We start from the raw sequence: 53,797 nt of genomic DNA on the forward strand, positions 1-53,797 counted from the left end.
GCTAAAGGAGATCCTTGAACCTCAAGTTTCCTTGAACCTCAAGTTTCCTGGACCCTCGAGGGAGCTAAGGGAGATCCTGGATCCTCGAGGGAGATCCTGGATCATCGAGGGAGATCTTTGACCCTTGAGGGAGATCCTAGATCCTCGAAGGAGATTCAAGATCCTCGAGGGAGTTCCTAGATCCTCGAAGGAGATCCTAGATCCTCAAAGGAGATCCTAGATCCTCGAAGGAGATCCTAGATCCTCAAGGGAGATACTAGATCCTCAAAGGAGATCCTAAATTTTCAAAAAATATCCTAGATCCTCAAGACGATCCTAGATTCTTAAAAGAGATCCCAGATCTTCAAAGGAGATCCTTGAACCTCAAGTTTCCTTGAACCTCAAGTTTCCTGGACCCTCAAGAAGATCCTAGATCCTCACAGGAGATCCTGGATCCTCCATGGAGATCCCAGATGCTCAAGGGAGATCCCAGATCCTCAAGGGAGATCCCATAGATCCACAAGAATATCCTAGATTCTCAAGTTCCTAGATCTCCAAGGACATAGAGCCTAGAACCTAAAAGTGATCATAGATTCTCAAGCAGAAGCAGGACCGACATCCTCAGTAGATCCTACACGAGATACCATGAAATAAATCCCAAAAATAAAAAAGCTTTCAGCTATAAATCTTTATTTACCGAAAGTGAACATCGGTCTAAGATCCTCAAAGGAGATCCGAGATCCTCAAAGAAGATCCTAGATCCTCAAAGGAGATCCTAGATCCTCAAGGGAGAAAAGTTTTCATCCACAATCATTGGTTTTTGTTGTGTCTTCAAACGTTTGTTTTTAATGTTCCATTTTCTCTTCTCCTTCCTTATTTTCATCTTTCTTCATCCTTTCTTGCATTGCTTTTACAAACGCCTCCATATCTAAAAGAAATTAAATAAAATGGAGTTGTATGTCCTACATGATGACTATTCTCATGTGTGCAATTAGGGAAACTTTTCTAGAACAGTGGCAGTGTCTTTCTGGTTATGGATTTCCAACTGCCAAGGGATTGTACAAAAACTGGGTCTTGTAAAGAAGCCAGCTTGCCCACAACAACAAAATTGTCATGACTACCTCCTTGAGCTGCAGCATTAGCAACATCATCTCCAAGTCCAAACTGATTCATCAAGGATCCAAGTTCTCCAGATTGTAGAGCAGCACTGAATGAGCTCAAAGCCTGGAAAGGAAAGATTGAACAATATTTATTAGTTATCTATGAAGATATTAAGCAGAACTGAATGAGCTCTAGCTTCGTCCTTAACTAAGACCTCTCATGAGCTGAAATATGCCACGTAGAATTCACACCAGGTCTTCCTATCACTGTAAAGCTAGATTTAGACTGGCTCGAGACAGGTTAGTTAGAAGTCTTTGGGCATGAGCAGCTACGTTGTTCCTGATGCTCACCCACTGACAGGAAACAATGAGCTGGTAGTCCTAATGAGGTAGAAACCAAGACTTACTTGTTGGAATTGGGGAGAGGAGATGGTATTGCGTAGTTCAGCTTCAGTCTTGGGCAGGCTTTCACCTTCAGGTAAATGTGGCACCAACTGAGCCTGAATCTCAGGATTTGCCAATATTGGAACCATGGATTCTGGATTCAAAGCCTGGGTTAGGTCCAATCCTGAAAGAAGAACGAATTCAAATGTGTACAAGTGTATGTGCAACGATATCACCTTCCATTTTTTTCTCATAGATTGGACTTCCACTAAGACACTTCTAAGCTTATCATGTACAAGCATCCAACCGAAAGCATTTCTTTGTGGCACAATATTGTGACCAGCTCAAAACACGAAAGAAAGAATTCCACTTACGTTCTTTCTCTTCTGTGGGTGGCACTGAAAAAGAGCGAAAAAGAAAACAATTACCTCTAATTTGAATCTTTTAAGACCCATTTTGTTTCCAGACCCAAAAGCTTATATCTCAGCAAAATTGGACTTTGGACACATGTTCTTTGGGAAGCCAGGATGTAGGGTCAGACCATGTTGGTGCTAATCAAAATAAAATAGTGTGCAATGAGGGAAATTTTGCCAAAGCAGCGAGCCCGGTAAGTACAAAGAAAAGATCTAAGCTCACCATTAATGGTGGAAAGAATATTCTGCAGATCACTCAGCTGTATCTGCTGTCTAGCACTGTCAGTTGTAGCTGTTGAAGATTGAGTCGTAGCTGCTGTTGCTGTCGCTGGTCTGGATGTTGTTGGTGTTGTATCACCTGTAGTTGTCGTTCTAGAACTGGATGTTCTACCAGCACTGAAACAGAAAATTTGTAATGGATTATTGCTGGCACATTTGTCCAGAACACAACTGGCTACAAAACACCCCTCATTTTATCAGTGAACTCTCCGGTTTATATCTCTATAGTTCAATATTGTTGAAGAGTCTATTAACAAGTTAGGGTTGGAAAGTTATCCTAGACTCTTGCGAATGAAGACTATCAATTCTGAAGCAGGTCAAGAAATGACTAAGACCTAGATTTACCCAACTGCCTGCCCAAACCAAAGAAGCAAACATTCCAGACTTACGGTTCAGAAGCAGTAGATTGGGCACTACTGGGTCGTCCTAACAGAGATGAGAGTCCACCTGCTCCACCTCCTCCCATACCCAATCCTCCGCCCAGAAGCTGCATCAGCTGCTGTTGACTCATGCCACTCAATACATTCTGTAGCTCAGTGTCACCTGGAATGAAATACAACAACATACAAATTTTTATCAAATTCGAACTCATCCCAGGTTTAATATTTTCAACGCAGTTTCATCAATATCAGCTGAAAAATTATCCACCTATCCATTCTGAAGATTAAAACACCAGGTGTTTTCTAACCATCAAACTCAACCCAAATGATTCCAATTGTTTGAAATTTTTTTGGGAGATCTTGATTTTGGGTACCGGTACCTACCTAGTCCAGACAGGTCTGAAGGTATTCCACTGCTGCCAGTTCCTCTGTTGGATCCTGGAGTTGGAGGATGATTCAAGAAATCGTTAACTTTACGACAATTTTCTTCATCTTTGTCAGATTTGGGCTCCTAGAGAACAAGAAAGCCTAATTAGTATCTTACTGGCAACAGCTTCAATTTCTGATAGCTCCTGATCAGCAAGTTCTTTAAGAGAATGAATTGCTCTACAAGAGTGTCCTGCAGTCAACAACAATGCGTGTAGGAAATAAGGCAGGCAAATTCATTCTTCTTTTGACACCTGCAACTAGTTTTATGATTGCAATATTTTTCAAACCATAGATGGTTGAACACCCACCTGAAGCCAGAAGAAGTACTTCCTTGCTGAGTTCTTGAACTTGAGAAGATAGGCTCGTCCTGTTGTACATTGAGGTAAATGTTTGAACTCGATGTCTTCAGGGAAAATGATCAAATCCTGCAAAGAAAAACAAAAAATATCAAATGGTTTTGCCAAACTTGTGAGTGTCTTGCATGGCATTGTTTGGCAGCACATTATTAATATTTCATAAGGCTATCTTTAGGCCTAGCAAAGAATGGGTCATGGGAATAAACTGGCATTAACTATAAAGTCCAGAGTCATATCAATAACAGAAGGGCAATCGTTTATTATAGGGAAGGCATTTCCAATGAAATAGCAAATTTGAACATCAAAATCTTACATCTTCGACTGTACCGGTCGTTCTATCTTTCCAACAAAAGTGCATCAACGAATCGTCCGACTGGTGGACATACACTAAACCCTTCCTCTTGTCCGGGGTCACCATTTTATCCTTCAGGGTCATCTTTCCGGCCCTAAATTCCACCAAATTCTTACTTTGACTTCGACCGCTTGCATTTCCGAACAGTGCTCCCGACGCCATTTTTGTAGCTTTGATTATCAAGCAAGGGAAATCGTGACAAGAAATTCTCTGGATAATCGACACAACAGGGATTGCCGGAAATGACGCAAAGGGTCAATTCATTTTTGCCAAAGGGTGGATTAAGTCATTGACAACTTAATTCTGAGATAATTTTATAATTTTAATCCACCAAAGAGCATTTTCTTGAATAATCAATATGAAATCAGCAAAAACAAAATATGTTGTTAAAATCTATGCAAAAGAACTGAGAAATGTCCATATTTATGTACCTAACACCACCGCTATAATGAGTCCGTCCAAATCAGGTCAAGGTTGAAACATTAATGGAAGAGGTCGGTGATCTGGGCAAAGTCCGTTGAAATGTCAGAAAATCCGTCAAATTTAATCAAATCGCTTTATCAGACGATTTTGCGATACCTCAGACCGTCAAGTATGATAACTTATTTACAAAATACGCTAAACTTCTGCAAGGAAAATCCCAGCGTTCCGTTTGTAACGGCGGCCGGATTGATCTATACAACATATTATTTATGCAGCGTCGTGAAGGTAAGTCAACGGGTGGGGTGGGGCATTTAGAATGATCCCTAAAAAGAAATGCATATATCATATGTACCCTAGAGTAAAAAAATTGGTGTTATCTTGAAGGGCAAAGTGAAGAGCCATTGAACTTAAAGGGGTTCGAAATATTATCTTCTTTTAAATTTGGGTTTATCAGCTGGTAAAGTAAATATTAATTATTTTCCATGCTAAGCTAATTACTTTGGGTGTAAAACTCCATTCCAATTCTAATTACAGAAGCCATTGATAGCCTGTAAAGATCAGAAATTGTTGGGCTTCATTAAGAAACATTGTCCAATATCTACAGAAAAATACTGGCCAACTTTTTGGTGCATTGAATCTCGTCTGCAAACTATTTTGAGAGTTTTGCTTCAATCCAAGCCCAATGTGCAATACAGAAGGTAAGAAGCAATATGATATAACTTGAAAAGAGACACAGATGGCTGAAAATGAGATCTATCAGCTGATACAGCAAATATTTAAAGACATGAAGCCATTCTCTAGAGTCTAGAACACCAACTTCCAATGCGCAATTGTGATTTTCAATTCAGCTTCACTTCATGAGAGTCCACAATTTGCACAGCATTCTATCCTGGATTAAGATAATTTGAGTGAGAGTTCTGACCCTGCACATGCAAAGGATAGAGCCAAAGATGTCAATCACAACTCAGAAGATATTGTGCTTCCCACTGCCATATGATCTTTCATTCATCCTTTTGTTGGCTTGTTCATTCGTTCATTCATTAATTCATTAATTCATTCATTCATTAATTCATTCATTCATTCATTCAGTGAGTTAATCTATACGGCTGATGGGGGACAAATTAAGTTAGATTGGGCGGAGAACGATAGTAATCAAATATTCAATAAAGAAGTTCGTCCCACCATTCTATTATTACCGGGACTGACAGGTGGGTACTTTCTCTGACCTATGAACTAATGGAAACAAAAGTCACGCATCTAGACTCACCACCCTCTTTTAGCAAATGGACGTGTCCAAACAACCATAGTTGGCATTAAATTGAAAGGAAAAGCTCATGCGTTGGACAGTCTATTTAAGATTAAGGGGTGTCAAATACTCGTAGACCTATATGCATTCCAGTTCATCATCTTAAGAGTTATTGCCCTTGTTTTACAAATACTATATGTCAAAAATGTCATTACTGAACTTGCATCAAATGTGCTGAAATACTCTTTAAAAATGAACTTAAGTTTTGAAGGAAAATTGTAAGATTTAAATTGCTTGGAGGTTTTAATTTTAATCTGATAATAAGCACAGCCATTAAACAGAAAAAGTTGGATGTAAAACTCCATTTCATTTAAAAAACAATTTGGTGATCTTTTCCAGGTAGCAGTAACGAATCATATATCCTTCATATGGTAACCAACGCAATGAATTTGGGGTACAGGTTAGTAAGGGCTTAAGCTACAGTTCAGCGAGGTCTCTTAATTTGCCCATACCTACAGTCCTATAATGCAAATTCAACCCCAAGTTCCAAATCTAGCTGTCCTGATGAGGATTGTATATCTGAAACATGTGTCAGCAGCCTGTTGTCAGTTAAATTATTGATGAAAGTTTCAATACTTGACTCCAATGAAATCTTGTTTAATTTTTAGATGTGTTGTGTTCAACAATAGAGGAGTTGGTGGTTCCAGATTACTTGTAAGTATATTCTTCATCTCCTGATCAATGAGTTACCTTGCTGATAAATTCCTTTGTGGAGATATTGGAAGTTCTTAGGTTGTCATGGTGTTTGTGGGTTCTTATCTTGAGCAGCGTGTGTAAGTCTTGTGACCATGAATAAGTCATCTTTCCTCATTATTCCAGTTGACCCAGCTGTAAATGGGTACATTTAATCTAGGAAAGATCAACACCAAGAGGTTTGGTCAAGGATCAGCTGGTAGATAGGATCTTCATTATTCCAGTCAACCCAGCTGTAAATGGGTACAGATAATCTGGGAAAGATCAACACCAAGAGGTTTGGTCAAGGATCAGCTGGTAGAAAGGACCCTCTTTATAACAGTCAACCCAGCTGTAAATGGGTACAGATAATCAATGTCAAGAGGTTTAGTCAAGGATCAGCTGGTAGAAAGGTTCCTCATAAGTCCAAGATGTTATTAAGTTTTTTGGAATTTATTTTTAGACTCCAAGAACATATTGTGCTGCTAATACTGAAGATCTGACATTTGTGGTAAATCATATCAAAGTTAAATATCCACAGGCACCCCTAATGGGTACAGGTGTGTCTTTAGGAGGGTAGGTTGGTCTTTTCATCCTTTCACCCTCTCAGCATAGGTCCAGATGATACCTTTGGATTTGTCACCCCTTTTCCCTATTGTCAGTGATGCAGGTCCCTGTGGCTGACATGGAAAGATTCTAGTCGTTCAGATGGGACAATAAACCAAGGCCCTGTCAGTGTGCTTCAGGCAATGCATGTTAAAGATCCCTTGACAGTTGGAAATTGCAAAACCAAAGTTGGTGGTTTTGTTTTGATAAATTTCCCTCATTGTACACTACAAAGCATTGTCGGACTTTCATAGCCCAATTAGAAGCAGAACCTGGGGATGTAAAACTCTATTTCATTTCAAAAGACCATCTTCAGGTCTCCAAAATTAATTAATTTGCCTGAATTTTTCTTTTCCAGCATGATATTATTCAACTATTTAGCTAAAACGGGTAAAGATTGTAAACTAGTTGCAGGAATCTGTATGTCTGTGGCATGGAATGTCTTTGAATCTGTCCTGGAACTAGAGAGACCTATCAATTTATATTTATTTAACCGGACTTTAGCCCAGTCTTTAACGGAATTGGTCAAGAAGGATATAGATTTATTCGAACATCATTTTGATATGGAACATGTTTTAAAGGTGAGCATCATTTTGATTTGTGAGCATCATTTTAATTTGTGAGCATCATTTTGAATTGTGAGCATCATTTTGATAAAGGAACATGATTTAAAGGTGAGCATCATTTTGATATGGAACATATTCATTCGCTTGTGTTAAATTTTTCAGAGTTCAACAATTCGTGAGTTTGATGATAGATTTACAGCTAAGATGTTCGGGTATTCATCATGGGAAGAGTATTATCAAGAAGCCTGTATCCATGAGAAAGTTCATGCTATAGAAGTTCCTGTTCTATGTTTAAATGCTTCGGATGACCCCTTTTCGCCCTCACATGGTACGTATGGAATGAAATTGTCTGCTTCATTGAAATGAAATGAAATTGTAAGCTTGATTGAAATGAAATTGTAAGCTTGATTGAAATGAAATTGTAAGCTTAATTGAAATGAAATTGTAAGCTTGATTGAAATGAAATTGTAAGCTTGATTGAAATGAAATTGTAAGCTTGATTGAAATGAAATTGTAAGCTTAATTGAAATGAAATTGTATGCTTAATTGAAATGAAATTGTAAGCTTGATTGAAATGAAATTGTAAGCTTGATTGAAATGAAATTGTAAGCTTGATTGAAATGAAATTGTAAGCTTAATTGAAATGAAATTGTAAGCTTGATTGAAATGAAATTGTAAGCTTAATTGAAATGAAATTGTAAGCTTGATTGAAATGAAATTGTAAGCTTAATTGAAGCTTTAAAAATAATGAGACTAACATACCTATGGAATCTTCATTAATCACTTCCACTCTCCTGACAAGAAAGCGTTCAACTAATCTACTTTCATTTTTCAATTTCAGCAATCCCTGTAAAAGATGCAAATAACCATGACAACGTAGCATTAGTGGTGACCTCACACGGCGGCCACATTGGATTTTTGGAGGGAATCATGCCCCGTCACTCGACTTACATGTATCGCTGGTTTACTCAATTCATGGACTCAGTGTTTAAACACGGAAAGAAAGAATTGCCGTGAGGTTGAAATCCTTTCGGAGAATTTGGAAACTTTGGGTGTGATGTGTGTGGAATAATGTGTGTGGAAAATTGGTTGTATGAGTGAACCAGGGAACAAATTAATTTAAATGTGTTCACATGCAAATTTTGTTGTTTGCAATTTTTTTTTTTATTTTTTCACTTTTTAATATTGTTTATTTGGTGTATTTATAACACACCAATATACTGATGACTCTACTGGTGGACAAGACTGTCCTGGAGGTCATTCCTTGACCAGTAAGCTTTAAGCTCTATGAGCTCAGTTTAAAACAATCGAATTTGAGCTTCTCTTGGATAAGTCATGCTTAACCTACTATCACCTTATGTCACTCTTCAACTGAGTTTTTACTCCCTTTTGGAGAATCCACATGGTTTTTTTTTTATATATATTAAATTCCAACACAGTTGTGCCCACCACCGGAAGCATTGAAATATTTATAAGTCATATTTATTCTGTATTCAGACGTGACTGGTTAAAAACAAGCCCTGCATCAAATAGTGATAAAATTTAACTTTTGTGATAACTTTTAACTTATATATCACGATATTATAACTGTGATAAGCTCAAAATAAGAATAACATAAGGAATTGATGCTGTGTACAATGAGGGAAATTTTACCAGGACAGCGGCATTAGTCGTCTCTTTTTCGCTTTCCAACTGTCGAGGGATCTTTAACGTGCACAGCCTGTAGCACACAGGGCCTCGGTTTATTGTCCCATCTGATCAACTAGATGCTTTTTCCATGTCAGCCCCTCTTCCCTGCATCACTGACAGGGGGAAACCGGGTTGAAAAATCCAAAGGTTTTATCTCGACCTATGCCGGGATTGAACCATGGACCTTCAAGCTAGCGAACAAGCGTCTAACTCAGAGGCACCACGGCTCCATAAGGAATTCAGGAAACTTTTTGACCGAGGACCTTCAACATCTGCGGGACACTCAATGCTAGGGGAGGTTTCACTTATTTTGAGCTTGTCAAAAATTAATTAGTAATTCACTTTTGTGTCTTATTATAGTAGAAGAATTAAATTATTGAAATGTAACCTTACCATTTTGTTTTCGTCCAAAAATCCTGGTGAAAGACAGAAGCAACCATTTTTTAGCAAAAGTAAAAACTTGGGTTCCAGAGGATTGCGTCTACCAGCTGGTCCTTGGTCAACCTTGTGGCTTTGTTCTTTTGGATTATCTGTTCCCATTAACTGCTGGGTTGACTAGCATAATGAAGGTCCTTTCTACCATCTGGTCCTCAGACAAACCTCTTGCATTGATCTTTCCAGGATTACCCCAGATGCAAAAAGTAGGTCCTGAAGAACCATTTCATTTTAAGAGGGTCCACATTTGTTTTAGAGCTAAGTCTACCCGGTTTGCAGTTGCACATTCATAAATGTCTCCCTGGATCAGAGGACTGATCAGTCTGGAGGCATATGTAATCATAGTGCATTGAACTAGAGAAGGACTGAGGAGTCCAACCATTGGATGCTACCAGGGGTACCAGAGAACTGTTCTGTCTAGAGGCATCTTTAATCATAGTACCAGATGAGGACTTAGGGGCAGACCATTGGACTAGCGGGGATCATCACATGATTACTTTCCGGCTCAAGTTTAGGCAGGCTCATCTACCGAGGGACCTTAAAACTATACATCCTGTACCACAAAGTACCAAAGTATAGTACCCTTCCTTCAATTGGTTTGACACTTCTCCCATCCATGTACAAATTGAAGGGGTATGCCCCTTTAAATAAGGAGTTTTGAAGCATCAGTGTGATTTTATTAAAGGAGCAAGGCTGACATGGCTTTTTATACAATATATATATATATATAACAACAAAGGTTTTGACAGCAGACTGTTTCCATGGAAACTTGGAAGATCACATAATACAACAGAACATATAAAATTCAGGACTCCATTTTTGCAATTTTATTCATTCAACTTCCAAAATTTGGCATTTATTTTTGCTAAAGTGGTACCAAAATTTGAATTGGAACTTGTGAACGACTGTTTGAAAACCAATTCTTAGAAAAAGTGGTGCCAATGGTCCAAATTTTGGCATTAAAGGACAAAATTGCAAGAGAAAATTGGAAATTAATGGAACCTTGCTAAAATCAAGCAAGAAAAAGGAGGGATATCAACTTCGAATGCAAAATAATATAAAAATTTAACAATATTAGCACTGTTCAATAAAATATATTCTTTTAACTCTTTACGTTCAACTATATACAAATGAAATGGTGTGCGTGATTTGCATCCTGGCCTATTTTCCCAAAAATTAGATTCATGTATCCAAATTGCTGTATTTGATTGCTCTAACGCAGTGAAGCAATACCAGTGTACAACGGGGAAAATTCGTAAAAGCTGCAGCACAGGTCTAAACTTTTAGTTTGTCTTTTTTGATCTATAACGTACACAGCCTTTAGCATACAGGGTCTCGGATCATTGGCAAATTTTACATTTTCAGTTATTTTTTTTCCATGAATCAACTCTAGAGGAAAATAGGCACAAGGAGCAAATCCTAGTATTTCAAAAATAAATAACTTATCTTTATAATGTACAAAATTATAACTTATAAATTTATAACTTTTCTTGGAAAAGTTAGAACTGAGGAAAAAGTTAGGACTGCATTATAAGGAACTGAAATTTTCTTGGAAATATAAGTTTTCATGCGATAGCAATAGAATGAAAACAGCCGAATAATATCAATTCTGTATAAGACGCTTGCAAGATTTTTCAATTTTTTGAAGTAACGAGCAATGGCAATACGAGATATGTTCAGAAAATTATCAGCCAATGAAAAGGCCAGAAATCAACGCCTGTTTCAACATAAAAAGATTTCACGAAATAAACGACCTGTTTTAAGAATCCATTTTCTAAGTTTGCTTTCCCCTTGCGGTTACTGACTCTGGCCTGGATGCATCTCATCCCTGAAATATCATTTCCGAAGCTATACCAGTTGGTATCCATTAAACCAAATGGCAAAGTCTAAAAATAGCTTTACCCTGTATCCTGTATTTTTTGATCAATCACTTACAACACCTTCCACAAACAAAATCAAAAAACAAAATCTAACACTTTAATTTCTATCCTTGAAAGCAATACGGCCATGTTTGTACGCCATTTCACAACTGTGTCGCCGTGGAGACGGGTTTTCACCCCTGTCTACTAAACTGTCGTTGGAATTTGTTTTGTAGACTTTGTTACAACTGTATGAAACCGATGCTGAATGTACAAGTAAAGTAGTGGATTCTGTTAAATTGTTCGTTGATAGGGAGCGCTGCGGATGGTCTGTTTCCACCTCCGGCAACACAAATTTACTGGTTTCGCTAGTGATGCTTTCACCAGAGGAATGACTCGAAGATTGGCTCAAGGTCTCATTCAGTTTGGATTTTTCTCGAATTTTCAAAGGTTCGTGTCTAACTGTGATTGACTTCTGAGAATAATCCTCATCGCTGAAGCGCGTACATTTTTTGGATTTCACAGAGGGCGTTGGCTCTTTCAGTTCTTCAATGGAATTGCTGACACTGCGACGTAGACTTGGCGAGCGTTCGTAAGCTTTGGCATGATGTAACCGAGCTGGTTCGACATCTGCTTGGACTTCAAACGGTGGCGAAGATAAGGACATGCCATCTTTATCTCTTAAAAAAAAAAGCAGACGGTCAAATAAACAAGGGGGATTACACAGAGAATGCTTGATGAAATATCAAGAAAAGCGAACTTATCAAGAGCTGATGTGATCATGGGTTCTCATTTGATCATCTTCACTCAGATTGGCACAGATAATCTGGTGAAAATCAATGCCAAGAGGTTTGTCCAAGGACCAGCTGTTAGAAAGCATCCTTCAGAACCTCAGGGGTAATCCTTGTAAAAAGTGGTTGTTTCTGTATTTCTTTTGTGAACTTCTAAAACCAAGAGCTTTAGAGCTCTTTTTTCTCATCTGCACCACTGACCAAAGAAATTCCCCTGGAAGCCTTACCTGTAAGCAGAAATGGAGCCAGCCAGAGCTCGAGTGGATGCATCATCACCAAAAGACACCGTAGCAGACTTCTCGCTGAGGCTGATGTTAGCAGATTCACTGGAGAAGCTTGCTCGTTTATGGGAGGACACTGTGGATGAAATATCCGCTTGGACTTCCAGTCTGAAGAAAAAAATAAACTCATTTTGTTGAGTGTTTTGGACATGAAACTCATCAGGACGGCTGGTTTAAAAGACTCACATTTGGCCGACATTTTCCAGAGCTTAAACTCAGTACCGAATTTCGAGAATGAGGTCCAAAGCCTTCAACTTTACGACAACTGCCCAATTAGTTTAGCCAAAGTCCAAAGACCAAAGCATCACTTACTTGTTCTGGTAACCAATAACAGCAGCATAAGCTGAACCACACAAACTACCATTTAAACTGGCGCTAGCTATAGCTCTGTTGCTGGTTGAATCACGGTCACTCTCGTCTCGCAGGATGCCAACTCTGTCCAGATGACTTCCACTGGCGCTGAGACTACCAGTCATTCCCACGGAGGCTTCGCCAATACTTGGTGCTATACTAGGATTGGCTACATGTGGTACGGTCTCCACACTGTGGTTATCTCCTGAAGGAAACGAATTCAGATGGAGTTTTACACCCTTGTAACAGAAAGAACAAAAAAAAATTTAATTTGGAGTAACATCAAGAGGTGTGCAACAATTTCTGTTGCGACAAGGACACAAGTCCATCTTGTTTGAAGAAGTAGAATCCTCCTTTAAGGGAAAATCGGGTACCTCAATCCAAACCAATGCTGGAATTGAACCTTAGTCCACCATATTCAACAAATATAGGGGTCAAAGTTCATATCCTAACAGAACAAGGCAGTTCGTCTTGTGCCTAAATTTCAAAATTGAGTATCATCAAAAGACCTACCTCCATAAGCACCATAGTTACTTGTTGCATTGGCATCTGTTTCATCAAACTCAAACCTAACACCACCCTTCTGGGAAGTTGTTACGCCACATCCACCACTACGACACAATGATATGGGAACTACACCATATACATACGCCAATAATATTGGTACACCAATTCCTGAAAAATAGTCCCAATAAAATAAGAAATGATCTGCACATTTTTCTTACTACAGGTGAAATGCCAGTGATAATTTTTGATCACAAAAATGGCCGCTAGACATCTAAAAAGATTAATGAAAGTTCTTCATACATACCAACAGCTAAACCAGCTATAATTGGTGAGACGATAATCGAGGCAGTTACTCCCCCTGTTACAGCCAGACGGCGCTTATGTTTTGAATCACAGACGTAACGAGAATGGATCTGAAAAAAACAAAAAATGAAGAATGTGATGTACTAGTTAAAATCAATTGAAAAAATTATTAAAATCTATTAGAATTCGTTTGATATTACCAAGCAAATGACATCATGTACAGATTCCACCAACCTAACAAACTGTGCTACAACCAGTCCTCAACAATAAGAAAAGAAATATGGCGAGAAATATTTTTCCAAATTTCATTAGTACGACCATGATAGCTTTAAGGTAATCAATGTTTGAAAGACTGATTGCATACAAAATTCTATACCGGTACTAACCTTTCGACCCACCCAGACCGGTATACCAATTATCATGGCCGGTACTGCTATACCAGCTACCAATGATATACCAACTGGTGCTCCTACTAATGTACCCAGTTGCCACAGTATCTTCTTCTTTCTACTCCACGGTTTTTTACCCCAAAATGTACACCCGGATGGACTGAAAAATTCAAATTTCATGGGTAACATGAAATAAAAATTTGTGGAAAAAAATGGAAATTTTGTGGAAAAAAATGGGAATTCTTGGCTGAAAGAAAATTGGAATATTCTTTACCTTAAGTAGTGTAAGTCTGAAATTTCTTTCATGCATAACCAACAGAACTCGGCCCCACAGACAGCACAAGTCATATGGTTGCAGGAACCATCATTCATTTTAACTATGAAGGCACCACATCTTGGACATGGTTTGATATCATCTGTAATACAAACAGTGGAATTTAAAAGGGATAGCCACCCATGTCACTTTTCAAAATGGATCTTAGAAGCATCAAGTTTGTGACAATCAAACACTATTTTTTAAGTTCCGGAGGATTAGGTGTATCAGCTGGTCCTAGAACCTTGTAATTTTCCTCAAATCAGACAAATGATGTTTCAACCACTGTACTTAACTAAGCTACAACCTTCCTCCAAAAAGATATCACTATAGCAACCAGCAGGGCAGAGTCTATTTGCCACTCACAGTATTTGAGCAAATGAAAATTGGCAAAACAAATTGAACATGCTAAATGCTTTAAGCAAAACCAATAAAAAAAAGGCAAGATCCCTCACCCCAAAAAAATAACCCTGCACTTACTGTTGGCTCCATTCTCATGACTATAAATAGAATTTGATCGGACGTTGGGTGAGCGCTCAGCCCGTGCTGCATCACAAGTTTTATTAGGATGCCAATACTGTTTACAATGATAGCAGAAGAATGTATCGCAGCCGTTTCGTTCACATTTGATCTTTGGACATCCAGCACACCCTGTAGCTATCACAGCGAACCTGAAATATCAAAGTAACGAAGATCATAAATAGCCACGTGAACTCTCTAAACTGCATTAAATTCACAGAAGGATATCTTAAAAACAAACATCGAAAGGCCAAAATTAAGATAAATTTAGTGTATCTGATTGGTCAATCACTAAAACTGATTGGACATTACATTTTAAATCTGGATTTAACTAATTAAGGTTTCGAAATTAAGATCACTGATTGGTTGAAAAAAACTGAATTCAAGGAACTGACCAATCAAATGAATTTGCTGAGTAATTACTTACCCACAATCTGGAGCAGGACACCATCTGGTATCAGGATCCATGGCCAAAATCCTCCGCAGCATAAAATCTTCGTACTTCTGCATCAAAGCCTCGTCTTGGAGTATAAGTCGGATATCATTGGGATGAAATTTCTCTGCACACTCTGGACAGGCGATGTTGACACGGCTTTCTGTGATCTCGATTTGTAAGTACTGTTTGAGACAATCTCGACACGAACGATGGTGACACGTCAAAACATTTTGAAAGTTTTCCATTGGTTGATCAGTTAAGCAGACGGGACATTCCATAATGTTGTCTTTCCTTTTTTGGGCGTAACACACACTTTGGAATCCGGACAGCTGCGAGAGCGATAGTCCTGCCGAACTTCCATTGGACACGTTTAAACTTGTTTCCGATTTGGCCGAGTCCGAATCTAGGCTACTGTGACTCTTGGATCGTTTCTTTGGACGACTGAACATTCTTCGAATGGAAAAAGTAGATCCTTTTTTACTGTCCGAGGACCTTGATTGACCAGAAGATGTAGATACGACTTCACTATCTTTTTTCTTCATCTTGAAGCTGGAAGTAGAAAATTAAAAACAAAATCGTTAAAAAAAAGTCCATGAGGATTACAATTTGGAATCTCGAGGATCCTGTCTACCTGCTGATCCTGATCCAAACCTCTTAGAATTGATGCCACATGCAGCTGGATCAACTGGAATAATGAGGATCCTGTCTACCAGCTGGTCCTTGACCAAACCTCTTGGCATTGATCTTTACCAGATTATCTGTACCCATTTACAGCTGGGTCAACTGGAATACTTTTCACAAGCAATTCAAAATTACCCTGAATATTATCATACAGTCAAATGGTGTTTGCAACAGTGATATCATAATTTGGAATTACAGGAACCACAATGAAATACAAAGGCAGCAAAATCTGCTCTTAATCCCTTTCAAATATCCATTCAACAAATATTACAGACAAATTCCTGGTTTTCCAAAGTCCATCAACATTTCATCCGGCCTTGCTATAGATTTACTAAATTCAACATAAGATTCGGTCTGCAATAACATCCAAACAAATAGTTATATAATCAACGTTAAGCCATTACGTAAATTTAATAGGGGTTAGAAAAACCATTTTTCAGTTCAGATGACATTAATAGTCTGGCAAATAGAGATCAATTAAAACAGCATTGTCCCGCAAGGTGATACTATATATTTATTAACACAAACTGGATGTCCAAATTTCCTTTTTGATAAGAGTTCCTTATGGCAAAATATTATTTACATTTAACTAATTTCTTTTTTAAAACATGAATTTAAATTAAAAACCTTTAAAATCTAAGTAATTTAATACCTAGCCTATTTGATAAAAATTGTCCTGAAGACTAAAATCATGATCAGACAATTTCAAAGCTATCAGACGTGAATGGTAAATCAATACAAATATTTAAAAAAAACAAAATACATTTTCATAACAATACTAATTAATTCAAAAAAGAATTTGAAATTATATCCCTCCCAAGACATTCGATGATACAATCAGACATGACTGGCAAAAAGAGCAAAGCAATGACACCAGTAACGTTCCCTAAATGAATAGAAAAAACCAGTATCCTGTAACAGTAACCCTTTTACAAAATACAACTCCAGCTTGTATCTTATTTCAGCGTGTCTGTGTACTAGGGTCATATTGGTTCACAAAACTGTTAATTGATCAATAACAGCTTTTGTGATAATGACGTTATAAATCACCTAGTTTGAGTGGAATTGCAATATCCACTGACGTCTGACTGAAAATTAGAATCCCTGATAATCATTCCAAATCAAAAAATCACATTATAACCCTTTAAAGCCCAGGCCACGTATTCTCGAATCTTAGCACTAGGATATCCTAGGTTCTTATCTTCTAAACTTGGTTCCAGGACATCCTAGCGCTAAGATCGTTTCCAGAATACGTGGCCACTACTTTTCAACATGACAGACAAAAAAAAATTAACATCATTGCCAAAAGAAACCATGAGCAAATTAAAAATATATATTACCTTGAATAAGCTAATTCTAAAAACTAATGCTTACTTCAAACATACAACGGAAATCTTTTAAGTTACAGACATAAAAACAAGTACTACTGATCAAACTTCAGTACTAGGGACACTGGCTAAAATATATCAGTTGACTGAAGATCACAGACGTATAATAAACTTATTCAATATGGTCTAATATGATGAAATGAAACCAACAAATTCAAAATCTTGGTTTCCTGTGTGTAATTGGGTGAATCATACTAACGGTAATAATCTTAAAACAGGAAATTCCTATCTTGCTATAAATAAATAAATAAAGCAGAATTTTAACCTTCTGTTTCACTTTTCAAGATGAATACCTGAGATCTGCTTTGTCTACAACTGAGTCTATGATCTAGCAGACGATTTACCGATACTGATGTCATAAGATATACAAGACAGATTGCAGAAAATTCCGAACAACCGCTTACCAAAATATCTTTTTGGCCTACACTTAAGTTTATGATAAATTGATAGACCAAGTATCAAGCCTCCTTGCAACACTATAAATTGACTTAAAAGAAGGACTCAATGTCATAAAAGACGAAGTGTAAAAAAAATCGTTTGGCCACACTTGGCCTAAGCCCCAACATTCCCGTGCATAAAAGAACTAACTTCGTACAAAGGCAAAAGTCAGAAGGACCTACCATTTGAATTAGCGTTCGATTTACAATATTGCGTGATTAAATTCTAAATTAAAACAACGACATTTAAAATCATTGCCATTCGATCCACGAAATAAAAATAAATTCGAAAAAAAAATCTGTTTAGATGTAAGCCTACAAACAAATTACTTACAATTTAAATGTGGACACTCGTCCAATATATCATAAACAAGTTCTCTTCTGCTTATGAAATCATTTCGAAAGCTTTAAAGGCTTAGATTTAAACCATTTTAACCGGATCTCTAACTTTGACAGTTCATCAAAATAAAAAACATGGCCGACAATGGGCAAGGCGGAAGTTGCGAAAAAAATTCTATAAATTTGAATTTAGGCAAATTTTCTTCGGGAATTTTTTAGCAAGCGAATTAGTCGATTTAGAGGCCTATCGTATCAATAAAATATATAATTTTCACTAAATTCTGAAAAATAAACATTTCAGCGATGTCACGTGATTTAGTAAAAATTCAAAATGGCTGCGCCCATATACTGATTGATGATGTGTAAGTTTATAAAGAAAATCGATGATTTGTCACAAAATTGGTGGTCCTATTTTCAGGAATCTATATTGGCAATTACTAACTCATGTTTGTAAATACATCGCTTCAGCTGACACTCGTATATTTTCAGTATTTCTTAGACCAAGGCCAAAAGTAAGCTTCCAAATAGAGAACTGCAAGGTTCAAATCAAAATGACAACTTTTCTTTTTTTTATTGCAGAAAAAGGATGAAGAATGCCTTAGATCTGTCAGAAATGAAAATTAAAACATGCTTTTTTAGAAGATTGTTTCGGCGCCGAAAGTACCAGACTCTGCTACTCTTGGTCTTTATAGCGCTATGCTTCTTTTTCCTGCAGTTCTTTTCCATGCGCAAATTGTCGATATGGAATCGCCTGCGAGCAGACGAAGAATTCCTAAACATTAAGCAACTGAGTGACATCGACGATGAAGAAGTTTTCAAGGAAAAATTAAAAATGGCGGAAGAGACAATGCAAAAGCAACAAGAATCTAAAGCATTATTAAATGGTGTACATAGAAAAGATGAAAAATTTTACCGTCCAGATGCAAATGGTTCTTTTACTTGTCTTCAGGATAAGGTGATCAATTAATTTATCTGTATAAGGCAGCCTCCCAGATGCACTGACATCAGAGTTATTCCCCTGTCCTAGCAGACGACAATCCAACCCGCTACCGACTGAGTTATTCCACTGTCCTAGCAGACAACAATCCAACTCGCTACCAACTGAGCTATTCCACTGTCCTAGCAGACGACAATCCAACTCACTACTGACTGAGCTATTCCACTGTCCTAGCAGACGACAATCCAACTCGCTACCAACTGAGCTTTTCCACTGTCTTAGCAGACGACAATCCAACTCGCTACCAACTGAGCTTTTCCAACGATAACAAGCTTTTTTGTCTTAAATTGTCAAAGCCTGTATCGTAGCGGTACTGTTGTTCAGAAGGGTGTAAAACTCCCTTTATTTCAGATAAAGATAGACTTCTCTCAGGTGAACGATGATTTTTGTGATTGTCCTGATTCTACTGATGAACCAGGTACCAATGCTTGTCCCCATTCCAAGTACGTAGTCTTTTTAATTCATTGGAGCTATAGAGTCCAAAACATATAACTACCATGTTTCACTGTTACAGATAAATCTCACAGAGGTAATCAGTATTCATGATGTCACATGACTTTCAAACCAGCCAGTCAATACTCTTTTACATATGGTTGGTTTTGTAAATATATACACAAGCAACAATCAAAGGAGTATCTCTCATGGAAAAATTTTACTCACTGCACACTGCATGGTGTAAAACTTCATAGCGTCTCTTTTCAGATTTTATTGTAAATATCAGATTCCAAATGAAGAAGCAGTATTAATAACAGGAAGTAAAGTGAATGATGGGATATGTGATTGTTGTGATGGTAGCGATGAATACGCTGGTCACATGGTCCCCGCCATTTACATTATCTTAGGTACGGCCATCTTGATTTACCAGGGAAACAATAAGTTTTCGAGAATTTGGAGCAGACACGTAAAAAAAGCCTGGTTGCTATGCAACACTATAGATTCTTTAACAGTTGAAAATTATACTAATATGCTGCTGTCATTGCAAAATTTCCCTCATTGCACACTTCTGAGAAATTCGGGCAAGCCACCATAACTTCTTTCCATTAAATTCCAGATAAAATATTTTTGAAGAAGTATTCAGTCTTCCAAACGCCGTGTCAGAATCGCTGTCAGAAAGGGTTAGAGGTCAAAGCTCAAAGTGAAAGGGTCAGGAGAATTGGTACTAAGTTGAAATTGAGTTATTTGGAGGCGGGGAAAAAAGCTACTGTCAGATCGGTAAGCAATTTGATTTGATTTTTCCCAAATTTTGGAAATGTGTGGGTGAAACAGTAGGTAAGATATTTGCTCCCGTGCATAGGCGGAGACACTACCTTCAGATTTTTCAACCCAGTTTCCCCCTGTCAGTGATGCAGGTCGCAGGGCTGACAAGTAAAAAGTGTCTATTTCTTCGGATGGGACAATAAACCGAGGCCCTGTGTGCTACAGGCTGTGCTGGTTAAAGGTCCCTCAAGAGTTGAAAATCTCATTATCCCAATCAGTTGCAGAAAAGCAGGACTCAATTCCTTTTTTATACCTGTAATGTAACCGTCTAAGCCTGCCTTGTAACCATTTAACCTGGCAATGTAACCATCTGTGCCTGCCCTGTAACCATTTAACCTTGCTATGTAACCATCTGTGCCTGCCCTGTAACCATTTAACCTTGCTATGTAACCATCTGTGCCTGCTATGTCACCATTTAACCTTGCTATGTAACCATCTGTGCCTGCTATGTCACCATTTAACCTGGCTATATAACCATCTGTGCCTGCTATTTAACCTTCTATGTAACCACTTCTGTCTTTTATAATTCCAGGCCTACGGTCCAGAAAATGTGTTCTTTAAGCTCAGTTCCCAGTGTTTTACTCTAGAAAAGACGATATACGAATACAAGATCTGTCCTTTTGTATCCGTGACTCAAGTGGATTTTCCTCAGGCAACCTTCAATCTGGGCAAAACACCTCAATGGTTGAAACAGGTCAAGGGAGATTACTCTCTTTTAATGAAGAATGGTGACAACCGTCTGTGTCCTGAAGGCGTTTCAAGAAGCACTAAGGTAGCTATAAAATTTGATGAAATATGGTGTGCTTGACCAGTGCCTCATCTATGACCTCATGCTTCTAGCAAATGTTTTGGATATACAGTCCTCATCAGGACAGCTAGTTTTCAAGTATTGAACTTTGGCATACGAGTAAGAAATGTCCCTGAAATTGTGCATTAAAAAGAGAAAGAATTAAAATCCATTTTGATGTTTTTTTTGAGCGTCTAAATAATCAAGACTATATAATTTGATGTTTGTTTTTCCAGATCCGTTTTTTCTGCGGTCTACAAGATCTACCATTGTCTATAAATGAAGATGAAAAATGTACTTATATTGTTAAATTTATGACTCCTGCAGCTTGTTGAGGACAAGAGGAGTGGGGGTGGGGGGTCTATGAGAGGAGCCAACAAGAGAAGGAAGCATGTGGGTGAAGCCAAGGAAGAGGTGTGTCCAAAAATGGGAGTGGCCAAGAAGGATATCTTTTGAGGATTTCAAAGGGAAGTCTTCTCAGCTCATAGAGCTCAATTCCAGCTATGCATATCCCCTTTCAGAAATAAAACCATACACCTGGCTCTTATACAATTAAATTGGCATCAGATTTACAGAACAATGGTAGTTAATTTTGAATGGAAAAGGAGAACTATAGTGCTTCAGTGGACAATGGGGATATCTTTTTAAAGAAATATCATTATAATCATATACAACATATATATCTCATTTTATACCATATTCAAGGTGCATGCTCAAAAAGCTCGATTTATGAGCTTAATTTGACAGATTTTGAGCACACCATTTGTACCTCACTAATGTTCAATAAAAGCAAGAATAAAGATTGTAAAATATTTCATTTGAATATAGTAGAATAATTTAACTTTTCATTGTACATAATCAACCCTTACTCAATCTTCACAATGTCTTATACCTTGACTGTAATAGGCATCTTTCTTATATTACAGAAATTGTAAATGCTGCAATTTGATTGGATCGTACATTAGCGTATACAGCCTATCAGAGCCCTTGACAGAAAGTCTGAAAAGAATCGGCCATAATAGTAATGGTCTTTAAGTCGAGGGCTCTGATTGGCTGTCATACGATCCAATCAAATCGCTGTTTTCTGTGATGGCTATTGCAGTCAAGGTATATGACATTGTGAAGGTGACAAGTTTACATAATTTTCTTGTGAGGCAATCAATCTTTTGATATTAATATGAAAGCCAACTCCCAACAACTGTTTTGATTGGTTAGCATGATCATTATTGATTTTAATATGGAGAAAGAGCAAGTCGGATCTAGAATGAGTGAGTTAGCCCACAGAAAAAAACTGAACAAAATGAATAAAGTTGTAATTTTTACTAATTATATGTTTACATTTTGATTTTTAAGAATTGTTTTTTAATAAAATATAGAAAAATTCAAAACGTTTTTCAATTTCTTCTTAGAATTCTGGGTAAATTTGGAGCTGTACAGGCCAAAGAACAAAAACCTGTAGATTTATGTACACTGGGAGAAAGGATCATCAGGCAAAAGACAAAAATAAATTTGTAGTATTTTTTTAATTATTATGAGTGTGTATAGGCTACATATTATGTAATATTAATTTACAACTATGGTATACTCAAGAGTTATTGCCCTTGACTTATATAAACATAGAAATGTGAAGTTGACTTGAACTTCGTGGAAACCCTGTAGCATTTAACATAATACAAATAATCCATTTCCTGTAATGTGTCCAAGACCCTTATACAGTTGAAATCACAAAAGTGTTGGCTCAGGTATTGTTTTGGTAGAATTTACCTCATTGCACACAAAGTAGATTTCTTTTGTATTCTCTAATCTCAAGGTAATTGATATTGCATATTACTTTAAATGGAAAGTTAAAAAATTCCATCATTGCACACTGTCATATTGGTTGTCATTTGCCAAAATTCTAAAAAATTCCCAAATTTCCTGCAATTCCACTCTTGAAATATCAGAAAGTCAGGCACATTACAGGAAAGGTTCCATTCAAAGACAGAAAATAACAGAAGTTGAAGGAATTATATTGAAGTATTAGGTTACAACAAAAATGTTCAATTTCCACCATTTGTTCATAAATAGCTACCCACAGACTTAGGTTACCCACAGACTTAGGTTACCCACAGACTTAAGGAACTCATGAATTTGGGCTTTTTCAGAGACTTGGGGAACCCTTAGATTTGGGCTACCCTCAGACTTGAAAAACAAAGGCTGTCATTAGACATACAAATATGGGTTGAAAATTCCAATCACAGAATGCAATCAGGTGTTTCCATAAGGTAACCAAGCAGATATTCATGAAGAAATATTGAAAATAAGACAAAGGCTATACAAAACAAAAAATAATAATAATAATAATATGCAATATCGTAACTTTAATACTTGACTAGTAAATAATGATTGCAACGATTTCTTCTCGCTCACTCAAGAGTATTTTGAGTTTTCACAAGCTCTCCCTTGATGCAACAAGTCTGAATTATTATTTTCCTTATTATGGATTATTATTATGACTGAAACAATATCAAAATAATGCTATAAATTAAAGATATATTATGAATTATTATGATTTTAAATATCAAAGAGACAAAATTCTGGGTTCAATATTTTATTGATCATTATTCTGGATAATTATGATTCCATAATTTTGAACAAAATGTTACTATATTTTCTGACATTATGGACTATTATGAATGAAAATTAATCAGTTTATTATGATTCTTCTGAGTCATTATTAGCCTTATCTTGATGAAAAATTCTGGATTATTATTTTCATTATAAAAAATAATGGACATATTTAATAATTATTCATTATTATTTTCATAATAAAATATTAATTGACATTATTGACAAACCTATACTTTGACATCTGAAGCATTATTAATTGAAAGTTATTATGGATCATTATTTAATAATATTTCTATTCATTATCAATTATTATTATTTTCATTATTAACAGACAGCGCCTTTTATAATCATTATGGTATAATTATGGATCATTATGATTTGAGGAAGTTCAAAGTACATTATGTGAAAATATATTATGAAAAGTGCTTTTTTTTTGGCTAATTATGCATTTTTATTAATTCTTGCAAATTTTTAAACTTTTATGGAAAGTGTTATTATGCTCAAATGTATGAAAATGACTGAATTATTTTTGGTTTGTTAAAAAAAGCACTGAATTTTGGGTCTTTGGCAACTGTAAGTAACACTTAAATGAGCTCAAATTCAGCTTTTTTGTCAATTTACAAAAGCTTAAAGCTTAAATTAGTATCAAAAAGTGGAAATTTCTTAACAAAAACCTAGGGTCTTCGATTTTGGGCATCTTCGTTTAAACTTAATTTTAAAATTTTGGCTAAGGAAAATGATATGATAGAAAATTACCCTTTTAACAGCACTTAAAACAGATGCAAAAGTGTCAATATGCACTTAGTCAAAAATGCACTTACCAATCAAATTAATAAAACCTTAAAACAGCACTTTAAACAGATGAATCTAGCAATGCAATTATTCAAATTGCACTTAAATATTTTAGCACAATGGAGACAGACTAAGTTTGAGACATGAAAAAAAGGAAAATTTTCCACAGAAGTATTTGTCTAGCATTGAGAAGGGGTTCAAATTTACAAAAATTAATATACAAAGTGAGATATAGTTTGCGTACAATTGAGTATATTTTTAATACTTAAATATAAATACTAAACTTTTGACAAATATTTTGACAACTGCTTAATAATGTATGTAAATTTGCAGTCAAATTTTGACACTCTGTTTCTGTATTTAATTGCAGTAAATTTACAGAATTCACAATTTCAAGCCAGTATAAATTTACTGTAAACTGAGAGTTTCCTCTGTTATTGCAATAACAGTAAATTTACAGTGTTTTGTATCTTTCTGCAGTAAATTTACAGTATTTTGAAAATTATTACAGTAAATTTGCAATATTCTGTATCTTTTTGCAGTAAATTTACAGTATTCTGTAAATGATTACAGTAAATTTACATTTTTCTGAAACTTTTTACAGTAAATTTACATTATTCTGTAAATAATAACAGTAAATTTACAGTGTTTTGTATCTTTTTACAGTAAATTTACAGTATATTTAACAAAAAACAAGAAATATGATGTAAATTGCACAATAAAAACAAGGCCCCATGTGGTTATAAATTACACGAGTCAAATTTGTCGTCCTGATTTTTGGAAAGAAAAAAACTTAATGCGTAGCAGAGTTGTGGATCTCGAATTTTTATTTTACTTCAAATTGTCTTGAGCTGATTTGGACCAACTCATTTTGTTTCATTTATTTTCTGTGGGCTGCTTCACTCATTCTATGTCTGATACACTAATATTTAAATCAAATTGTTGTTCAGATATCAATGGGGACATCAATTGATTGGCTAAAGTAGTGAACACGCTTTTAAAACATTGTCAGATCAAGAATGAGTGACATAACTCAAAGGAAAAAATGAAACGAACCATCCACATTTAAAATTTCAGCACCTTCTATATTGAAATAGATATTATGAAAACAGAATTGCACAGTTTTTAGAAAGGAATCATTGCGTAGGCCTTTCATATGAGTTCAACAACAACAAAAAACAAAAAAAAATATCGTCAAAAAAACAATAATGCACTAATAAAACAGTATTGGCCCAGGAACTTTTGGCTAAACTTGTTGTCCATAATAATTTTGATAATATGCAATATTAAAGGGGGTGACCCCATTAGAAGTCCTCAGCAATTGCACAATGAAAAAGAGCTAATAACAGCCCAAGCTTAATCAAGCTCAACAGAAAATTCTGAAATCTTGTTGACCAGCTGGACATTTTTTTACCCAGTCACTTTTGTTAAAAACAGTCATGACCTGTTTCAAAGCCTTTAGGCGAGGCATATATTTTTGGGCTTAGTTCTAATAAAAGTTGAACTAAATTTGCCTTAACAATTGTTACAAACACAGTGTTCTTCGTAACACATAGCACATGTTTTAAAAATCTCAAAACATGTGTAGCACACATCAATCATGTGCAGAAGACCATAAGCACAGGATTTGCAACACATGAAAATTGTTCAATTACAGGCAATGCACGTGTACAGATACAGTGTTTTACTTTTAGCTGAATCATAGATGTGTTTTTACAGCACATTTATCTTAGCACATGTTCAATGTAGCACATAGTTTTAACACATATTTAATGAAGCACATTGAATGTCACATAGATCTCATTTATTCTAACACATCTTCTTATTTAGCACATTTGTCCCAACACATGTAACATGTAATTATTTTGTAAAACACATGTTGTAGCACATTTGTCCCAACACATGTAACATGAAATAATTTTGTAAAACACATGATGTAGCACAATTGTAAAACACGTGTTGTAGCACATTTGTCCCAACAGCATTTGTTCTGACACATGACTGATGAAGTTCATCATTTTTAACACATATGGAGCACATTTTGACTTAACACATGATTTAGCACATGAGTTCTTCTACTTCTAGGACAATCGCTGACGTTTGACTTTAGCTCGATGATTTTTAAACCATAACTGAATGTTTTTGGACTCCAAACGAGGAAATTTTTGCCGATAATCTGTCTTGTTGAGTTGTTCACAGTATTTGTCGATCATATAGGCCGAAGGGTGCGTATCCTCTTGAAACCATCTCTCCAGCTGAGGAATCTCTGTCAAAGGATCAATGAAGACTCTGGTCCTGCGTTTACGACTGTCGCTGCTACTGCCATTGACGTTGCCATGGTTACTGCTGGGGTCGCGATGGCTGTTTGAGGGAGGTCTCGGCGAGACTTGAGAATTTTGCAAACTGTTGGCTGCATGCTGCATGTAGTACCTTGCATTCATTGGATAGTAGGCAGCAGCTGCCATGGCCAGATGAGGAGGTAGCTGAGGAATATGTAAGCCGCCAGCAGATGGCATCTGACTCATCTGCGCCAGCGACATGGCAGCGATACTGGCAGGCGACATATTAGCTGTTGATACTCCTGAATTATATCCTAGACTAGAATAATCAAACAAGTCCCGTTTTAGGTTGGAATTTTTGTCGTCGCTGTCCGACGTCACACTGTCTGAATCAGACGAATCATCGTCACTTAAATTGTCTTGTTTGGCTGGTGTTGGACTGCAACAATTTTCCTGATTTTCGCTGTCGGAAATGGACCCATTGTTATTCCGATTTCCACATCCGTTCACTTGACTATTTTCCGACTGCGTCAAATCGTTCATATTAGGAACTTGTTTTGGGAGTCCGTTGAGGGTTTGACTAGAGTAAAGGATATTTGCATATTTTTTATCTGACTGAGAATTTTCGTTGCATGTGGAATCCTCATTCGTAACTGCTTCGTCTTTCTCAAAAACGCTTTCCTCGTGACTTTCCTCCGGTCTGACATTATCGTCTTGACAATCTGTTCTCTTGTTGATTGACAGGTCACATGGTTCATCATGATCGTCGTCACCAGGGGGCGTTCCGTTGTTGTCGAAGGAACCAAAAGCTGGTCGTCTGTATGGGAAGGGAATAATGTAAACTGCATTTTTATTGGGCAGATATGGAATATTTTCATTTGGAATTCCACCGCTAGCACTCATGCTAGCCTCATCTTCATTATCATACGAGTCGTCTAAACTTTTACAAGCACGTCGCTGCGCAGCCCGAGCGTTTTTAAACCAATAAATAATATTGGTGAGGTCAAGAGGTCGTCGTCCCTTTCGTGATTCCAAACCATTCAGTTCATTCATGTAGGCAATCATTTGATCTCGAGTTGGATGTTGATTTTCTTTGAACCAATTTTGCAGACGTGTAATTTCATATTCTGGATCAAAACTGGTCCGTATCCGCGTTTTATGCGAGAGATATGATCGAAATGAGGCTGGACTTGATTCGTGTGGTTCGTTTTCAATCATTGGACTAGATGGCACTTCTTCTTTGATTTCTTTCTTGATAGGTGTTTTTACTTCCTCCAAATGAGGAGAGCGGGGTGGAGCAGGAACAGTTTTTGAACTGTTGATTTGGTTCCTGTACCATATATCGAATGCACCCCTCATTTCGTCTGACAGACCTTCAGCCAAGCATTCAGAAATATTCTCTCCCTTTGACAAAGAAGCTAAAATATTCTAAAAAGTAAGAAAGGATTTCAAATTAAAGCAAATAATTTTGTGTATTTTATTTGGGTAGGTTTCAGAACACTATATTAGACTTCATTTACATGGGAGATAACTTGAACAGTATTAAATATTCAGACCACAATAAAACCAATTATTGTCAAAAGTCTTAATATTTGAAAGTGGATCAAAAGACACATCAAAATTTTGGTATGTGGTCTGAAGGGTCTAATACTACAGCCTGTTGCAAGACAGGATCCTGCAGGAACTTGTGCCATGACAGTGGCGCCAAAATTAGCAGAGAAGTGTTCAGAATCGTGTGCAAGACTCACTTTTTCAATTGGGCACCCAGAATCATTGAGCAAAGCTTGAGACTGGGTTAACAAGAGTTGAAGTAGCTTCTCTTTCACGTCATCTGTAGTGGTTTGTTTGGTTGGGGCTGATAACCGAATCCTTAACGTGGTTACATTGGTTAGTTCGCCAAGAATATCTTCTATTGTGGCGTGCTTGTTGTCACAGATTGAGTCAAACTCTAATGGCTTCCAATTCTTTATCTGTATAGCACCTAAAATGGAATAAGGATTTTGTTAGCTTCTGCCATGTAAAACATATGATTATGTGTCACTAGGGAACAGTCGGCCCCTTGATGTCATTCTGCACCTGAGTTTTTAATCTTCAAGAGTTTCTCTAAGTTAAATTGATTGTAAGGAGGTTTTCTAAATTTTGTATGTGTATCAGGGACACTGATAGCATCAATTTACATCATTCCAATTTTCAATCAGACTTCTGTGATTCCTGCAATTCCACTAAAACTAAGTGTTTGATGACTTCATTAGCACAAAATCTGCTTATATCTTATAACACCCTTTGGAATTAGTGAAATCATTAAACGTTTAGTTTTAGTGGAATTGGAGGAACCACAGACGTCTGATTGAAAATTGGAATGGTGTAAATTGATGCAATCATTGTCAACGATACACATAAAATTTTTTAGAAAACTTCTTTACAATCCCTTTAATAGGTCATATGTCATTTCTGTAACATCACTGACCAAGTGACGGGTACAATGGCTACCAGTATCAAAAAAAAAATTCAGCCTGATTACCTTTAGCATTATGAGTATCTGAAGAACTGTAGCCTAGCTTGATCAGGGCAGTCTTCACCAGGTCCTGAAGTAACGTTGAATTAGGTAGAATGGCGTAGCTGTCTAACTGTACAGTGTTTTGAGTAGGGGGAAGTGGGGAATGACTAGAAACATTGTCAAACGACACCACACCGTTGATCTGTTCTATTATACAATGTATCGGCAACGATTTGGCATCTGAAAAACACAAAACGAACAAATGATGAGCAAAGTTGGCCACAGGGTATTTATATGGTGAACAAAGATGGCCACAGTGAAGAAATACATAATATGGTGAGCAAAGATTGCCACAATGTAAGGGTACTTATATGGTGAGCAAAGATGGCCACAATGTAAGGATACTTATTAAAGACAAGATGGCCACAATGAACAGATATTAAATACAAGATGGCAAAAAAGAAATATTAAATACAAGATGGCCACAATGAACACATTTCATATAGGAAATTTCGGAAGAGAAGATGGCCACAATAAACATATCAAATATGGCCAAATTGGCCATGATGAACACAATTATTATTGGCAAAAATTGACACATTGAACGCATTAAATAAGAAGCAAAGATGGCCACATTAAACAGATAATTTTGATCACAGCAACATTTTGTGCACAGCAACATGGCTGAAATTTCAGAGAGTCCACTTAGCTAATATTAATATTATATAGGCATGCTTTCATTTGTCTACATTACAACTACAATGCCTTAATCCAAGTGTTGGCAAAAATCGAAAATCGATCAGAGTAGCATATGGTCACTCTTCTGAAACACCTAATGTCATTCTGTTCTTGAGTTTATCAACTCAGTCTACATGACATATAATGTTTCTTTGCTATTAAAAAACATCAAATTCTTCGCCGTATTATTCACGTAAAATAGAAAAAAAATAGAAATATTTACTTCGTAAAAATCCAGACATCTGTAAACGTAAATAATCCATTTTGTAAACAACTTAATTTCTCAATTTCTCACATACTTCAATGATTAAGAGCAAATTCATTTTAAAGCCATTTTTTTTGCAAACTTCATTTTTTTATAAGAATATTCTCAGGTTATTTATTGTGTTATTCTTGCAGAAAACGAGCACTTTAGAAAATTGAGTTCTATTGGAAATAAGCACTTTAGAAAATTGAGTTCTATTGGAGCACTTTAGAAATTAAGTACTATTGGAAATAAGCACTTTAGAGAATTGAGTTCTATTGGAGCACTTTAGAAAATTGAGTTCTATTGGAGCACTTTAGAAATTAAGTTCTATTGGAGCACTTTAGAAAATTGAGTTCTATTGGAGCACTTTAGAAATTAAGTACTATTGGAAATAAGCACTTTAGAGAATTGAGTTCTATAGGAGCACTTTAGAAATTAAGTACTATTGGAAATAAGCACTTTAGAGAATTGAGTTCTATTGGAGCACTTGAGAAAATTGAGTTCTATTGAAAATAAGCACTTTAGAAAAGAATTCTATTTTGAATTGAGCACTTTAGAAACAGTCTTCTTTGAAAATGAGTTCTATGGAAATGTAAGTGCATGAAAAACACTGATTCAGTAAAATTAAGTTCTTGGAAAGTGCAGCACTTTAAACAAAATTGTCAAGCAGGTCTTTGAAAGTCTTTGACAAGATTCCTGCAATCATTTCCAAATGGCACCAATTCTAAAAATCTTTCATGCACTGTATCACAAACCCAAACTTTATGTCCAGTTTTTCCAATCCAAATTCTCAAACTTTGAATAATAATGAATAATTCAACAATTCGTCCACAATTCCAAATCCAATTCTTAAACTTTGAATAATAATTATAGATCAAAAATATTCATTTTATGTCCAGTTTTTCCAAATTCAAATTCTCAAACTTTGAATAATGAATAAGAATTATCCAACAATTCGCCCAAAATTCCAAATCCAATTCTTAAACTTTGAATAAATATTACGAATAATTAGTAATCTAGTTTTTCTAAAGTTAAATTCTCAAATATTGAATAACAATGAATAAGAATAATCCAACAATTCTTCCAAAATTCCAAATCCAATTCTTAAACTTTGAATAATAATTATAGATCAAAAATATTCAGTTTATGTCCAGTTTTTCCAAATTCAAATTCTCAAACTTTGAACAATGAATAAGAATAATCCAACAATTCTTCCAAAATTCCAAATCAAATTCTTAAACTTTGAATAATAATTATTGATCAAAAATATTCAGTTTATTTCCAGTTATTCGCAATAATTCACAAACTTTGAATAATAATGAATAATGTCTAGTTATTCCAACACATGAATTATTCTGTTGTCAAATATCCACTCAAAAAAATTGGCTTTATGTTCAGTTTTTCTACAAAGCTTTGAATTGAAATCAAATTCTTTTGAACATAAAAGACCATTGAATGGAACTTTATAGTAAAGCTAAGAAGTTTGTGTCGGTTTAGATCAGATTTGGTAGCCAGCTCTCTGATTGGCTGATGCTTTAATCAATTTGGCTCCGCCCACTTAAAGTCGTCTGCTTCAGTAACCAACCACTTTCTTCTGTATTGATAACAAAACCTGCCAAAATGTTTACTTTCTGGTCAGAAAAATGAGACTTTTAAGTTTTTTTTGGTGGATTTTACCACAAGGCAACCACAACCTTTGTATCACTGGTAATTGACAGCAATACATGCCAAAATATTTTTCTTCTAATAAGAAAATTAGTAACTTTAAGTATATTTTGGTGGATTTTACAACTTAACAATTCTCAATTGAGAATTAAGAATTTTGAAATATTTTGATGGATTTTTCATCAATGCATCTGTCAAAAACATCATAAGACTAATTCTGCCAAAATATCTATAATTCAACTGAAAATTTACACATCTATAACATATTTTGGCTGGATTTGCTTTGAATTTCACCTTAAAGTCAGCATTGGTTTAAGAATAAGGCTGAAAAAGTGCAAAACCTGCCAAAATATAGGTTTTCAATCTTATTAATGTACTCAAATTAAGAGATTTTTGCATATTTTGCTTTGAAAGGCAATGTGGTTCAAACTTCACTGTTCAATGGAGACCAATCCTGCTAAAATATCTAATCATGTAAATAAATCATTATCACTAATCATCAATTTTGGCATGATTGTCACACCAATTGTGTTAAAATTTGATGGATTGTGATATGCCAATTAGTAACTGTGCAGACTTCACACAAATGGGAATTATCGCAGACGTCAGACTAGAGGTTAGAAAGATAAAAATAGAAGTTATCATTTCCCCTTATTAGGCAAAAAAGAAAGGTTGCAAATAAGACAAAAAAAAACGTCCCCCTAACTCTAAAATAGAACCCTTTAATAAAATAAAATATTAACGCTGTAAGTATAAAAAATATGCTTTAATTTCCCTTCATTAAAGGGACAGATGTGGCATTGATTTGAGTCTTGAATATATGTAAATAGTTTTCAGAAGTACAGGAAATGTACGAAAATCACATAATTCCTTTAAAAATATCTCAAACTAGGAATTTTACTCACTATTTCTATAGATGTCTTTTCTATATATCACAGTGTCTCAAGAAAAGACGAGTCATCATTTTAACTTTTAAACGTGGATAATTCTAGACACACATGGATTTGAAGGTTCAAATTTCGACAGTGAGCTGTGAACACTATTACTGATAGGCTTAGCTAAAAAATTCCTATTTCTGAGACTAAGGTACGATTGGTCAAAAAATGGTGCATCTGTCCCTTTAAGCAAACAAAAAAAGGTTGGAAACCCCTCCAATCTTTACAATACAACTAATAAATTTGCTAAAATAGCTTAAAGGGATTATTACTTAAATATGCAAATAACATTCTTACTTTTTCACGAAGGATTAGATATCAAAGAAAGTCAATTTATGAAACGAAACGAAACGAAACATGACAAATTGATCATCAGCAGATTTACTGCATCTATATTTGTCATTGCAAATAGTGTCAAAGATAATAGGCTTTATGGGGATCTGCATAAAGAGATGAATTGCCAGGATTAGGAAGTTCAACTGGATTAACAAAGGGATTAGTCAAGGTAATCTGATTATAATGTATTTCTGTCAACTTTTTGATGAGTATCATTATTAAAAATAACAACATTGGGAGAGCCTTTGATAGAAAACTTGTTAGATTGCAATTGAGACTAAAAATATCAAAAAAACAAAAAAGGATAGGAAATTGTAGCAGAGTTCAAGGTTGGTAAATATCAACAATCTGGTATTTTTTCAAATGAATGTTCATAAATGGGATGTTTTCTTTAAATGCTAACTTTTTAGTCTTGGTTAGGAAATTCTTACATGGGATGTTTCCTTTAAATAGCAGCAGATCACTTTAATACAGAATCTTATCACAAATTCTAGAGTCTTGAAATCTTCAAATTACTTTAAGTGTCCAACAACTTGGAGGGGTTTAAATTCTTTTTCTTATCATAAAAAATGGTCAATTTGTGTTAAAAATCTTTCTCATATTCAAGAAAATCTTCTCAAAGAATTTTAAGATGTTTCAAAAATTTGTCTCCTTGACAATTTGCTGCGATACTTGATTGTGAATAAATTACCAACTCCTTTTCTCAAAGATTTTCTCAAAGATTTTAAAAATGTGTCTCCTTGACGATTTGCTGCGATACTTATGTGGAATCATTTTGTGGAACTTTGTTAAAATAGATCCTGAATAAAATACCAACTCGCATTGAAGAAGATTTTCTCCAAGAATTTTAACATGTTTGAAAAATGTGTCTCCTTTTTTTATTCTCCTTGACGATTTGCTGCGATACTTATGTAGTTAATCTAACGAATCGTTTCGCGAAACTCGTAAACAAATATTGAAATTAGACGCAAGATAGAAGAAAAGAAAGCTGAGAAAATTAGAAATAAATCTGCCGGCTTAACTTGGGGATAAGACGAAACAAATTCTAAAAGCAAGAAAGATAAAAACACATAATTGAGTATTAGGCCGGGCGATTTGAACGGTAACGCTCATTATACGGAGGATTAGGGAAAAGATTAGTCTGTGTTCCGAAGAATATCATCTTCATTTTACTCTCATTTTGAATAAAATTCTGATAACACTTTTTTCCCTCAATTTTCTTCTCTTAAAGTATATGTACAGTTTTATGAAATTTATTGGTTGAATTTTTAGATTATTGAACGGAAATCCCCAAATCCCAATTACATTTTTTTTTCCATATATTCTTTACTTTTATCAAATTTATAGGTTGAATTTTTATATTTTTGAGAGGAAATCCCCAATACATTTTTTTTCCATATTTTCTTCCCTTAAAATGAAATTTATTGGTTAAATTTTTAGATTTTTAAAGTTGAAATCCCCAAATCCCAAATAACACTCTTTTTTTACATTTTCTTTCCTTAAAGTATAGGTCCAGTTTTATTAAATTTATTCGTTGAATTTTTAGATTTTTGAACGGAAATCCCCAAATCCCAAATATACTTTTTTTCCTTAGTTTTCTTCTCTTAAAGTATATGTCCAGTTTTATCGAATTTATTGGTTGAATTTTTAGATTTTAAAGAGTGACAACCACGCTTAATTTAAAATAAATCACCATGGTAACGTAAAACTGGGCTATAGAGTTCTTCAGTAAAAGAAAAACAGTTATAGTGCTAATGATCAGACATTGATCAGAAGTCAATATTCTATAGTGAGAAGTTAAAAGTTCCTGCTAATCCTACCATGGAAACAAAAAATATTTACTTGTGATAACTTGACAAACAGTAGACAAACTGATGCCTATAGTATGTTTATCCTCATTGCACACAGTAGGCCTACAGTAATTATATATGGTGAAAAGAAATTTCTTGTACTGGGCAAGAAATCAGAATTACAGCAAGTAAGACAAAGAAAAAGCGAACTAGCATCCAATACTGGATTATCGGTCCAACTAATTGGCTAACATTGATTAACTGCGAGATTACACTGAGGTTGTTGCCATGGTAACCAGTGAATCTAGAGATAAGATTATTAATGAATTAGTCTCAGATTACGGCTTTGTCTCATTAATCATTGTATTAACACAGAACACAGCCCGTAGCAGACGCCTTTAATCTTAAAACCAATATGGCCGACATTAATCTTGACAGCTTCACGTTTCAATAACAACACAATGCAATGAAAGAGAAATCTCTAATGAATTTTAGTTTTTGAAAATTGGAAGAATCATTTCTCCTAAAAAACATCAGCTTCAAACAGTCAAATTTTTCTTTTCAAAACAGGAAAGAAATGTTTCTTCAAAGAGTCTTCAAATTTCTTCCTGAATAATTCATCTATTTAAAAGGGCCTTAACTTCTGCAATATGCTTTCATCGAATGGCAGACAAACCTGATGTAAGGTTCTGAAAAGTGTCACGGATAGACTAGTTAAGCATTCAATATGAATGTTCCTTTTGATTATCCTATTGATTATTTTGCTCCCTTCGAACAAAACAAAAGGAAATCAATTAACAATAGTAAAAATCCAAAACCACATTTTACACACAAACAAATGCAGAAGATACTTAAACGTGATTTTGGTGGTTAAATTTTTAATTTCAAATGACCGCAAGAAACCGTTGAAAAACTTGCCACGATATTTAAAGGTAGAAATTAGTATATCCTCGTAGTTTTTAGTGGTTACCGTGGTAAAAATACGACCAATGAGGAAAACATTTCACCTCAAACCAAAGACATTAAGTACAGCAATTATTTTGGTTTTTGAAAGTTGACGATTTTTTTTGCCTTATCTTCAACTCAAACTGTGATTATTTCATTTTAGTTAATACAAAATTTGTTTTTGTATTTTTACATGATCAGCTAGGTTTTTACAAATTTAAACTTAATAATGAAATTCAATTCATGTTTTTTATTTGTGACCCACGCCAGTGCTTTTATAGTAGAGTGTCATCCATGAGACCCATTTGAGGTATATTTGAAGGGATGATGCCATTTTTGTATATTTCTAGTACTTCTGAAGACTATTTACATATATTCAAGACCAAAAATAACCCCCACAAAATGGTGCACCAATTTTCTTAATTATCCAAATGACAAAATCTCCAAATGATTTGACTACTTATGGGTTAAACTATCATAGCCTTCTTTCCCCAAAAATAATTTTGTAAAACTAACCAGTCATTTGTAAATCTCCAAATTTCTGCAAAATTCAGCTAAAAATATCCAAAGGACCTTCATCCTACAGCATCTAATCTTAAAATGATTTGACTACCAAGGGGTTAACTTGGGGTCTCACCAGTTACATAATACCTCATCTTAACCCTATACCACCATCCTCAATCAATTGAAATATACACCCAATTGAAATTCAAAACCCCTTTTATTGATATTTAATCTTGGATTATCTTTAAATCAGCATTAACAGAGGATTAAGGGTTTTTCTTCTTAAATTTGAGGGGAAAGGTGTAATAATCTAATAGATGACACCCCTTCATCCTTTCAACACCCCCTGCCCTATTTAATACCTAAATATCACCCCCTCCCCCCCTGCTTTGTATATTTATAACACTAGTTATCGCCCTAAATTGTCTTGTATATTTATAACGCCCTTTCCTTTTATCTAACGCCTAGTTAACATCTTTTCCCCTCCCTTTGAACACTAAGATATCAACCCCTCCCCCCTGCTTTGTATATTTATAACACTAGTTATTGCCCCTCCCCTGCCTGTATATTTGTAACATTAGATATTCCTTTCCAATCAACCCCACCCCCTTTACTGCCTTGTATATTTTTAACACTAGTTATTGCCCCCTGCCCTGTGTATGTTTATAACACTAGTTATTGCCCCTTTTCTGACTTGTTTATTTATAACGCTTTTCCCTTTTATATAACACCTGATTACCCCTCCCCCTTTGAACGCTAAGATATCATATTCATTCCAACGTTTTTCATAAACAACTCTCAAAATAACATTCAAAAAATTTTCATTCAAAAAAAAAAAAAGGTTCATTGAGTAAAAAATGGCTGCTCTGGTTTTATGAATAGTCTCAGGAATAAAGGAAACGTGAGAGCAAATCTATATTATCTTTCACACAGGATTAGTCCTGGCTTTAATCTGACTTAATCCCCGTCATATATAATACTGGATAATCTTCTCTAATCCCCTTCACTAATCCCCTTGCCTAAAGCCCCTCGTTCATCACTGAATTGATCTGTAGTCTAGACCGTCCAGCTCTATCATCACGCACGGAATCAGTTCTACCGTGACTCCTAATCTTCCAGTCTTACCAAGTCAGATCTTATTTACATCAAATATCAGGCTCCACCCTGCAATCTGCAGGGTTTTTTTTCTCCAGACTTTTGTGCAGGACTGTGAAAAAAGCAAAATGGCTGACCCTTTTTCGTGAAAATGGTCTTGAAGACAAAGAAAGTCAGATCAAGAAACAGGCTTGTCCTTGCAATTTGCAGGTTTTGTTTTCTCCAGACTTTTAAAATAAAAAGGAAAATGGCTGAAAACATTCTCAACCAGGCTGATGCCACTGTCCCGGCAAAATTTCCCTGCATGGTGTTGCCTGTCTTCATTAGCCCTCATGGGCGGCATCAGCCTGCTCTTTTTCGATTTCCAACTGTCGAGGGATTTTTAACGTGCACAGCCTGTAGCACACGGGGCCTCGGTTTATTGTCCCATTGAAACGACTAAACACTATTTCCATGTCAGTCCCTCTTACCTGCATCACTGACAGGGGGAAACTGGGTTGAAAATCCGAAGGTATTATCTCAACCTATGCCGGGATTGAACCCTTAACCTTCAGGTTAGTTAGCAAGCGTCTAATTCAGTGAGCCACCGCGGCTCCCTTCCTGACATTGGCAGAACTAGATAATGGAAAACATGTTTACTAAAGATAAAAAGTAATTTTCTACTCTACAGGTATTTTACGGGGATTAATCAGAAAGGCAGGAGGCCTTAATCCCTTAAGAGGATTAACAACTTAGGCCTTAATCTGATTCAATCTCGGCAAGCACGAAGATCTAAATACGACTTAGGCAAATCAATAGACAAAGATGTCATCACGATTTTATTTGCTTCAATAATTCTCTACTCTGATTGGATTAGTTCCCAATCTCCTAAGACCTAATCTACTTAATGCAATTTCATCACGACAGGTATAATATCTCAGGTAAAGGTTACTTGGGTAAAAATAAAAGTAACAGTAACACCGAGCCGAAGGTGGAGTAACTCAGGTAAAAGTTAAGGTAACAGTAACACCGAGGTAGAGTCTACTTTGAAGTAACAGTAACAGGCTATGTTAGGTATAATATCTCAGGTAAAGGTTACTCGGGTAAAAGTAACAGTTATGGTAGTACCTAAGTAGAGTTTACTCGGGTAACTTTGAAGTAACAGTAACAGGCTATGTAAGGTATAATATCTCAGGTAAAGGTTACTCAGGTAAAAGTAATAGTTGTGGTAGTACCTAAGTTGAGTTCACTCGGGTAACTTTGGGGTAACAGTGACACCTATATAAAGGTTACTAAGTTCAATCGTCAAATTTTCCTCATTGCACACTGCATGACTTGCTGTCTTCATCAGCCTAATTAAGTGCAGAAAAGTAGGATGTAAAACTCCATTCATGTCATAGTTTGATATCACTTGCCCAATTTCCAAATCCCCAAAACCTCTATAGCTTACTTTAAAGTCCTTTTTTTCTTTTTTTGTTTGTGTGACTTAATACTGGTTTAAAACAAAAGAAGATTAAATTTGTCTCTAAGAAGAGATTGGCGGCTAATGAAGGAATTTTCAGGAATCACGTGGAATTTTCAAGGATTAATCTAAATCATGATATTTAGCTTAAAAAACTCTATAAGACAAATAAAATCCTTCAGGCAGTTTTGAAGAAATAAGTTCAAAGCTTACGGTCGGGTAAACGGATTTGATTCTGAAATCTTCGAATCACACATATGGAATTGTCCTACATGATTTCTGGCACGAGTCAGAAAGTATCAGGATTTTGTTATCAGTGCCAGTAAGGCACTGACCTAATAAATTGAACAGAAATGGAGTTTTACACCCTATTGTGCTCTGCAATTCCTGTAATTCAATTCTGATTTTCAAAATTAAAGATGGGTTCCCTTATTTTCATTTATGAAAATGAAAATGCTAATACTTATATGAATAGAAAGTAGAGGTGTTCTAATGACTTGGAAAAATACCAGTTTGTCTCACATGTCCATAATTAATTCATAATTAGCTAAATTAGAATAGAATTACCAGCAGAATTCCAATGAGTGACCGATTAAGAAAGGTCAAAAAGTATTTTTTTGTTTATCCAGACTGTACATACAAGGACATTTATGATTGGTTAAAACTGTTAATTATATGCAATAAGAACAGAATGATATGATTAAGAATACATGATAATTCATTAGAAACACCAATTAATCAAATAGTTTTGCTTAACTTGACACTAAAAAATAAGGAAACCCATCTTTAAACCCAGTCTCAGATAAAAACTGGCACCAAAGAAAATGTATTGACAAAGATTGGCATAGTTTGTGATTATTAGAAAGACATGCCAAAGTTTTGCCTGATATTCCATGAAATGCACAGGAAAATGGTCAAGGAAGTCTCCTGGTTTATATCAGGCTATTCCAAAGATTTGCCTGCGATTCCACAGAGTGAATAGACTGGTGACAATTCTGAAAAATCCTACCAAATTTCTGAACTTGTCTGCCAATCTACTGTGAGTATTTCAATGACAATGTAGTTAATTGGAACTTTCAGGAAAATAAAAAAAAACTGGCGCCAAAGGAAAAACGGTCAGCGCGAGATTACAGCGCAACCCTTTACACTTAATTGATTTAATTGTGTTTTATCCGTCGATACCTTGTTCAAGCAAATCGTGGTTTTTTCTATAGGGATTAAGACGAGACATGCCGTTTCTTCATAGACGGGGGATTAACCGTAATATGATTGGATTAATTGCCATGGCAACCAAATTAAAGGGGATTAGAATTATTTGGAAATGATGACAGTAGACGAAAGATTAGCGAAGCATTATCTCTGGATTAAGTTGGGAAAGAAAAGGCTTTAGTCGACTGATGATAATTTTTATCGACAAGCATACACAAGAGGATTATGGGAGATTATTTCTGGTAGGTCCGAGAAAAACATGTCCTGCAGCAAAATAGATTGCTGATGTCAGATATGATAAGGATTCAGTGGTAATTATCTGATTCGAACTCTCTAAATTATGAGACTAAAACAGTAGCTGGAAGCTGTTCAATTAATGGCGTGGAAAGTCATATACAGGGCGCCGAGGGTTCAAATCTTGTGGAAAAAATCAAACATTTATGCACTTGGGTTTGAATTTCCTTTTCTTTGATGTGTATTTTTGTTAAATTTCCACCCTTTCAATTAAAGGCATCATAACATCCAACAAAATCCACAACATCCTCTAGATTGGCTTACTAATACTTCAATATAATATATTCCAAATTTGTCAAACCAAACTTTATGCTTTTTATTTTACTTTTGGACATAAGGTATCTTCTCTCTCTGGACTGACATGGAAAAAGCGTCTAGTCGTTCAGATGGGACAATAAACCGAGGCCCCGTGTGCCACAGGCTGTGCACGTTAAAGATCCTTCGACAGTTGGTAATGGAAAAAGAACAGGCTAATTCCGCTGTCCTGGCAAAATTTCCCTCATTATACACTGCATGACTGGCTGTCTTCATTATCTCAATTGGATGCAGGAAAAAAAAGGATGTAAAACTCCATTCATTTCATTTCATTTTCCAACAATCAAGAACCAAAAGCCACGGTTTCATCTGACAAAAAGCTAAATTTAAAGATAAAACCAAGCTTTTCTCTGACACCAATAAACTCGAAAACCAAATAACGAAAGGATTAAGGCATGGCAATAATCTTGAAAGAACTAATCCTGATTTTTTTCTCCAGGAATTGAGAGCACGATTCCATCAGTCACTTAGAGATAGCTGGTATTTTATGACTTACAAAAGACAATCTTAAATTTTTTACATCGATTTTAGGCAAAATCTTTTGATTCTCGCATTTAAAGGGGCATATCCCATATTTTCATCATCAAAAATGTTGTTTATTTTACTTCAAAAATATTTCTTGAATATGTTATTTGTATCTATGTATCTACTTGATCAAACTGAATTTGTTTCAAATGTTTTAAAATTTACTGAAAAATAATTAAAAAAAGTCTCTTTAATCTAAATCAGTATTTATATTGACTTCTCGATTCTCACCATAGGGATAGCCTCTTTAAACTGAATTGGTATTTACTCTATTATACTATATAGAACTGACTCTATTCATTAGAGGGGCTGCCTCTTTAAAGTAAATCAGTATTCATATTGACTTCTCTGTTCTAATCACAGGGACAACCTCTTTAAATAAATCAGTATTTCTCTATTTATCGGAGGGACAGTCACTTTAAACTAATTCAGTATATATTTATTGACCATTTAATTCTCATCACAAGGACAGTCTCTTTAAAGTAAATCAGTATTTCTCTATTTATCAGAGGGACAACCTCTTTAAAGTAAATCAGTATTTATAATGGCCTAACTGTTCTCTATTCATCTGAGTTTAATTTGTCTAAATCTCCCAGCTAATCTGGTCTCATTGCTTTCACTTCAATCTTTTTCCTTCTATTGTCTTTTCTTACGTCATCTCAACTAATCCTTCCCACAAACATCAGTTGAAGTCTTCATCTTCAGCTAAATCAAATACCATTTTAAATCCACAAAACTACTAGCTCTATTCAATGATATCAGCCCCCATTCACTTATTTAGCAAAATTTTGACTCTGTTTTATGAAATGCAAACTCATTAAAATTAGATAGAAACTTTGTTTCCTTATTTTTTTGTCCTTCTCCATCGTAATCTAACAAAATTTATACCAAGATTGTGTACTGTTGACTTTCATTTCAACCAATCACAGCATGTCATACAGAATCCGTGTCTAAATATTGACTAAGAATTGTGGGATTTAGTGAAACCTAAAGTTGGGTGATATGACCAATGAGATTATGAGACTAACGATGCTCGGTTGTAAAAGTGGTTCTGATTGGTGGAAGAGTGGCGCATGATTGTCTGCTATAAATAGCTTGAAACGTCACCAGTTGGCCTATGTATCCTTGGTACAAATCTTGTGGATGTTTCCACTTCAACAATTTTAAACCCTGCTAGTTTATACACCAAGCGAAAGAGCTGAGCAAAGAAGCCAAGCGGTTCTTTGAATCAGTATGCATTTGCTTAGCTTCACGATGTAAAGTTTTCAAATGTTGAGCAAAGCGACAAATACGATCATACGACAAATTCGATTGGCTCGAAAATGAACTTTCAAGGTCAAGACAAAAATTTGCTTCATAGCTTAGCTTTGGAGCTGGCCATGCTTGAACAAAATAAAACCTGTGCTTCAAGGCTTTGCTTAGCGGAGTTTGAACCGGCCTAAGGTCTAGGCCGCTATGCCAATGACAGAAAACAAACGCACGACAAAAATAATTCGTAATTTCTCTAAAAGAAAAATCAAGATCTTGATATAAAACCTAAATCCACAACCTAATCAAAGACAAAAAAAAATGGCATTTCAAAACTGTTCCTGATTAGACCTAAAAAAGATTTTAACTCTCAAAAAAATTTTATGAAAAGTAATTCTCTCATTAAGTCTTAAGTTGGAATCAGACAAGCTAATCCATTAAAAGCTTGGAGAAAGGATTAAAGAACAAGAGGATTAGAATAATCACGTTGTCTGCTAGAAACATTGCTGGCGGCCATCTTTCTTTTCTTTCCTAAATATCTATCTACAAGAGAAACAAATATGGTCACACTTAAGGATTGCATTTTAAGTTCAGCAGTCAACAAAAATATTGCAAAATTGTGAAAAAAATTATGTTTTGATAGCTTCAGCCATGAAAGTTCGAGTCAAAAATGAAATTCTAAATCAGAATTCAGAAACAAACTTGAGCTCTAGTCAAACACGACTGGCAAATTTAGAAAGAATCTCAAACTATTGGTTCTGCAGTATTATCATATCTTTTTCAGACATGACTGGCAAATCCAGACCAATCAGAATCCCTGAACCTTCTACACTGAATGATATTTCAATCCTAATTCCATAGCACTCTTCTATTCAACCATTGGGAAGTATTTAAGTAGGTTTTAACAGGTCTCTGGTTTTTTTTACCATTGCTAGCAAAATAAATCGGCAAATAATTTGACAAGTGAAAATTTCCTTAATTCCTAATCTGACAGCTCGACTGGCTTACACTCGGCAAGCTGAAGCGATGGAGGGGATTAGGTGTCTCACTGTGAAGGGGAGATAAGCAAACAATCTTATTCGCAACTCTCTTAAAGAGGCTTAATATAATCTCCAAGCCAAATTGCTGTGCACATTTGCCGGCTAAATTTGGAAACGACTTTTCACTAAGCCCTTCAAAATGACAACTCGGACTTAAGAAAATCTTTTTTCCTAACACTTTAAGTGTTCGACTTGACAAAATCGCCTTTTGATTCGGAATTTATCTGGATTAAGGCGGGAAAAAAGCGTCCAAGGAGAAAGGATTAGGGAAAGAAAGAAAATGGAGGAGATTAAATTCGACTAAGATGATAGAAAGAAGAAAAAAAAATGAATAGAAAAAATTGAAGGAATAAAGAAGATTAAGGAATTTTTTATAGGAATGATTTATCTTTTAAATGTTGAATCGATGAAATTTCCCTCATTGCAAACTGCATGGCTTTGTCCTTCTTCATTAGCCCAATGGGGAGCCGCGAAGGCTGAGTGAGTTAGACGCTTGCTCACTAACCTGAAGGTTCAGGGTTTAATCCTGGCATAGGTCGAGATGATACCTTCAGATTTTTCAACCCAGTTTCTACTACTGCCATTGGTAGCCATGGTGGCTGAGTGAGTTAGATGCTTGCTCGCTAACCTGAAGGTCCAGGGTTTAATCCTGGCATAGGTCAAGATGATACCTTCGGATTTTTCAACCGGGTTTTCCCCTGTCAGTGATGCAGGTAAGAGGGGCTGACATGGAAAAAGCGTCTAGTCGTCCAGATGGGACAATAAACTGAGGCCCTGTGTAGTACAGGCTGTGTACATTAAAGATCCCTCGACAGTTGGAAATCGAAAAAGAGTAGTCTAATACCGCTGTCCTGGCAAAATTTCCCTCATTGTACACTGCATGACGTTGTTCTTCTTCATTAGCCAAATTAGGTGCAGGAAAGCAAAACATAAAACATAATTTCCAAGCTCTTTTTTTACTTTTTTTTACCTCTGTTTCGCACTCACAAAATGGAGTTTTACATCCAACTTTTCTGCATGTTTTTCAGGCATTCTCAAGAAGTAATTGGCTTATCACAAATCAATTAAAAACATAGATGAAACATGAAATTAAAACCATTGGTAAAAATTAGCAATCTCTCATAAACCATCTTAAGTGTTTTATCTCTTTCCTCAAATATTTTAATTCAATTTGTGAAATTTGAAGAAAATATGTTCAAATCGCAGCAAGCCGTATATTAATTGTATTAGCTATTAATTTTGAGAGTTCGCACTTCATTTTATAGTCTTTCTCTCACAGGAAAGTTTCCTTTTTTTCCCTTCGCTTTGAAAAAAAAACGCTTTACAAACATGAATTTAAAGGGATTGTAAAGAAGTTTTCTAAATTTTTTATGTGTATCAGGGACACTGATAGCATCAATTTACATCATTCCAATTTTTAATCAGACGTCTGTGGTTCCTGCAATTCCACTAAAACTAAGCGTTTTATGCAGTAGTGACGTGGTCAAATACTAAAAAAAAAACTTGTTCCAAAAGGCAAAATTTGGGGTTCACGTTCAAGTGCATTTCCAAAACACCAAAATTCATGGCCAAAAGGATAAATTTGTTATTAAAAGCTAAGTTAAACTCTGAACTGTACTAAGAAGATTAAAGTTGAATAGATCTGTATCTAATTGTTTAATAACAAACACTCACCCTTCCAACTGTGAACTTTAATAATATTTCCCAGCAGGGGACCTCCAACTTTAAATCATTGCTATAACTAGATACAAACTTACTGAAAGTTAAAAACTTTGAATTCATCTGGAAAAAACTGGCTTAAAGAACATGGAGTTGGCAGTAAAACCATCAGTAAAAACATCTTTCCCCTTTTCCTATGGCCTTACCCCTGTCAGTGATACAGGTAAGAGGGACTGACATGGAAATAGTGTTTAGTCGTTCAGATGGGACAATAAACCGAGGTCCTGTGTGCTACAGGCTATGCACGTTAAAGATCCCTCGACAGTTGGAAATCAAGAAAGATTAGATTAATACGCTGTCCACTTATTTCAATCATTTTTATTAGTCCAATCAGGGTCAGAAAAGCAGGATGTAAAACTCCATTCATTTCATGTTATTTAGAAAATTGGTACACAATTTAATTATTCAGTGTATGTAAATCTGTTCCACTTGACTTCACAAAGCCATAATCCGGCGGATGACACTAAATGAACAGCTTTTGTGAGAATTTATCCAATTACCTAGGAAGAATAATATTATGATGAAAATACCAAATAATCTACAACAAACTTCAGTCAACCAGAAAAGATTAGAGACATCTCCAATAATAATCTCTTTTAAATACCCAAATTAATATTAAAAATATAACAGAGGATTAAGGTAATGAAAATACTTCAGTTTTATATCATATTTTCCTCTTTTGAAACATGATTTTGATTTAAAGTTGTTGTCACACGTAGATGTTGATGTTTTCAGTAGATGACAATTTGATTCAATTAAGCATTAGCTATGTGGACACTCTGTACCGAATTTTATAAAACCTGGGTAAAGAATAAATGATGTTATTTCATAATACCTGGGTAAACTAATTATGTTATTTCATAAACCCAGGTTAAACTCTGTTATTTATAAAACCTGGGTAAAGAATAAATGATGTTATTTCATAAAACCTGGGTAAACTAATTATGTTATTTCATAAACCCAGGTTAAACTCTGTTATTTATAAAACACAGGTAAATATAACCAGTAAAGAATAAGTACTGTGTTATTTCTATATTATAAAAAACCGGGTAGAATATATGATGTTATAAAACTACTGTGTTATTTCCTTATTATAAAAATCCTGGTAGAGAATATACTGTATTATTTCCATATTATAAAAACCCGGGTAGAGAATATACAGTATTATTTCCATATTATAAAAACCCGGGTAGAATAGATGATGTTATAAAACTACTGTGTTATTTCCTTATTATAAAAATCCGGGTAGAGAATATACTGTATTATTTCCATATTATAAAAACCCGGGTAGAGAATATACAGTATTATTTCCATATTATAAAAACCCGGGTAAAGAATAGATGATGTTATAAAACTACTGTGTTAGTTCCTTATTATAAAAACCCAGGTAGAGAATATACAGTATTATTTCCATATTATAAAAACCCGGGTAAAGAATAGATGATGTTATAAAACTACTGTGTTATTTCCTTATTATCAAAACCCGGGTAGAGAATATACTGTATTATTTCCATATTATAAAAACCCGGGTAGAGAATATACAGTATTATTTCCATATTATAAAAAAGCGGGTAAAGAATAGATGATGTTATAAAACTACTGTGTTATTTCCTTATTATCAAAACCCGGGTAGAGAATATACTGTATTATTTCCATATTATAAAAACCCGGGCAGAGAATATACAGTATTATTTCCATATCATAAAAAAGCGGGTAAAGAATAGATGATGTTATATATAAAATGACAGGTGTAAATTATCTGTTACATAATAAACTTATTAACAGAGATTATAAAAACAGATATAAACTCTACAGTTCTAGACCAGATTGAAGGATTACTTCAAAAGATTCATTACCTCTCAATTCTACAAGTCATAATTTCATTACACTTGTAAATTATTAACTTTAGAATGAGGTCTGATAATATCTTAAAGGGTGTGTGCCACTTTCGAATGAAGACTGCTAAAGGATGTTTGCCACTTTGGAGTAAAGGTCTATTCTACCAAGTCTGAATTTCATTACACTTGTAAATTATTAACATTAGAATGAGGTCTGATAATATCTTAAAGGGCATATGCCACTTTAGAATGAAGACTGCTGAAGGGTGATTGCCACTTAAGAATGTAGACTGTTAAAAGATTCATTCCAATAAGGTCTGATAATATTTTAAAGGGTATATGTCACTTTAGAACGAAAAATATTTCCATATCCCAAAATCAGCTTAATAATTCAAAATGGGACATTTCCCAAAATTTCAAGTTGGGATGCACCACTTAAAAATCAACTCATTCAAAATGGGACACAAAACTTTTTCATATCCCAAACTTTCAAGTTGGGATACGCCATTTAAAAATCGGCCTAATAACTGAAAGAAAATAATTCAAAATGGGACACAAAAATTTTCCATATCCCACAAAAATTCAAGTTGGGATACGCCATTTAAAAATCAGCCTAATAACTTGAAGATTGTAAGTGATTAAGTAAAATTTTCTGAATTTCAGCTTCAGATTAAGTGTACTAGCCGACATGAAAACATAAGGGGGATATTTTCAAAACTAATTGAAGAGCTAATCTTAAATGATAATGACATTATCTTCCGCTCAATGAAACAACATAATATATTTAATATGCCGCAGCCAAGGGGGGCGGCCATTTTTTACCAGTCTCTTTAATTTGTTTCTTTTCAACTGAGTAACTGTGTTGATAAGTTCGTTAATTCTATGAGTTGTAAGATAAAAGATTCAATACCAAGATTACCTCCGTGGAGTTTCGTACTTCAATTTTTAAGTGGCTTTACGACGTAAACATTGGCGGTTGTTTTTGTCAGTATTTGCCAGTCATGTATGGCTGTCGTTTCGGCAAATTTCATTGATGGTAGCTTTTAAAAATGGTTTTATAATTTTACAAATCTCATTTTATAAAGCCATTTTACAACATAAAGCCATTTTTCAAAAAGTACAATAAGCCATTTTTCAAAATCTACAATAAGCCATTTTTCACAATCTACAATAAGCCATTTTTCAAAATCTACAATAAGCCATTTTGCATCATTGCCATTTTCTAAAACTAACATAAAAAAAGCCATCAACATACTAAGAAAAGCCATTTTTCAAACATAAAAAGTAATTTTGCAATCATAAAAAAGACATTTTTCAGAAACAAAAATCCCTTTTCATATATAAAAAAGCCAACTGAAAAGCTAGGCCATTTTCCACTTTAAAAACTTTCTGTCTTGAAAGAAAGGAAACATTTTCTAGATGGCTGTTTGTGTTGACAAAAATTTACAGGCTAATAAAAAGAAATGTCGTCAATTCCTACACAAACTGAACTAATCTTAGTGTCCACATGGCGTTAAATAGCTGAACACTCAGCGTTAAACAGTTGAACACCTGACCACCTAGATTCTCTATTGTCAAACGTTAAACACTGAACAACTTTTATGAACAACTTTAGAGACATTAGTAAGGAATTGATAAGGGATACAGGTATACAACATGGAGTTCACATCCATGAAGAAACTTTAAAATGAATAGACAAATCCTAAACAGCACTGGCTGAGGCATAGAAAAGTGATTTTCTATCTTAAAAACCTATTTCATATAAAGTTATCAAAAAACAGCTCTCAAATTAAATTTTCTACATTATTCAAATTCTTTTGGGCTTCTATGAGGCGATTTTTTTGTCCATAACGTTTGAAAAAGTTATCAAAAGAATTTTAGGGCAAAGTGGAAAACAAACAAACAAAATAAATGCATACAAATTTGAGACGAGAGTAAACAAAATTTTTAATCTGGTTTACATGAGGGAATTCTACATCAAAGTAACATTACAGTCTAATCCAGTCACTCGTGGTCATGTGACCTGTTAATCCCCTTAATCCTTATTATACAGGAAAATGTAGACGGGATTAACAGGTGACGTGTCAGATTACCCAGCCTCTTTTATCTATAAGTATGTACAGCGAGGAGATGAGAGGCAAAGTCAGAACGTCTTAAAAAAGACACTTTGATCAATGTTTTTGTTCATTTTGAAGTGTTTCATAGATTAGACCCTACTTTAGGGTCTTAGCCCAACTGCTTTATCTCTGATTTTGCAAGGGCAATAACTCTTTAGGCCTATCTGATTTAATTAAGGTGGTACCCTCTGAGGTGTGTTGCTGTGCCTCCTTACTAAGCATATATGGAAAGAGTCTTAAATAGTCATCTTATGAAGGCAAGGGCAATAACTTTCTGAGCCTAATGAATTAATTAAAGTAGTACTCACTGATGTTGGATGTATAAAAAGAGCGATTGATCAAGGGAAACGACTCTCTGGACCTTTCTGAATGACTAAAATATGCCAGTACAAAGAGCTTTATCTGATATATATGAAGTCAAGGGCAAGAACTCTGAATTAATTAAAGTGGTACTCACTGAGGTTGGATGTGTTTGAGTTAGCGTCTGTACTTGTTTTGCTAATATCACTGGTAGTATTGCACTTGTTTTCCTGTTTTTCTCGTAACAACATGGCGGCTTCATCTATCTTTTTAATTTTACCCTGAAACGAAAGATTAATAATAATCAAAATTCTGTTTCTTTGAAGTCTTTAATAGAATCATTATTTTCTAAGTTTCCCATTAAAATTTCACACAAATGAAGAGTGTGCACAAATAAAACAATCACATCTATTCCAGAGTGTTCACATGCCTAAAAATATTGTGAATATGTCGTTGAAGTGAAATATTTGAGACGTCCCAAACTTGACACACACCTTAATCCAATCTAATGAATCATGAGGGATTAAGCCTGGAGCAGGGATTAAAGGATTATCCTAGCCTTTCATCTGACAGATTAAATAGATTATTGTACGAGGTTACACCCAGCCTAGATTTACATTCTCATTATATATCTCCTAAAATTTCACTTTGAAAGCAAGTTAACCCTCGAAATATGACTTTCTTTCTAGATTTTGGTTTATTAAAAAATTCTTCTTTTTTGGCAGAGGAAGAAAACTTTTGTGCGCCCTAGGTTCAAATCTGTTCAAGTTAAGAAAATATTATTGTGTATCTCCTAAAATTTCAATTTTGAATGCAAGTTAACCCTCTAAATGTGGTATTAAAAAAGGGTTAAGTCTATACTTTTGGGTAGACGAAGAAAGCAAATGTACACCATAGGCTCAAATCTCTAAGATTCAAGAAAAACATGTGAACTCTCTAAATACGACTATAAAAATTTGCTTTAAAGGGCAGAAGATGACAGCAAATAAGCGCTTAAGGTTCAAATCCCTTAAAGTCAAGAAAACATGACAGTATAACGGTTTATAAGAGATACTCTTACAGAAGCACTGGCCCAGGTCACAAATGTCAACGTATTTCCTAAAATTTACAAATGTAGCATTCCAATTTTCTGCCAAATGTCTTTGGTTTCTGCAACTTGGGAAATCTTTCTTCGGTAGTCCAATAAGGGTAAAAATTAGGATGGAAAACTCCATTTCATTTTGGAAAAGAGTAACAAAGAGTAACAAAGAGTAACAAAGAGTAACAAAAAGTAACAAAGAGTAACAAAGAATTTCTTTCTTATGAAATTTTAATTCAGCCTCTAGGAAGTTTAGGGTTAATCTCCAGAATTATCCTGCCTTGTGGCCTATAATTTCGCAAGATGAAATCATCTCCTAATTCACTAATCTCAGATTATCCATCTTAAAGGTGCCTAATCCCCAATTTTCCTCAGGCCACATCATAATCTTTAATCTTAATTCTTAAAGGGAATTGATCCTTTAAACATTTTCCACAAAACCAAATGAATAATTTTCAGAAGAGAAATGGAAAAAGTTTGAAAAAAAAAACCATGAATAAATACAATATTAATTCAAAGGATAACAATGCAATAACAAAACTAAGCTTATGGATAACAATTACTTTTATATATAACTACTTATTTCAAAAGGATAACATACGAAAAACTTGATCAAATTTGGTAGATAACAATTACTTTGACAAATAATTTGCAAATAACAAAGCACGATCTTGTGGATAACAATTACTTAAATATATAACTACCTATTATAAAAGGATAACAATTACCTTTATCAATAACAAAATATACTCTTGAAGATAACAATTACTATGAAAAATAATTAGTCAGTAACACAATGATATGGATGATCCAAAATCAACTTGGCAGGAATAAGCACCTTTAATTTCTCACAAACTGACACAAAATATGGCCCTGCCTCTTTAATTCTTAAACTGAACTAGCCATCATTTCCACAGACTAATCCCTGAGAATAAAAATACAAACTTTATCCTAATGCTATACAAGGCTGGATAATCTAAGCTGCAGTAATGGAAATTTAATCTGGATTATCCAGGATTAAATGAGGAAATGGTGCTGGCCTATTTTAGTTGATATCATTTTGTCTGGCAGGGGTGGACGTTAATCTTAAGGGAAATGAGATGAAATGAATGGAGTTTCACATTTCAGTACCTGATTTGGCTAATGAAGACAGGCAATGCCATGCAGTGTGCAATGAGGGACATTAGCCAGGACAATGACATTAGCCTATATATTGAAAAGGGGGTATTGTTTAAAGGAAGGTGACTAGGAAACTAGGATAAAGTGAACCAGGGTCCCATCAATATTTTGATAAAGCACCAACCCCTTTAAAGCTAAGTGATATCTATGATAATTCTTACTCAAATCCACAGTTTTGTTTTGTAAATATGTACACACAAAGCTTGTGATTTGATTGGTTAATTAAAATTCATCTCCTTTGACAAAACTATCTAGATAAAGTGAACCAGGGTTCCATCAATATTTTAACAGAGTAACAACCCCTTTAAAGCTAATCAACGAGCAATATCTAATGGTAATTTAAACTGAAGATTAAATGTTAACTTGTCATATCTCTTGTGTTTATGGTATCAATGCTGATCTATAGTCCATGATAAACGAGTCCAAATTTCAATCAGGTCTTTATCTTAATGTGACTTTACTTCGGGGAGTCAATGGTGTCACATTCAAGCTACGCCTAATCAGGTACATTTACACTGATTGAGACAGCTTATGAAATGAAATGGAGTTTTACATCCTACTGTTCTGCACATGATATAGCTAACTGACACAGGCATCATGCAAGACAGAATGAGCTCAATATCAGTATTGCAGTTTTGGCAAAATTTCCCTCATTGTAGACTGCCATTGGCAATACATGCAATGTGGAATAAGTTCAATCCCAGCATGGTAGTCTTGGCAAAATTTCCCTCATTGCCCACAGTCATTAGGTCTGCATAGATGAGAATGCATCTAGATATTATAAGATTATATATAATTAATGACATTTGAATATCGAAGAGACTATGCTTGTGTTGCTGTCTTGGCAAAATTTCCCTCATTGCCCACTGTCACAAGACGTACCAAGAAGATTATATATAGATATAGATATGTAATAATCAGAGGACATTCAGGTGAAGTTATCTTTATCAGATTCACAGTCCAGATTCTAATCTATAGGTTAAATGGTGAACCTCACATGACATCACAACATCAAATAACAGATATTAAGCATAATCGTAGATAATCGAAATCAATATATGCCAGATTTTCTTTCTAAAAAGTGCTATGCATGGGTATTCTGTTTCTTGAAAACTTGTAATTTTTGAATACTTCCCCTTTAAAGAGATTGTAAAGAGGTTTTGTAAATTTTTTCATGTGTATCAGGGACACTGATAGCATCAATTTACATCATTCCAGTTTTCAATCAGACGTCTGTGGTTCCTGCAATTCCACTAAAACTAAGTGCTTTCTATGACGTCACTATCACAAAAGCTTATAATACCAAAGGACTTTTGCAAAAATGATGTCATCAAACACTTAGTCTAGTGGAATTGCAAGAACCACAGACGTCTGATTAAAAATTGGAATGGTGCAAATTGATTCTATCAGTGTCCCCGATACGCATAAAAAATTTAGAAAACCTCTTTACAATCCCTTTAATTGGTTGAGCAATCAGATTGGAGATAAATCAAGATATATAATGGAGATAATGACGGAGATATGATAAGAAACTGAACTTTTAATCAGGTCTAATAGTTGAGACTTGTAATCCAATCAGATTAGATTTATCATATTATCATAGACACACCCCCCTAGATTCTTCTTAGATTTCTGGCTTAGTTCATGCTGGAATTAAAGAGGTGAAGGTCATTTCTGTTCTATTTAGGGTTCCTCAAACTGACGCAGTGGAGCTTACTAATATCGGTTTTAGTTTACGCTCCAAATAGAGGTGAAGGTCATTTATGTGTTATTTAGCTTATTTCAAGCTGATGCAGTGGAGCCAACTAATATCTGTAGTAGTTTACGCTCCAAATAAAGAGGTGAAGGTCATTTCTGTCCTATTTGGCGTTATAATTGTTCTCCTTTGATCCTCAAAATAAAGAGCAAAAAAAGATTTCGGTTCTATTTGACGCTTGCTTCGAAGTGATAGTCCAAATTCATGAGCAAGAAAGAGACCTATCTTAGTTTCCATGACAACACACATAAGTAATATTTTCTCATTATTCCGGTCAACCCAGCTTTGAATGGGTACAGAT

General features: G+C 35.1%; 5 protein-coding genes across 5 annotated transcripts; 2 read left to right on the top strand and 3 right to left on the bottom strand.

Annotated features, from left to right (window-relative positions):
* Nucleotides 1–652: 652 nt before the first annotated feature.
* LOTGIDRAFT_207827 (hypothetical protein) lies at nucleotides 653–3,850 on the bottom strand. Its single transcript, XM_009051875.1, has 9 exons — nucleotides 3,634–3,850; nucleotides 3,273–3,389; nucleotides 2,920–3,046; nucleotides 2,545–2,698; nucleotides 2,100–2,272; nucleotides 1,838–1,861; nucleotides 1,487–1,647; nucleotides 1,101–1,203; nucleotides 653–907 (listed from the first exon to the last, which is right to left on the bottom strand). The coding sequence occupies exons 1-9, from the start codon at nucleotides 3,832–3,834 to the stop codon at nucleotides 825–827; spliced, it is 1,143 nt and encodes a 380-aa protein (XP_009050123.1). The 5' UTR covers nucleotides 3,835–3,850; the 3' UTR covers nucleotides 653–824.
* A 338-nt stretch (nucleotides 3,851–4,188) lies between these two features.
* On the top strand, nucleotides 4,189–8,262 carry LOTGIDRAFT_226275 (hypothetical protein; the record flags this gene model as incomplete). Its single annotated transcript, XM_009051876.1, has 9 exons — nucleotides 4,189–4,380; nucleotides 4,630–4,793; nucleotides 5,185–5,303; nucleotides 5,741–5,801; nucleotides 6,010–6,055; nucleotides 6,537–6,649; nucleotides 7,038–7,260; nucleotides 7,408–7,573; nucleotides 8,087–8,262. The coding sequence occupies exons 1-9, from the start codon at nucleotides 4,195–4,197 to the stop codon at nucleotides 8,260–8,262; spliced, it is 1,254 nt and encodes a 417-aa protein (XP_009050124.1). The 5' UTR covers nucleotides 4,189–4,194.
* A 4,346-nt stretch (nucleotides 8,263–12,608) lies between these two features.
* On the bottom strand, nucleotides 12,609–15,363 carry LOTGIDRAFT_142005 (hypothetical protein; the record flags this gene model as incomplete). Its single annotated transcript, XM_009051877.1, has 7 exons — nucleotides 12,609–12,856; nucleotides 13,186–13,326; nucleotides 13,463–13,571; nucleotides 13,848–14,010; nucleotides 14,125–14,266; nucleotides 14,644–14,834; nucleotides 15,110–15,363. The coding sequence occupies 7 exons, from the start codon at nucleotides 15,361–15,363 to the stop codon at nucleotides 12,609–12,611; spliced, it is 1,248 nt and encodes a 415-aa protein (XP_009050125.1).
* A 2,903-nt stretch (nucleotides 15,364–18,266) lies between these two features.
* On the top strand, nucleotides 18,267–21,339 carry LOTGIDRAFT_238820 (hypothetical protein; the record flags this gene model as incomplete). The annotated part of the gene is made up of 7 exons (XM_009051878.1): nucleotides 18,267–18,325; nucleotides 18,543–18,918; nucleotides 19,312–19,403; nucleotides 19,663–19,802; nucleotides 20,012–20,172; nucleotides 20,750–20,989; nucleotides 21,241–21,339. The coding sequence occupies 7 exons, from the start codon at nucleotides 18,267–18,269 to the stop codon at nucleotides 21,337–21,339; spliced, it is 1,167 nt and encodes a 388-aa protein (XP_009050126.1).
* Nucleotides 21,340–26,487: 5,148 nt separating this feature from the next.
* LOTGIDRAFT_173809 (hypothetical protein) lies at nucleotides 26,488–30,183 on the bottom strand (the record flags this gene model as incomplete). The annotated part of the gene is made up of 4 exons (XM_009051879.1): nucleotides 26,488–28,113; nucleotides 28,434–28,666; nucleotides 29,207–29,422; nucleotides 30,144–30,183. The coding sequence occupies 4 exons, from the start codon at nucleotides 30,181–30,183 to the stop codon at nucleotides 26,488–26,490; spliced, it is 2,115 nt and encodes a 704-aa protein (XP_009050127.1).
* Nucleotides 30,184–53,797: the final 23,614 nt, after the last annotated feature.

The sequence above is a fragment of the Lottia gigantea genome (genome assembly GCF_000327385.1).
Source record: "Lottia gigantea unplaced genomic scaffold LOTGIsca_173, whole genome shotgun sequence".
Lineage (NCBI taxonomy): Eukaryota > Metazoa > Mollusca > Gastropoda > Lottiidae > Lottia > Lottia gigantea.

Coding starts and splice junctions, on each gene's coding strand:
- LOTGIDRAFT_207827 (XM_009051875.1), bottom strand. CDS start 3,834: ATGGCGTCGGGAGCACTGTTCGGAAATGCAAGCGGTCGAAGTCAAAGT. Junction 3,390..3,633: donor CGACCGGTACAGTCGAAGAT/GTAAGATTTTGA, acceptor TTTTCTTTGCAG/GATTTGATCATTTTCCCTGA. Junction 1,204..1,486: donor CCTCTCCCCAATTCCAACAA/GTAAGTCTTGGT, acceptor TTTCCTTTCCAG/GCTTTGAGCTCATTCAGTGC.